Source organism: Aphelocoma coerulescens, assembly GCF_041296385.1.
Source record: "Aphelocoma coerulescens isolate FSJ_1873_10779 chromosome Z unlocalized genomic scaffold, UR_Acoe_1.0 ChrZ, whole genome shotgun sequence".
NCBI lineage: Eukaryota > Metazoa > Chordata > Aves > Passeriformes > Corvidae > Aphelocoma > Aphelocoma coerulescens.
In genome coordinates, this window is record NW_027184085.1 from 14,273,358 (window position 1) to 14,345,446 (window position 72,089).

The 72,089-nt window shown below is 41.8% G+C and overlaps 2 protein-coding genes across 3 annotated transcripts in view; one reads left to right on the forward strand and one right to left on the reverse strand.

Annotated features, from left to right (window-relative positions):
* Positions 1-15,434, forward strand: part of C7 (complement C7) — a 23,618-nt gene extending 8,184 nt beyond the window's left edge. The window contains exons 11-18 of the mRNA XM_069001744.1: positions 568-796; positions 1,374-1,545; positions 1,913-2,000; positions 3,238-3,370; positions 4,161-4,352; positions 6,515-6,611; positions 11,609-11,793; positions 13,741-15,434. Of these exons, the coding sequence (XP_068857845.1) occupies positions 568-796; positions 1,374-1,545; positions 1,913-2,000; positions 3,238-3,370; positions 4,161-4,352; positions 6,515-6,611; positions 11,609-11,793; positions 13,741-13,928 (1,284 nt within the window). The 3' untranslated portion in view covers positions 13,929-15,434. The remainder of the gene's footprint in view (positions 1-567; positions 797-1,373; positions 1,546-1,912; positions 2,001-3,237; positions 3,371-4,160; positions 4,353-6,514; positions 6,612-11,608; positions 11,794-13,740) is intronic.
* A 9,518-nt stretch (positions 15,435-24,952) lies between these two features.
* C6 (complement C6) lies at positions 24,953-53,559 on the reverse strand. 2 transcript variants are annotated; one of them, XM_069001609.1, is made up of 18 exons: positions 53,456-53,559; positions 51,739-51,896; positions 50,735-50,891; positions 48,332-48,476; positions 47,576-47,717; positions 46,584-46,722; positions 44,401-44,601; positions 40,539-40,779; positions 39,741-39,863; positions 38,626-38,792; positions 37,470-37,695; positions 36,109-36,280; positions 34,999-35,110; positions 34,410-34,542; positions 33,232-33,423; positions 32,600-32,690; positions 30,903-31,144; positions 24,953-29,000 (listed from the first exon to the last, which is right to left on the reverse strand). In XM_069001609.1, exons 2-18 carry the CDS (start codon positions 51,894-51,896, stop codon positions 28,819-28,821), a joined length of 2,823 nt encoding a protein of 940 aa, XP_068857710.1. In that variant the 5' UTR covers positions 53,456-53,559; the 3' UTR covers positions 24,953-28,818. The 2 variants fall into 2 exon arrangements, with proteins under 2 accessions (XP_068857710.1, XP_068857711.1); XM_069001610.1 differs by having other exon boundaries at positions 53,442-53,496.
* Positions 53,560-72,089: the final 18,530 nt, after the last annotated feature.

Below are 72,089 nucleotides of genomic sequence, written 5' to 3' on the forward strand. Positions count from 1 at the left end.
ATGGCCCTATTCACTGCTACTTTGTCTATGTCCCTTTTGGGAACTGCCCACATACTCAAGAATGGTATAAATCCCAAATATTTCTGTTAGGAAGTTTTCAGCTAAATGTAAAAGCATATAATATCATGAAATAGTCAATTTAAAGGCAAAATATTTCCAATTTTTGTTACCTTTGATCACTGTTCAATTAAATGCCATAGTGGGCTCTTTAAATGTCCTTTTTTTTTATGCTGGGAACAGCTGGGTGAGAATTCAGGTTACTGTACATTAGTGGTCTGTGCTGTACTTTTATGTCAACTGTATTCTCATAGCTCAAATATGTTTAAACGTGACTGATATACCAGTAGCTTTAAAGGATGCTTTTAAGCAGAACTGCCTTTTCATAAAAAGGCTAATATTAAATACCAACATATGATTTTAGCTAATTAGCAAATTACAGCATCTAATATGCTAACTCCCATGTGCAGAAGCATATGTCACAAATTATTTTGCATGATGAAATGTGCTTATAAACTCTTATATTCCAGTCATAACTATTTAATATGCTTGTTTCCCTACTCTGTGTAGCTAACACCATTGTATGAGCTGGTAAAGGAAGTGCCCTGTTCCTCAGTCAAAAAGCATTACCTAAAACAAGCCATTGAAGAATATATGGCTGAAAATGATCCCTGCAAATGTCAGCCTTGCCAGAACGGTGGTGAGATGGCTGTGGAAGGAACACAGTGTGTATGTTACTGCAAGCCTTACACCTTTGGAGCAGCTTGTGAGCTGGGAGCTCTTGTACAAGATCAGCCAGGTCAGCACTCTTTAAAGCTGGGAGTTTAGAAGTGGCAAAATGTGCTCTCCTGCTTCCAGAGTCTGTCTGTCCCACTGCATACCCGTGCAGTGGCTGCTAGGGTGAGATATCACTGCAAACAAACAGCATGGGGTGGGTCACGCCAAGCCTGAGTCTTTTTTTTTAGCATGTCTAAACAGTCCTTAGCAAAGAGCTCCTTTTATTATCAGTGTTAAATACAGTGGACAATACTAACTGCTTAATGCAACCATCTGTAAGTAAGTACATATCCTAAATTAGTTGTCAATGATTTAAAAAATTTTACCTTTTATTTTTGTAGTTAGTAGTAGGTGATAGCTGGTTTTATATTCTCTCATGATCCGATAATATATAGCCTCTGTTAAACTGTGTAAAAGTTGGGGGAAGATGGAAGATTAGATTATTGCAATCTGGAATTTTCTATAAAGGCACAGTTGGGGTCATCACTAACTTTGAACAGCCTGTGCCTTTAAACCACTCAAAGAAAATGGTTTAAACAGAGAGTGGTTTAAGGAGAGTGGTTTTGGCATAAAACCAAATATTCCCAAATGTTGCACAGGTGTTGTTGATGGACAGTGGAGCTGCTGGTCTTCCTGGAGTCCTTGTTCAGCGGGAAGAAAATCTAGGAGTCGAACCTGCAACAACCCATCCCCGCGTGGTGGTGGGAAGGCCTGCCTGGGAGAGCAGCATGAAAGCAGAGCATGCGAAGATGAAGAGTTGCAGCATCTTCGGTAAGCAATAAAAAACACTTGGGGCACAACTGCTGAAAGACTTAAAAATTTGTTTCAGAGGGGTGCATAAACTATCGAATTCAAGGAGATCACTTACTGAGCTTTAATATTTAAGTTGAAAGAAAATGAAATTCAGAAGCTGTGAATGTCATACAAGATAAGGCTAGAAAATGAGGTAGAAGCCAGTAAACTTGACAGCATTCTATTTACCGCTCTCTTGGATAAGCTAGCAGTGCCTGATTTCAATATAATCATGATGTAAATGTATGCATAATAGTCTTGAAAATGGGCTTCACTGGGAGGTGTAGCATTTTGAAAGGAAAGAAGACTAAATTCAAACTAAACTGTACTTTTGTTTGCTTCATAGCTTGATTGAACCACACTGTTTTGATTTATCCATAAATCCTACAGAATTTTGTTCACCTCCTCCTCTCTTAGAAAATGGATTTGTTCAAGTAAGTTACTTCTACTGCTCTGTTATCTGTTCTATACCTACCTGCAATGTCTTTTGTATTGTTAATATAGATGTTCACTTGCAAATTTGTATTTCTCTTGGTAAGCTTGGTATCCGGCCTACTATATAGCAGCTCTTGCAGCATTTTTCACTGTACATGACAGTATCCAAAACTTGATACTAAAAATTGGATAAAACCAAAAAAGCCCCACCTCCAAAACCAGAAAAAACTCTTTGCTTTTCTGGACCATGGTACCTACAGAGAAAAGTCATCTACTTTTCCTTTATTCCATATATGTATTAAAAATTTGCTGAGCCACATGGATTACATATAAAATCACAGCAAACTAGAGAGAAAAAAATGCTCAGTCATCCAGGAAGTCCATAACAAAATTATAAACAGATTTTAGGAATCTTCTCTCTGTAACTCACTATTCCACTTTCTTGTTCCCTGGTGAAACGAAGTCCTGGTAACATACTTGGGTCACCACAGCTTAGGCCTATTTAACGAGGGGAGCTAAATTCCTCCCTTGGAGGAATGGATTATGCCTTCTTCATGTTATCAGGCTGTCATAAGTCTCTTTGCTCAATAAATAGATAAAAGGATTAGTTAAAAATCCATTAGTTGCCTCTGCACAACTGCAACCTGAGGCAAAATCCAAAATTTTGCCCTTCCTCTTTTGCTAGTGATTTTTTTTTTTTTTTTGGTAATCAGTAGTTGTCTCCAATATTGATATTTTTGGTTCACAGACCAAAGGTAATCCTGAAATTCATGGAGTAGTCTTAATTTTTCATAAGATCTCTCCTTCGAAGACAGTAGGATATAAAATGAGAAAAGCCTGTGTTTTCAAGTCCATCATGTTAACTTTTAGAAATCTGATAACATGCCGTCCTAAATATTGGCAAAGCCATATACTCTCCACTGCTCTCCCCACAGCCCAAGGCTGTTCAAGATCTTATCCTGCCCTGCTAATGCTTGATAACAGCCATATTTGCAGTTTGTTTATACACCGTCAAGAGAGCACTAACTAGAGTTCCATGCCCCTTTTGATCACATTTAGTGATTTGATAACCAGGATTGCCCCCAATATTCCAGACTCTCTGATCAGTGCATTGTAGAATAGCAATAATACTTCTCACTGTCCTCAGCTACCGAGTTCTGGAATCCAAGGGAATTCAGTGCTGCTGGTAGTTCTTATATTTTATATCCAAAATTTCACCTGTTTATTGTCTTTCAGAATGCTGAAAACTCCTACCCTGTTGGGAAAAGCATTGTTTATGCATGCAAACATGGATATTCTCTTGTTGGTGAACCTGTTGCTAAGTGTGGCAGTAATTTACAGTGGCAAGTTGGAGAGAGATATTGCCAGGGTATGTCTAACTGATTCTTGTTTTGAAATACAATTCCATTGCTGAATTCCAGTGGAACATCTCAGAACATTTGCTTTCCAACTAAAATGGGGGAAAAGACACCCCTTTTTCTTAGTATTTCTTAGTTCCCTAGACATAATCAGGTCTAAATTGACTTTTATTGTGAATCCAGATGTTGTAATGCTGAAGTAGAAACACACCCATAAAGTCTAGTTTTAAGGAAGGCTGAAACTGAGGGAGACTAAATTCCAGCCCAGCACTTACTTTCTGTGGAAACAAACACTGTTGCTTACTTCAGTGCTAGGGCTATATGCAAGAACCATGAGAATTTTCAGCACTGCAGTTCAACAGGATCCTTTCCTCCTTGCAGGCAGGACTGACTGCCCACAAATGCCACTCCACACTGTTTAAAGGCCATCACCGTGTGTACCAGAACATGGTCTCCCTGTGTGGGAGACCCCTGTAGGGTTCCATATGTATGATGTCCCTCTACTAGGAAGCTATTGCCTAGTAGGGACCCTGAACAGAAACATGGGTCCTAAGGACAGGAAAGCCCTCATACAGCTAGAGCTGCACCTGCAGGCAGTAGGAGAAGATACTGTGATGGTGTCCTTAGTTTTGCATGTTTGACTGGTGTGATGAGTTAATATCCTGACTGGTATGTTTCTGCAGGAATGTCAGCTAACCTCACCATTCCATTTGTTAAGCAATTTTGGAAAAGATAAAATACATGACTGCTTTATGTAATCCACTGATTTACTGTGGCTATCTCAAATGCTTCAATCCATAGAAACTGCATGTCTCCTGCCTGACCTGGAGGGGGGTTTGCAAGGAGAGCCATGGAAACCTGTGTACGAGATCGGTGAGAGAATAGCTCTGTCTTGTCCACATGGCATGCACTTGGAAGGGGCACACTCCATTTTGTGTGAGCCCAGCCTCAAGTGGTCTCCTGATGTGAAGACTATCCAGTGCAAGAGACCAGGTAAGCCACTGCAGTCCTCAAGTACAATGCAGGAGTTTCTCTCCTGGAGATTCTTTCCAACTAAGCTTTATATAGTTTAGATATTGACAGAGCTATTGCTGAAAGAGTGATAGAGAAGCCATACTTACATCACCAGCAAGAAGCACAGAAAACATGGGGGTGTGTTTTCTGTGGTCTGTTCAAACAAAATGCCTGAAGGCATTTCATTGAAATTTTGTTAAGGCTTTTGCTTCCCACTTCCCTATTGCTATCGAGTGTTGTCACTATTTTAAGAGATTGCCTGGGATTTATGCTGTCTATTCTGCCACCCAAATATGTTTCACTTTTCACACGTTGTATAACACCACCACCATATGAACTACACCTTAAGAGTTTTTCTATCTAGAAACTGTTCAGAGCACCAGAGCCTCTTGTGACAGAGAAAGAGAGGTCTGGGTGACTCCTTTTGCTGACCTGGCAGTCAGACAGCTGATATGAAATAAATATCCAGGAACTGGAAGCAATGGGAAAAGGCTGCTTTAAGTTCATGATGTTGGCTGTTTAAGCTCTGGTTTGATACGGGCAGGCAGTGACAGAAAGGGAATGGGCTATAGCTTTGAGCAACTCTGTCTAAATCATCTTTTCCAACTGTGGAAGACAAACAAGAACTGCTCTTGAGCACTGCTGTGATGCTGATCAGTGACACAGAGGCACCCAAGCAGCTTCAGCTTGTACTTCAAGCCTGCTACATCTTCTCCTGAGGTCCCAGATGTTCTTGTACACCTGGGGGGACCCTTGACTGGGGACAACAGCCACTGCTGAGGGAGGCTAGGCACATCTGCATTTCTTGTCTGCCCTCTCCTTATCAGCCAATGCTGCTGACATTGCCTCACCTGCAGAAAGAGGAAGGTGACAGTCAGGCTTAGACTTTAAAAGTCAACAGTCCTGTGAGATTCCTGGTGTGAGTCATCTGCTGTCATAAACACATCAACAGGAAGTGTAGTGATTTTGGAAGGAATAGCATAGCTGTACCTAAATGACTCGCTGCTGCTAAACTGCCAGAGTAGCAGTGCTGAACTGCTGTTACCAGTTACTTAGGCTTAGCCTTAGTGACTGATTTTCATTTGGTCTTTGGTTCTTTTGCTAACATCATGTTCTCAAATTCCAGCAATAATTGGGAAGTTTCAAATTCTCCCTTCAGAAAGAAACAGCTTGTGCTTGGCTGTATGGGAGCATTATATTAGTATAAACAATAAAAGGACAACAATTGGATTCATAACAATTAAACACTCAAGGAGTATAAGATAAGAAGGGTAAAAATTACGAAGATAAGTATACACAGACACAGTGGCATACATATGTTTGGATGGGAGTATTTAGTCCCTATGCAACCAACTACTGGAGAGATGAAGAAAATGCAGTGATTTTTGGTGAAAATTTCCCCTCTGAATCTTTAAGGGACATACTTTTTTAAGAAAGGCAACAATCTAGAGTACTAAATTTTCATGTTAGTAGACACAATCTAAAAAAAAATCAGGATTAAACCTCCTCAGAAATGGTGTCCATATGGATTTAGCAAAGTCTTGCTGTTAACATGCTACAAAAACCTACAGAGAGATGTTTAGCAAAATTTAGAGTACAGCTCTCTGCTTAAAGAATGGTACATCTGCAAGGATGAAAATTTCCCAAGAATTACTATTATTTTCATTTTTAAAGTTGTTACAAAGGGAGGATTGGTGATGGAACTCATAGTTTTCATTATCATCAGTGTGTAAAGATATTTGGGTTACTTCGGGGTTTGGATCCTTAGCTTTTTTAGCAACAGCAGTGAAGTCAATGACTCTGAAACCTAATGACAAAACTGTCCCCAGCTATGATTCAGCAGTGCTAAATTTGGCAGAAACAAATAACTGCTGCAGAAATGAGATAAATGTTTAAGCTTTAACATAGTACCTGTCTTTCCATATGTCTGGTGACCCATGGATAAATTACTGAACAGTAACTTTGCAAGGGGTATCATATCTTTTTAATACTGTTGATTATTTCCCTGTAACTTTTAATGACCATGTAGGATGTGACTTTATCATGACTGTGTAATTCAGTGTCTTTTAAACTCAACTGATAATTTCAGAGTAGACCCTTGTTTTTCTGATCCTTGATATCACTGTGTTCTTCTACTTCAGTGCCCAGTGTGAAACCAGAAGTAACAGAGCCTAAATGTCAGCCATGGGAGAAAGTACATCAGTCACAATGTGTGTGCAAAATGCCCTATGAGTGTGGGTAAGTGCAGGCTCAATTTGGCAATTAGATTCTAACTTTATTCAAGACCAATTACATTTCCTATGTCTTCAGTCCATAACAGAGGAGAAAGCTTTACTTTTATGAGAAGGAGACGTTGTACTTGGTTTGCTTTACAGCTCAATCAGTGTCCTGTTCATCATTTACCTGCCTTGTCAGAACTGTCAGTGGGTTTTATCAGTGATGGAATTTGTTGGATGACAAAGGTGAAGGCATAATTTCACTTGATCTGTGAAGTAGATGGAAAAAAATAAAATTATATTTTCAAGATTTAGAGGACTGAGAAAAAGTTAAAACAGAGGCCCTTGGGACACAAACCATCAAAGCAATAAGCTAGTGAAATAAAGCAGATTTCTTTTTACTGCTGAGAGATGAGGGGGTTATGAAAGGCACAGTAATCTAATTTCATCTCATATTTACACAGCAGTTTTCATAGACCAGTCACGTCACTTTTCCTGGCCTCATAACTTGCAGATTAGAGTTTGCTATTTCCTGTTTGATCTAAGCCTATATTCTGCAATAAGCAATGCAGAAGAAATAATGTAGGGAAATGAGTAAGTATCTCAGTTCCTTGTGAAACACAAAAGTAAGAGAACCAAAACAGCAGTAACAGTGGAAGACACTTGAGACCAAGTGGCACTGATGGCCAGATGTGCCACCAGCATCTGGGCTGGTCTGCATAGACTGGATGACATCTCGTATCAAGTCACTCCTATTAAGTGGGTGTGAGCTCTAGATATGAAATCTGGCCAGGTTTATGTGACTGAGCTGAGTAGTTTGGAAGCTTCAGGATAACAGACCAAATTTGTCTTACCCATGTGTAGTAGGAGGAAGAAACTTTGATGTTGTCTCAAGTGATTTCAAGGTAGCAGAACTTGCCATGGAGCGTGTGTACTTTCCAGAAGGCACATAGACCAAGAGTGCTCTGCATGATGACTCTGATTTTAAGACAAAATTAGCACTCTTTGAACACCTCAAAATTAAAATTGGTGAGCTTAGTTCAGATGCAGATACACTGGGTAGCTCCCTAGGGTCTGAGGCCATTGTCTTGCATGCAAAGTGCCAGGTTTGTAATAATTCTGCAATATAAAACTATTCCTATCCTTAAACACCTAAATATTTTACATAGCCTGGTCCTGCTCTTTTTCTCTTGATACTTATTTAAAAAGGGCTGCAAACCCAATTCTGGTTTATGTATGTGTTGAGGTCAGTTACACAGAATACAAGGGGAGTCACAGAGCTAGGGAAGGCCTTGGGCAGAGTCACAATAACCTTGGAAGTTAAATGAACTACATTTAGTTATGCATTGAAGCTTCATTTGTAATTAATCTACTACTCCCGTGTTTCTATTTTTTATAATTATCTTCACAATGGCAAGAATATAGATAACCATCATTCCTTTTACCTGATGCCATTGTTTCACTGTTTTGAAATAATGCCTCTTATGATAGAAGGGTAAATCATAAGCTGTCAAAGTAGGCTAATCTTCCAGCCTGTTGTTAAGGCTATAAGAGTAAAGCATGTAAGCAGATCTTGGTCTAACCCCTCCTCAGAGAGCAGAATTAACTTGCTTTGTTGTGGCAGTGACTTTGAGCAGCAGCCTCTTCTTTGAAGAGAGCTTGGAGCAAGAAGAGTTCATGTGGGAATTCAGGAACAGCATGGTTTCAGGCCTGTCCTCCATCCTTTCACTTTCCAAGAGACTAGCAACAGAGACTGCCCAGAACAGCACAAGAACCCTAGAACTGGCTGATAATTTGTCCCTCATGGATGCCTTAGGCTGCATCTGTCCTCATCAGTGACAGCAAGGGAATGATCCCTGGCACCAGAGCTGCTAAATTGCTATAGCAGTTCCTGGTAGACCTCTGACAAGGACCAGTTCCTGGATAATTCCCAGGCACAGCTCAGGAGTGACTAAGATCAGAGACCATTCTGGTCTGATGCAGTCCCCATCTTCTGAGGAAAGAGGGACACCACTGCTCTGTGTAAATTGTCCCCAGCACATGGAAGGGGCCAGAGTACAGTGTGTTAATACAGATGTAACCTCAGCCTCCAGTAGCTAAGAACTATCTCCACAGTGAAACATGAGATTTGATAATTTTTAAGTACTATCTCCTCTTTTTTTTCTCCAAATGTATTTGCATAGCATCTATGTCTCCCCTGAGAGTTCTTGGGCTGCGTTATATTAAAATTTTTCATCTCAAATATAGTTCCAGGAAGTTAAAATCATTCCCAGCATGATGAATTTTTCACTTCACCAGAAGTTTCCTACCTCTTATTGCAGGTGAAAGGGAGAGAAGGTATTTATGGACTTAACAGATATTAGATAATTTCTCAAAATATGTGCTTTAGGAAAATATTGTTCTCATTCTTAACCTTATTTTTTCAGGTAAAAAGTATTTAATTTCTCACATTCACTTTACACAAGGATTATTCCTTGTCTCAAATAATTTTTATTGCACTGTTGGGATGTTGCCAGCCGTGGGAAATACACTTTCTCAGCAATGAGTGCAAATTATTAATTTATCTTATGAGTGCAGATTCTCCATCCTTTTTCTTACGCATCTTAACATGTTGATTTCCACTGTGTTTCTTCTGCTGACCCAGCTATAGCAAATATGTAAACCACTCTCAAGATAGTATGAGGCATTGAACTCTAGTGAGAGTTTGGCAACATGGTCCATGAACTCCTGGGCTCAAACTTTGGCAGCTGGTTAAATCAGCTCCCTTTCCTCTTTTGGGTGTTGCTAATGTGGTGCAAAGCAGACAGATTGTTGAAAAGGTCTGATCTTAATATTTTTAGGTAAATTAAGCTATCTTCTCTGCAAGATTTTGACCTTAAGACTCAGATATTGAGATTTATCACTTAGGCAAGTAAAGAAGAAATCTGAACAATTTGAAATATAATTTAGAAATTTATTTACAGATTAGTTGCTTTCCCCAGAACACACTTTGTTCTTTAAAATTTAAGATGATGTATAAACAGGGAGTTTTTCTTATACTTCTGTCTGTAAATATAACTTTCACATAAAAATCAGAGCTCCACTATTTAGAGGCTATGCAGCCAGATGACCAAACAGTACAATGCATACAAGTGGACCTGTTTCCTTTATCAGGTGCCTGGTGGTATATATTCCTTGGTCTGTCCTCTTGTACCTCAGAAGAAGAGGGTTAACCTCATTCTTTATGTTAAGAAAAAAGGATTAAGGAAAATTCATGCAACAAACTTTACTAGGTATTTTGTAGCTGGCATTTTGACCCAGCACAGCACTTTAGGGACCTGTTGTGGTTGAGGATGCTAACTTAAGTGGGAGATATAATACAATTAATAAAAATATTTGGGCAAAAGTAGATACACCAAACTTTTCAGGCTCAGCTAATGAAGTCCACACAGTATTTTAAGTACCTTAAAGATGCACTGTGTTACAGGTATCTTAAAATTTCAGTAAAGCCAGCTCTTTTAAATGGCTTCAAAATCATCTTTCTAAGAACCATTCCCAAAACTTGGAGAAGGCTGTTTTCCTTTGTGCCTTTTTTATAGATCAAAATCCACTTCCTATTTCAAAGGGAAAAAAGAAAAAAAAAAAGAAAACTAAAAAAGAAAAAAAAAAAAAGGAAAGAAAAGAAAAGTTACCTTAATGCTTTGACATTAAGTCAGCAAGATTTGAGTTATGGTCTTCTTACTAGACTTCCATCTTCCAAATTCCTCTTCCGTTCTCCTACAGGCGTTACCCTCCCCTTCAGTCAGCCTCATGAAGCTCATTAGGGCCATTTGTCTCTACCTCATAAACCTCTTCTCCCCACCAAACACCTGTTTAGCTGAGGTTGATGTTCAGAACTGGCCTATTAGACACCAAAGGTTTCAGTGTGAATGTTTGTGAGCTCAAAATGAGGTGCTGTGCTGAAAATTAGGCTAAGAGGCTGAATTTCAAAGCTCTTCATCACCTGGGAGCCTATCTCTGCCCTCTGGTACTCTATGAAGCCCCTTACCCATGTCTGTAAAGTGCATCCAGGAGAGCACAGGCATGCTCTGTTCCAGGTAGTCACTCTTTTGTTCATTCCACACAAATGCTGCTGATTGCATTGAGAACAAGTGGAGAAGCTAGGAGTTCGAGATTAAAACTCAGAAGTAATGGAAAGGGTTTTTTTTCCTCCCCTCCTACACTTGGAACATGAAACACAAATAATGACAACTTCCTGGAATTGAAGTAATGGAAGGGTTTTATTCCTCCCCTCCTACACTTTAGACCATGAAGCACAAATGATGGCAACTTCCTGGAACTGTCCCCAAAGCAAACACCATTTAAGGTTGTCCAAGAATTGTTATTACGAGTTTTAAAAGCTCATTTATGTGGGTGTTAAAGCTCTATCCACATTTCAAGAAATAAGCAATTTTTCTGGGTAATTTTTTTTCATAAAATTTCTGTGGAGATGTATGTGTGTTTCCAAAAATATCTTGGTTTCTGATGGTCAATTATAAGGTATTATTTAGTAAAAGCTGAGCGTTTTAAAGGACAGCAGAATAAAAATCTTAACGTATATTTGAACACTTTAAAATTAAGAAATACTTATAAAATATTTTAATATATGTACATGTTTGTATATGTCATATATGTATAAGAAGTGTTTTCTGTATATGTACTTATATTCATGCATGTGTCATAAATTAGGGAATAATTGAGATCTGAAATATTTTTAACTAAAGTCTCTCTCACTGCTGCTGAGGACAATGGCAAAAAGACAGTAATATCCCTGTCCTTCAGATGGGACAGATCTTGACTCGGCTGAGGTGCAGCATCCTGTGGAAAAGGAAGAAGTCTGGACTGTCCACATGTCTTGATTTCTTTGCTGCACTCAGGATGTACCTAAAGGAACAGAGAAGTTGGAACTGGACTCTGAGTGTTTTCCACTCCCTCAGCTCTTTTTAAGAGTTACCAAGATAAAGCACATTTAAATAGTGCAATTCCTGCTTTTGTTTTCAGTCCTTCCCTGGACACCTGCGCTACAGATCAAAGAACCAAGAGAAACATGCCTTTAACTGTTTGCAAGATGCATGCCTTGGAGTGCATGGGCAAAAAATACTCTCTGACTGATGCAGAAAACTGCAAAATACCCCAGGCAGCTGAAATACCATGTGGATCGTGCCGTTCATGGGAAAAATGCAATGGTAAGAGATTCTTCACAATTGTAAGCAAAATTGTTCATATAACTAAAAGGAAATCTTTATCCTCAGTTACACATCAGCAGTTGGGCAACTGGTCTGTCCTGGTACAGCAGCTACAGTCCCTCACAGAAGTACCAGGCACTGCTAAGCTGGTTCAAACCATCATCCAGTGTTTGGTGTCCAAACATGGCAGGAATCTTTCACCCTGGAAAAGAAAACCCTGCAGGATATTGTAAAAAAATGTGCTGTATGCAGGGAAAGCTTATTCCTAGTCCCTGTTAATCTTCCTTTTGGTCCACTTTCTCCTTTGGGTGAAAACCCTGCCCTACTCTTTTTCACTGTATTTCCCTGTTTAGATTCCTTAAAACAGCAATTGCAGGAATCCTTATTGCCTGCAGGAGTAACTAATCCTTTCCTGAAATTTGCCAAGCAGTCTCCCCAGCAGGATCCTGTGGCTACAAATTAAAAATCTTACTGTATGCTAGCTAGGAAAGCCACTTACTGTTGTACTTCACTGTCTATCCCCAGTTTCTCATATAATGATTAAAGGTGAGGTCTCTTCCCTCAGAGGAAATAGTTCCTGTTTTTTGTAACCTGTCTGCAGTGGAAGTTTTCAAATTCCCTGATTTATTTTCCTTAAGTGTCTTACGCTACATTGCATTTAATGGAGGGTTGCCAGGAATGGGAAGATGAAGTAATAAATTCGGGTTTTAGAAGTGCCCAAGCTAGAGGCACAGTTACTGTCATAATTTGAAAATAAAAAGGATTACTAGATAGGAGTTCATCTGTTTTGTCTAGCTGGGTTGAACAGATAAAAATAATAACAACAACAACAAGAAGAAAAAAATCAAAACTGTCTGGAGCTTTAGCAAAGACAAACACAGGCAAAAAAAACCGCATACAACACCAAAAAAAGACACAGTTATGAAAATTAAATATCAGGTGGAATCTTCTTACCTGATTGTCACTGATACAGTTGCACACATTATTTATAGGGGTAGATCATTTGATTGAAACTGTCTTTATGAAAATATAGATACCACTTGTAAGGGTTTGCATGATCAGTTTGTTAGTGTTCAAAGGCAGATTTCTCATCTTACAAGTTATCTGAGCTCTAGAGTAGTAGATACATGACCAGTTCAAGCAGTAACATCAGAGAAGCCTTTGAGTACAGCATCTGAGGCACCTTAAGCAAGTTTTTACCACAAGCACAATCAACCTCTCCAAGCAGAGGAAGCCCCAGCAGTGCATGATTTGTTACCACTTCTAGTTTTTTCACTGAGCCTGAATGTCAGCTAATGTTACTGAAAGAATTAGGGAATTAGGTTAGGGGAATAATGATAGAATTACAGAACTCTTTGGGTTGGAAGGGACCTGTAAAGATCCTCTAGTCCAATCCCCCTGCAATCACCCAGGGCATCTTCAACTAGACCAGGTTGCTCAGAGCCCCATCCAAGCTGGTCTTGAATGTTTCCAGGGATGGGGCATTCACCATCTCTCTGGCCAACCTGATCCTGTGTTTCACCACCTTCATCCTAAAAAATTCTTCTTTGTATCTAGTCCAAATATGGTCTCCTTTAGATTAAAACCATTACCCCTTGTCATAGCATTGCAGGCCCTATTGAAATGTCTGTCCCTATTTTTCCTATAAGCCTGCTTTAGGTACTGGAAGGTGCTGTAAGGTCTCCCCAAAGCCTTCTCTTATCCAGGCTGAACAACCCCAACTCTCTCAGTCAGTCTCTGTAGGAGAGGTGCTCCAGCCCTCTGATCATCTTTGTGTTTGCCTGAGATTCTGCTCCAACTGGTCCATGTCTTTCTTGTGAAAGCTGAACAGACTCCCAGAAAATTGCTTTCAGTCTTATAGTTTCCTGGAAACATTTTAGTCTGTGTGGGGTTTTTTTGACGACTTGGATGCTATCCTGAGTGTTTTTCCTCTGTGCTTTTGTTTAGTGCCATCCAGCGTCTGTGTTTGTGATGAAGATGGGCTGTGTGAGGAGGGAGGTGTCCAGGTCTGTGTTGAAGTGAGTGGCTCTGGTGCTCGTCGGACCATGACCGAGTGCGAAGTTGGGCTGCTCAGGTGCCGCGGGGAGACTGTCACCCTTGTCAGCATCAGGCCCTGCGACACACAGAGTAAATAAGATATGTTACACTTTATTTTGCTTATTGCTGGGGGATATGTCAAAATGTGTCAGCTCTTGGGCAGGACATACTTTGAACCTTGCTCTGCCAAATGTGAGCTCTGCTGTGAAATCCACTGCAGCTGATGAGACTGTGCATCTGGTCAGCTCTGAATCAAGGCCTGAGGCTCTTCATTAGACAGAGATGCACTTGCCACTACTGCTCACAGCAGAGCTCTTGCTTAGGCACCAGCCTTACCACCGGCAGATTTACTTCATATTTCCATCAGAATTAAAAAAATATTGCTGAAGTGCAATTGCCAAAATAGCTATTATAGTGATGGATTACCATGTCTGACATCATAAATATGTTTTTCTTAAAGCCACAGAAACATATGCTTGCACTGAGTAGATTTAGATTAGCAAAACATACAGACTCAGCTTTACAGTGGAAGAGGTATGATTCTTCTCTTTTAATAAAACAGCTTCTTTCTACCATGCACTACTCAGTTGAGCAAACAATCTGCACACAGCTGAACCTGTTGTTGAGCCTGATGCACTTAAAGGTCAAAACAATGTGCATTAGTAGTAAAGCCACATTAAAGCAATGAGAATACATCTATGCTTGCAGCTTCTCATATACAGAACCACTTCATGAAAAATCACCATTTTACACTGTCATTATTACTGTGAGCTACGCTTGTAAGCACAGGTAACTCAGTTGCGTTTGTCACATGTATTTATGTTTGTGCCAAGACTGGTTTCCTTAAAGGCCGTTGCACAAAGAGGGCTTCTGCCTTAGCAAAACTTTCTCAAAGGCAGCTATTAGGGAAAACACATCTTTACAGCAATGAAGATATTCTGCATGCAGTCCCCTTGGAGATACCATTGGATAATCTTCGAAGACTATTCCTGAATAAAAGAGGTGTCCTACACTCTTTCCTTACATAGCTAAGCATTCTCGCTGGTATAGCTGGGCAGTGACATCTTTGCTTACATATTGCAAGTCCATTCTGTTAGCCATGCTGGCAGTCCCATCCCTTCTGACTATTCTTGGATGCAAACAAGGGCAAAGGGCTGGATAGCAAGTGGATGTTCAGCCAAGTGCAGTACTACCAGCATGTATGGTATGTATGTATGCTTTTACAGCAACAGATTTTATTTCTTACTGTCAGTAATATAGTAAGATTAAATATCTCTTTTGATTATCATGTTTCTACTAGTAGCTTTCTTGCATAAACCTTACCCACAGCTGGAAAAGCTCTGCTTTCTGTGATGCTGGCAATGAGGAGTAAGCCAGAACAAGAGTGGCTTTCCTTGGAGTGTCTCTCTGTGGGGGTAGCCATGTTGAAGGGGAAGGTTGTCACACACTAACTGAAAGGATCTCCTGACATTTATGACCGTTATGCTGTCTGGAAAATAGTGGTGGGTGGTGGGGTTTGGGTTTTTTTCCTTTTTGAGCAAATAATAAATTTTTGTGAATGGCACACAGATGACAATAAGTAGAATAAAATCCAAATAAATTTATCAGCTATTTTCTCCTTATTATTTGCCCCGGAGTAGCACGTAATAGTTTGTAGAGCACCCAGATGTTTGTTTACTTGATTAGTCTTAAGTCTCTTGTCTACAATTTCTAACCTTTTTCTTGTGGCATTTGGCACAACATGTGATTGGACCATGAGCCCACTGGGTAACAATAGCTTCTATAGCTGCTGAAGGCAAGAAAAAAATCACCTGGAAATTTCCTGATAGATAGCACAGAAATAATAGCGACTTGGTGATTCATGTCTTCAAACATAGGGAAATGTGGAAAACCGGCACAGAGCCTCAAGAAACGTTGAGAATTCCTGTTCCAAAAAATAATAAAGTTACCTGATAATCATCTCAATACATCAGCAGGAACAGCTCTCTGTGTCCATAAAATAAATTAGTCTGAGATAAGGCAGCCAAAATATTAATGAAGGCTGCATTTCAGATGCTTCATTCAGTCCCTGACATCTCTGTTTATCTGACCCATCTAAATCTTTGCAAGGATCCTTTTTGTCTCCTTTTTCTTTCTAAGTACCCACTCCATCTTTTCCCCTCCTACTTCTCAGCCCAGTCAGCCCCTTCTCTGTAGACTCCTCACAGACACATTCCCTCCTCCTGCCAGTCTGCAGGTGTCCAGCAAGGATCTGCTCCTCTTCCTGCTGTGATACCACACTCCTTTCCCTGCCTGACTTGTGAATTCCCTGCCCCATTAGGGGTGTTTCAGTTCTGTCACCCCTCCTGAAAACCTGAGTGTGTCTTACAGCATTTTAGAATAGACATTATGGGCTTTTTTGCTTTAGTATTTTTTTTTAGCCAACCAGCTGACTGTCTAATGCTGCATGAGGGGAAAGGTAAAGTGAATAGGTAGAAGTTTTCTTCAAAGCAATATGACTATTCATTGAAAGAAAAACAAGTTAATGTAGGATCAGTGTCTGGGATGACACTGTCCACTCACACAATCATTCCTGTAGTATGCAGGTCTGCTGCCCACACTTTGTCCCTTTCAGTACAGAAGCATCCCCAGTCACTGTGGTCCACCACATTGATATTAAACTGACAAGCAAGTCTTGGTAAGAAAGCAAAATCAGATTAATAAGTGTCAGATGAGAGGAAGAACAGGGGGACCGTGGTTCCATGGAATGAATAAGCTTAGCAAAATCTCTGGCAGAGAGCGATAAACCCCTTTGTTTTACCTGAATTAAATAACCATGTATTTGCCCTATGACCATGTATCAGGATACTTGGGAGGAGTTTGATATTAGATGACCTGAGCTTTGGGCAGCTGTGGCAGATAAATTTAACTCAGATCAAGGTAAGGTAAACAGATCTAGGTAGGGTAAGCTTGTAATCTGTACTGCTGAGATCATGTGAGGCCAGTGACTTGGAAGATACCAAAAACTGCTCAGTAAAAAGGCCTGCCTGGTTCCGAGCAGTAGGTACATGAACAGAATGGAGGGACCTTTATGAATGCTGAAAAAATTCCTCCTAGTTAATGTTATCGGTAAACAGTATCAGCATGTGGGGTGAAATTCAGCCTTTGCTGCTGCCTTCCAAAAAAAGTGGTCTGCTGAGCAGCAGCACTATCAAAACCTGGTTTTCTAGGAATTTTTTTTTGGTGTAGATTCTCAGAGTAATAAGAAGTAAGTCTGCACTGTGTCCTTCCTCTTGGGGCAGATAAAGGAGAAATCTTTCTCTCCCCACCTGCCTGTTTTCCTGAAAAATAACAAAGAATCCATACCTTTCAGATCTAATCATCCATCGCATGTTTTTAAAACATAGACTACAGGTTTGCATACTATTGAAGGGACAACAAAACTAGACTTCTGCTCAAATAACCCTGTGGCAGGCTCCCTTTGTGAAAAATGACAAGCTGGAAAAAGAAGATGCCCTAGAAGTGAAGGTGGGAAGGATACAGCAGGACTATCCCAGAGCAGTAGTGCCCCCAGGTTAAGCATAAGACAATACCATAAGACTCCAAACAGAACAGTCAAGTAACTAATAGAAACTTAGGAAGGATTAAATCTCTTCTGATGTATTTTTTCCTAATCTGGGAGCAGAAAATTAACATCTGCAGAGTAATAGAAAATTTGTCTGCTTATACAGTGACATGGGAGAAGCTTCCTAAGTTCCTGCCAGATGGGAGTCTGCCTGCATAGAAAAGATTTGGGACCAGTGTATATCTGGAGACTAACTGAAGGATAGCAAGGTATGTCCACCAACCTAGTTGTTGAAGTACTGATAGTAGCACTAGTAGAATGAGGTATCATTTGCAAATCTCTTTTTCACTGGAGACTATAATTCCCCAGTGTGCTTCTCATGGCTTCTTGAGCCCATCCCATGACACCCATAGGCATCCTCTGCCTGCCAGGATGAGAGACAAGTGAAGCAGGTTGTTGTGATTCCCAAAGCACTCCCTGATTTGCAGCCCTGGGCAAGACCCTCCCAGGTGACGACAGATGAACAGTTTAATGCCCTGCCAAAAGCAAAATATCATTAACCAAAAAAAAATGTTTTGAAGTAGAACATGACTTGAAAATATTAAAAAGCTGTCAAAAATAACATTTACAAGATGTATTTTTCCACCACCACTGAGAAGTCCCTTTTCTCCCTGTTTTGTTAACGTCTTCTTTAGACAGCTTTGGCCAGTGCACTTCCACTGTTCCATCTCTCTTCTTGCAGGGCTTAACTTGCTGTTTCCCCTCGCTTGCCAGACAGAACCTGATAAAACACCTTCGCAATTTCTTTACACCTGACGATTTTCCCAATTGCTTTCAGTCTGAGAGCTGTTGCATCACTTCTTTGTTCATTCTCTCTCCAGCTCAAATAGAATCTTATTCAATAACTTCCTGACCTGGTCTTGCTACCACCTAAAGCCATTGCATCACCACATTCATAATGCTATTACAGATCAGCTCAATTTCCACCACACCGTGGCTCTACCGCATTGCTCACTGTGATGAGCTGCCACTGTAAGTAACAGCAGAGCCATTACTGTGTAGGACAGGGGGCATAGGAATATAAACTGCCATTGATTTTTTTGTCTCTCTGCTGCAAAACACAGAGGAGTTGTTTCTGACCAGCAGAATGATGCTGCTGGCACACTGGATCTTCTGGCTTAACTCAGGAGACATGCTAATTGCTCAGAGCTCAGCCCCTGTTCTCCCGCATGTGTTCCTTAGGTGGCTGTTTTCACTCCTTGTGGTCAGGGGCCAGCGGGCAGAGCTCTATGCCACAGCATGCAAGAGAAAACTATCAACTTACTTTAGCACTTCTCTAAATGGATTTTTATTATACAGCCTCTAAGAACTGTATTAAGTGTGAATATGCAAAATAAACTTTAGCAAGAGATAAGCAGTGGCAAAGAGCTGCCTACCAGCAGTGCTTTTGGGCAGTGATAGTTTAACCAGACTAGATCAGTAGCTTCTGGTAAACAAAGCCATGGATTTTATAACTTACTGTTGACATCAATTACACCAAGACTTTTAAAATTATTGTATTATTCACTTTCTGAATAATTATGCAATTTATGATGATTGCTGAACTTGCTCATGCTACAGGCCTTATTGATCCCAACAGGCAACCAACCAACACAAGGAATGTTCTTTTACTTTGGGAACTATTACTCAGGTTATCAAATCTTATGATGAGGAGGGCTATATAAGTACTGGGATATGCATAAAGCTGGATATAGCATTCTACCTGTGCAATTAGTCCAGCCACATGTAGCAGCAGAGGCTGCTGCAAATCCTCTCCAAATAGAAAAAGATGCCAAAGCTGCCATTTCTTGAGTGAGAGTGAATTTATTTAGATCATCTCCCAGGACACATACATGTTGATACTGACCTGAAAAAAGGATTGTCATCTTTATTCCAGTATATACCATTGCTCCCAGAACACACATACTGGATATAGTCTTTCTCAGTACCAAGATGCAATCAAACTTCTCCTGGTCCTTCTAACACTGGTTGAAGCAGGAGGAAAAGGTATGTGTCTCTCAGAAGGAAATTTTTGGAACATTATCTACAGAATAATTGAAGTTTGATTCTTTTCTTCTCTCGACATTGTTTCCTCTACCAGATTTTATGGAAACTCACCAATAAAGTCTCATTCTGAAACAGCTAAATCCCTGTGAATCCCAAAGTTGGCCTTAGGCTATGTATACTGACTCTTCCTGCTTTTTAAGCTGTCTAGACACAAGATAGCCTGATCTGGAGACCATGTAGCTGCACTGGGGAAATACATTGGCTGGCTAATAAACACTGAGGAGGTTGGAATGGATTAGCATGAGCACAGGGCAGTGCTTTGAGACCAGCCATCTTTAAGGCTGTGAAGAGGTGGTGCAAATAAAGAGCTGGGGCCAGCAGTGCCAGCCACACTGCAAGTACTAGCAAAGCCCGACTGCTCGTGCTGTTTTGCTGCTGCACTCAAGGTTTTTCGCAGGTTAATTTTAGAAAGATAGGACATATATCATAAGGCTAAAAACTAAGCCAGGACACTAAGACATGTACTGGTGTTAGCCAGTGCTAAAGCCTTTTCAGTCCCTCCAGTAAATGCATAGTTTTGCACCTGTGTGTAAACACATACCTGCACACACCCCCAGGCACACCCATCAATCCAGTAATGAATGCAGCCACTACCCAGATGTTTCTTAGCAGGGTCCTGCATGCTGTGTCAGCCAAGAAAAAATTCACATTTACAGGAAAAATCACTGCTGGTCTCACCCTGTTACACAGCAAATAAAAGCATTGCACAACAAATGTTGACACAGTAACTCTCATAGGAATTTCACAGAAAAAACAACCATGTGTTCACAAATGCTAATGCAATAACCCAGGATTTCACATGTATTTATTAAGAAATTATTCCTTAGCAAACAAAACCAAAGATATGAGCTGATTATCATCTAATACCATCAGGTATTGTATCATGCAGATTTAACTTAAAAGAGCTTGAAGGCACATAGGGAATATTGCTTGAGGATTTGGTCAATACCGAGACGATATCTTGGTTTCTTAAAATTTCCCAGCCCCTTTTAGAGGTCTCAAATGACTGAAACACTATGTCAAGTTTCATTTATACTCCAAAAACTGGAACATTTCTCTGGCCCTGAGCTCTGACCCTTTGGACTGTTGTTTGTCCCTGATGGACGGTTGTCTGTCCTTAATGCATGCTAGGGAGTTTCATAACAGATATGCGCCTGTGGATAAAGTAAATCAAGTCTAGGAGTTCCTGGGAAAGAGTAAATAACCAGTGATTGTAACTGGTTAATAAAACTAGACAGGCCTCATTTTGCAGTCCCAGAGGCAAAGGGGTGTAGGTCAGTTCACATCCAGCCAACAACCCCCACAAAAACAATTGTCTTGATGGGAACAGTCCCTGGCCCATATGAGTGGTTCAGCTGAACCCAAATGCTCTTTGGGGGAGAACCAGCTAGTACAGCCTAAAATCACATTAATTCATTCAACAGGAAGGAGAATCATGTCCCCCTTTCTGGAGCCCATGGCCTGATCCTCTTTCATTTTAGCAGCACAGATACAACCAGGCTGCTTGACAGAGGACAAAAATGGCTGCAACGTGATGGTGATGCCTCACTGCTGCTTCTGGGAACACAGAACAAAAATCACTTCTCTCTAAAAGTATCCTGAACTTACACAAGCAATGAAATCTTAAATGCAACTACTTTATAAAGTAACTGTTCTGAAATACTTCCAGGAAATTAGCCCGTTGCTAAAGTCCAACTCAGAAGTGCTATTTATTTGCTAACTACTTTTTTTCTCTTGGATGATCACTGGTAATAACAGTAGCTCCCAAAATGGTTCCATGAGAGGTACTTATTTGCCATGCTCATTTCTACCTTTCAAACCTTTGCAAATGAATTCAGCAGGTCATTACATGCAGTACAAAGCTTTGTAACCAGAAATCATAGAATTTGCTAATCCAAGGACTGGCCATCAAATTTAGCATTGAAAATGTGGACCTAAATCAAGGCATTTCCCAGTGGTAGCAGGTCTCTGTCCAGTCCTCCCAAAGACTTTATCTTTTCAATAGCTAATTCATGTCAATGTCAGAATTACAGGGACCAAAATGGAGAAAGAGGGGTTGTGGGTCATTGAGACATTTTCAATCAAGTACTGGGCATGTGGCTTCATTTTCTTCTATTCTACACCTCTGACAAGGACACAAGTGTCTCTGGAGCTCAAAAAAGAAAAAATTTAAATGGAAGAAATTCTTACTCCCCAAACTTGATAGAAGGCCAGCTTACTTTTGACTTCTGAAATCTAAAGAATGTCTGTTGAATCCGGCAGCGTGGCTGGTGTGTGTCATGGCTCTTTGTCCCTGTAGTCCTTGGACAAGTTGTTTTTTTCATAGATATTTTTCCAGGTAAACCAAGATCACCACCTTCCTGTAATATTATCTGGCTGTGCTGGGGAAAGCATCGATGGACTTCAATGAGGTCAGGGCCTTCCTCAGTCCTGCACCCCCCAGAGTGGCTGGTGGTGTGTTCAGTGACTCATTTTGGGAAAGAGGCTTTGACAGTGACACATATACCACCTCCTTAATATAACGTGGATCTTCCTGATTAGATGTGCATCATAAACAACAATTGTTGGAACTGAGAAAAACAAAAAATTAAGTGCTTTCAACCAGTCATACTTGATTCTGCTATAAGTTTCAATTGCCTCTAGCTGAGCTGATTTCCAGGAACAGATCTCATTTCTGCTTTACTGTTTATTGCAGCTCTCTCTTGGGACTGGTAATATGAAGCTACAGATCGGCTGCTTTACAGTGCTGTGTCAGAAAGCCTTCCTGAGATACACATTAACAGCCAGTGAACTGAGGATAGTCAGCTTTATTTTCTCCCTGAGTGGGTTTTAACACATGGGTCACAATGACCTTAACACATGGGCCTGAAATTCACACTTGGTCCCCAGTTACCCTCAATCAGTTGTGTGACAATTTTTTGTAGTTGATTTGTCTGAAAAGTAGGATATCATGTAAAAGCTAAAGCTCTTCTATCAGCTGCACAATTACACTATGCTCACAGAAGAATCCAATAAAAGACTGATTCTATTATTTAGCAAGATCTCAGCAGCAGAGTACAGTAGAGGGAGAAAATCCCTGGTAACCAGGTTATGTGCCCAGTAAAGAAAATATCATTATAAGTTTGCACTTGCTGACATGTTTTTGATTTCCAGATAAGGGTGCACTTCTTCACCTTCCTGCGTGCCATAGGGGCCAGGTCTCCCTATAGATCCCCAGGGCAGCAGGCAATACCTGGTAGCTCAAACCAATCATGAAATCATAAAATGCTTTGGGTAGGAAGGGACTTTAAAGATCTTCTAATCCAATCCCCATTCCATGGGCAAGGACACCTTCCACTAGACCAGGTTGCTCAAAGTTCCATCCAGCCTGAGGTATCCACCATTTCACTGGGTGACCTGTCCCAGTGCCCCAACACATTCACAGTAAAGAATTTCTTCCTAACATCTAATCTAAATCTTTCAGCTTGAAGTAATTTCCCCTTGTCCTATCACTACATGCTCTTGTAAAAAGTCCCTCTCCAGCTGTCTTGTGGGCCCCCTTTAGATACTGAAAGGTGCTATAAGGTCTCTCAGCAGTCTTCTCCTGGGTTGAACAGCCCCAGCTCTCCCAGCCTTTTCTCATAGGAGAGATGTTCCAGGCCCTGATCATCTTTGTGGCCTCCTCTGGGCTCATTCCAACAGGTCCACTCCTCACCCCCCACCCAGAGAGCCAGGCAGCCCTAGCCTCAGGCACCTTCCAGGGGATGGGGACAGGCCAAGGCCGGCATGGTTTATTGGTCCATGGGCAGGGATCCCAACCAGCAAGGTCCATGACCAGGACGGGCAAGGCCTGATGGCCTTGAGAGGCTGAAACAGTTTCCTGGGCCATGGATAGGTGGGGAATTCCCATGCAAGGTGGTCTGGGCCATAAGTGTGCCTGTACCCTTCATGCCCTGATGCTTGAGATATCATATGTGCTCAAGGTAAACGATTTCCCCAGACAAGGAAGATGCTGGGTGAAAGGCTCTGCTACCCCACAAGTTATGGAAGTAACAGCTTCCAAAGATAAAATGGGAATTTTAGCAACAAGGTTTAATTTAAGAATGAACAACAGTTGAGTTAATATCAAGTCCTGTCTTTTCTGGGTTTAGTTATTGCAGGTCCAAGAACAACTGGGCTCTCTGGGTAATTCACAGGGCATGATGCACAACACCCACCCATCCCTGTTCTGCTGATGGCTGTGTCTCATACAGACACTCTCATCTCTGCCACCCACGTGTGAATAACTCTGCATGTTTTCTGGTTGACAGAACATGCAATGGGAAGGAGGCACAGGCACCTCGTTTGGTGCTCAGCACGCTTTCAGGAGACAGTCTTGAGTTATCACAGTGCTGAACCCTACAACAGCTTTGGTCTTTTGTGGATGGAGCCAGTTATTCCTGAAAAGAAGTGGCAATACAAATAGTGCTGATCTGGAAGACAAATCATTTGGTGCTGAAATTAAATGTAAATTAAATATCTTAAACATATTCTTTTTTAAAAAAACAGAAGTAGGAAAGTTTAATCCAGTTTTGGATATCTATAGCATAAATATTTGTGTTTGTCCTAGTCACCCCCCCCTTCCTTCAAAGTCAGCACAGGAAGACAGGCACCATGAGGGCACAACTCACCCAGCTTGTTTTGAGATGTCTATATAAGAAGACAGAAATTCTGTCTTCTAAGGGTCTGTTTCTCTCTTCAGCTGAGTAAAAGCACAGCCAAAGATGATTATCTTGGGTGCAGCCATACACCTTTAGGAGCATGTCATTTGCAGTAACCAAGGAATGAAGATCAGCTTGCCCAAATCTATCTGCACTGGAAATCTTCATGCCAACCCACATATGAACACACAGCCTTGGAAGCTGTTGAAAGACCTCCTTATAGCAAAATTGACATCTGTGAGCACAGGTTTCATTAATTTAGTTACGTTTTGGTTTTAAAAACATGTTATTTGTGGCATCCTTATCACATAACCCTCCATCAGAGAAACTGAGTTGTTTCTCTTACACAGTTGAAGCCTCCCTTTTCTGAAAAAAATTGTCAAAGCCTGTTGCTCAAGGATGTCTGGGTGAGGAGAAATGTGATGGACTTCTCCCTCTGAATACACAACTGAATATGTTAAGCTGGAGCTATCATGAATGTCACAATTTATACTGCTGCTAGAGATGCTTCCCTGCCCTTTCTAGAGCGCAAACTCAAGAGTGCACTGGACAGCAGTGGGCTCTGCCAGAACTTACGGGAAAAACACTGGCTAAGATGGTCTCTGTTTCATCACTCACTGGGAAAGTGTTACTAGCAAAACCACTGGTAGCTATTTTCTACTGTGTTTACTGTGTCTAGCAATTTTGCATTTAGTAGTCTTATTTCGCACCAAAATCTTAAATCAAGAGATAATTACCACTCTCACAGCATCTGAAATATAAAGACACCAGGACTCAACTTTTAATACCAGATGTTTTCATATTTTTAAGAAGGAACAGTAATTGCTATTACTAAGCAGTGGCTCATCAGCAAAAGATTGGCAGTTGATATTTATATATCTGATTTACCTTCAAACCCCTGAAGAAAACTCTGGATTACCCCTTTCTGAGGATGCATAAGGATAAACATTATAACAGATACTATTTAGTTCTCTTCTATATTTCTCAAATTTTACATTCTACATTACAATAAGTATTTACACAGAAGCCGTGGTGAGAAGCCCACAACAGCAGGTGCTAGTTGTCCGGCCATTGAATCATGCCCCAGCTGTCTCAGTCTCTGGTAAGTGTACAGTATATACATTACACATACTCCTGTGCTAGTGAAAAATTAGATATGTTGGAATTTGTATGGAAATTTGTGTGGAAAGGCTTGGTATACTTATTTTGGATGATACTTCCTCTCTGATGTTAAGATCAAATAGATGGGGGTTTTTTTCTGTGCAGTAGAGAAGGTGCATTACCAAGAAGGCTGTTCATTGAGAACTAGGTGACCTAGGTTACCCTGACAGATTCACTTCATGTTTGCTGTATCTTCTCCAATTATAAGTTATGGCCCAAGGCAATGGTCCATCAAGCTAGGTGTGTTACTTGGAGCTTACAATGGCAAAGGAGGGATGGCATTTCCTGCCCACAGTGAACATGAAAACTATCGTTACCTAATATAAGTCATCACTTCTAAGAAAAAGACAGATGTTGCAGGAAATATTAAAGAACTTCGTCCTTGATCTAAGAGTTGGGCAACCCTGTGACAGAGCACAGGACCAAACCCAAAGTCCTTGCAAAGTGCAATCCAGACCCTACTGAAGCAACAGTAAAAACCCCACTAATTTCAGCATGCTGAAGATTTCCACTGGATTCAGTTTATGGCAGAATCACCACCTTATTAATGAGTGGCAGATGATGTCTCCATTCTGTGCTGTAACGTTCAACTGCAAAACAGAAACTACAGAAATTATCCCCATCAGCAAGAGAGAACAAAACAAGTCTTACTGCGAGCACTTGCAAAACCACTCTGAAACCAGAGGTGCTGGAGAAATGGGGGCAGTCAGGGAGCACTTGGCTGCCTTCTGTTTACCAGGAAATAACTTCTTCTCGCAATTTATCATGGTGAAAAGTGTCAGGGATAAAAAATTCCCTTTATCGGAAGCTTTGCTAGACAGTTACACTGGAATCAGAGGCCTGTAATGAAAAGCTAGTATTAAGGTTAGAGGATCAGGATCAAGAAATCTTCATTGTTTGTTGACAGTGCAGAAAGCATACACAACCATCCTTCCCCCACAGAATGCAACCAGAAAGAAGAAACAAGGGCACTAAAAACAAATCTAAAACCAATCAAATCTGCAATTCACTCCTAGATCACCACTAGCACATTACTGTAGATCTTCAGTTGGAGGAAAGAGGTACAGAATTATAAAAGAAAGACTATCTCAGGCTTTTATAATAAATTTTACTATACATTTTAAGCAAGAAAGCATCCATTTATTGTATTTAGCAGCAGGATTAGTTTCTTCTCTTTCTTGATCTCCATCAAGTTGAGACTAGCTGCTGTTCTAGGGAGCTTGACAACATCCCAAATATGTTTCTTTGTAGGGAAAGATGGCCATTTCACATCCAGCCCACTCCCAGTTCCCAGGTGACTTTGCCCAGCCTCCGGCAAGGTGTGACACTTATACATAGGGCAGGTTGTTCAGTAATGGATGTTCCTCATGCATCATGCAATGGGTGAGCAAGTGCCTGATGTTTCAGACATAAAGGGTTGCAGTGAATGAGGTGACATCAGACTGGCAACTGATCATGTGTGGAGTTCTGCAGGGCCCCATCATGGGCCCTGTGCATCTTCATAAATAACTTTGGATGCAGGACTGGAAAGGATACTACGTCTGCAGACAATACTGATTTGGGAGGAGCTGTTATCTCCCTCCAAGGCAGAGAGAACCTGCAGAGAGACACTTGATGAGGGGGCTGGGCAATCATCAACATTATGAAGTTCAACAAGGAAAAATGCTGGATTTTGCACCTGGAACAGGGCAATCCTGGATGTATGGACAGACTGAGAAATGAGATGCTGGAAAGCAGTGCCATGGAAAGGGACTTGTGGGTCGTGGTTGATGGCAAGTTGAACATGAGCCAGCAGTGCCCTGGCAGCCAGGAGGGCCAGGTGTGTCCTGGGGGGCATCAGGCACAGCATGGCCAGCTGGGCAAGGGAGGGGATTGTCCTGCTCTGCTCTGAGCTGGGGCAGCCTCACCTCGAGTGCTGGGGCAGCTTTGAGTGCCAAAGGGAAAAAAGATACTAAACTATTAGAGAGTGTCCAAAGTAGGGTCACGAGGATGGTGAAGAGTTTGGAGGGGAAGCAGTGCAAGGTCTGAGGTCACTTGGTCTGTTCAGCCTGGAGGAGACTGAGGGGAGACCTCATTGCAGTTACAACTTCCCTGTGAAGAGAAAGTAGAGGGGCAGACACTGATCTCTGCTCTGTGGTTACACTGATGGGACCCAAGGGAATGGCCTGAAGCTGAGTCAGGGGAGGTTTAGGTTGGATATTAGAAGAAGGTTTTTCACCCAAAGGGTGGTTGGGCACTTGAACAGGCTCCTGAGGGAAGTGGTCACAGCACCAGCCTGACAGAGTCCAAGAAGCATTTGGACAATGCTCTCAGGAACATGGTGTGATTCTTGGGGTGTCCTGTTCAGGGCCAGGAGCTAGACTTTGATGATTTGTGTGGGTCCTTTCCAACTCAGCAAATTCTACTATTCTTTTCAATGATTCTAAGGGGTTTTTTTCCTGGTTGTCATTGTTCTGTTGTCTGTTGGTAAAAAAAAAAAAAAAAAAGTACTTTCAGCTTTCCCCTTCTTAAAACGCAGGTTTATACTCCTCAGATTTGTAAAATTCTGAGTGCTGAAGGGAAAATTCTAGTTGCAACTACTCAGAAATGATGATTTGTGACCAAGAAATGCTGAGGGCATGGACCCATGGCTAAGTTGAGGTGCCCCATGCAATTGCTCTCAGGTTTGATGCTGGTGGAGGTGTATACAAGGAATCTGATTGTGATGTATTTCTGCAGACTCCAAGTCGAACCACTCCAAGAAGAAACACATATTGCAGTAGGACTCTGCCCACTGCATTGTTCATTAAACGTTTCTTTTATATTTACGTACAAATGTAATTTCTTACTTAATTCACCTTGAGGGATACCAGAAAAGTCCCTGGCAGTGCCTAAAGATCAAACCCAGCAAACAAACACAGAAAGCAAACACCTCCTCTGTTCAGCCGCTCCAATTAAAAATCACATCGTTTTGAAGACTTTGTTTGATCATTGCATAATTGTGGGTTTCAGTGTTTTATATTGCTCCTTCCATTTGTACCATGAGTGCAGGTAGCCTCTTGCTACCCGCTTCCCATTTGATGTCAGAAGTGGTGCTGAAGTGCCTGCTCTGCCTGCATGATGCAGCAGGTACCCAGCCAGTGAGACAAGAGTGCAGAGCAGTCACAAGCACAAGGACAAAGCAACAAATGGCTGAGGAAAGGAAAAGTCTCATTCAGCTTTAGGGGACACCAAAGGCAATGTTTCTTTTTCTCCCTTCCCATTGTTCCCCTCCCTTCCCGTGCACATCTCCAGAGCTGCCAGCGAGACAACCCATCTGTATACCCCCAAACCCAGGTCATTTTCAGACAGAAAAAGCCACTGCCACCCTTCTCCCAGAAAGCTGTTAAACAAGCTGTATTTTTTTTCTCATCCTTTTGTTTTGATCCATTTATCCTTTCATAATAAACCAAGTTTTTCTGTGGGTGGCTCAGTCTGCGTTCGATGCGATGATCATGGTGTCTGCAGAGAGACAATGGGTTATGGCAGGCAGCTCCCCTGCTCCAGCACCTTCAGTTTGATGCCAGCACACTTCATGGCTGCCAGCATGCAATGACTGACTGTCCTCCTCCTCCCTGTTGTCTCCATTTGGATGCAGTGAGGGCGGATCTCTTCTTTGGGGCACTGGTAAGGCATCAGGCAGGAGCACTGGGTCTGTGTCTCTGGGAATGAATGTGTGGAAATTTAGCAGCAAATGTGATGACTAAAACCAAATTTTATACTTTGATGACATTTCAAAGTCCAACAGGGAAAAACACTCTTGGACATTTGCAATATATTAGTTACAAAAAGCCTGTAGTGCATACACTAGATGGCTGGATATTAGGAATAGAGACATAATCAGCTTTAAATAACAGTTTTTGCAGCAGTGGCCCATACAAAAGCACAATTGATCTAACTATTTTTATCCACTGGCTTTCCCTGACTTTTCTTCTAAACAAAGATATATTAAGTTGACTTTCTATTCCCAATTATCCTTGAACACAATCTTGCTATGAAATGGAGTCTTAAGGTCCATATTGTGTCAGCTCCTATTTCATTAAAGCTTTCTTTATGAATGCTAAGCTACCTACTGCTGGCCTGTGGTAAAGCTCAGTCCTGCCGGTTATTTCATTACCTATTTCTGATCTAATCAGGTTCTGACTCTTTATATTCTTTCCCAGAAATTCCCTAGGCAGAGGTTCTGCCTTCAGTTTCTTAAAACATGAAAAATGTGTGCTTTCCTCCATTTAGCTTCTTTCATGGTACTTCAGTATCTTCTCTGCAGTATCTTCTGTCCCTGAGTTGATACCAACTACTCACTCTCAGGAAAACAGAACTTTCATTTCCTAAATGTTTGTGCACACTCATGAAAAGTGGGCTCCTGTGGAGATGGTGAAGAGTCCAGTTCTAATCGCTTGAACACCACACTGACAACTAATCTTATTTAATGTATTTTTCTCCCCTCTCTCTTTTTTTTCTGAACAGCCTCTGTAGGCTTTTGAGAGAAAAAACACTGAAGTGCTGGCTGAAGAGCTTGAAGACACTTGCATGGGGGAAGCAGAGCTAGGCTTCTTAGAGGCTCTGGAATAAGTAATTTTTGAAAAACTGTCACCTTTTTCCCAGGAGCACAAGGTGCCTAGAGGTTCCACCAGAGCATGTCCATTGATGGACACACCTGGTCATGCCTTCTGCTTGAGCCCACAAGGAACAACATCTCATGCAGTAATTTTACAGCCACCTACTTCAAATTCTATGCTGCAGAAATCCTGCATCTTCAAAACAGGGGCTTAGGATTGCTGCTGTTGCTTTATTTATTGTTAAGCAGACCAGGTGCGATAAGAATCAGATTTGTCTCTGGCAGCAAGGGATGGAGTGAGTGTGTCTGTCATTCAGCCTTTACCTGGCAAGCACTTGATGTGCCTGGAGCCAGTCAGCACTGCAGACATTTACGGGAAAACCTACTGCTCTTATCACCTGGTTACACGGTAAATAGCCAAGTTGCATGACAGTGTTTACAGAATAATCCTCTTAGGGATTTTACCAGCTTAGCTAGTTCATTAAAACTCTTAATAAACACAGTTTTCACATACGAGTATTTGCAAATTTTACCATTAAAATCCCATTAAGCCTGATGGCCCCAGTCTTGCTTTTGAAGTAGTATCATGATTTAATTTCACAATTTAAGTATATGCCATAGAGGGTGTGGCCCAAATTAAATCCTGAAGTACAAATTAGGGGCTAGTAGCCTCACAAGGAATGGGTGAAAACATTACCAACTACATTTTTGTGATTAAAGATTCAAATGTTAATTCTCCTGGAAAAGTTCCCTTTATCTCCAAGTTCCTCTTGTGCCTTTGTAATTGGAAGTAACAACACCACACAGGTTGTGAGTAAAGGGAAAAGGCATGTATCTAAGTGTAACACTAGGTAGCAGGGACACAGGACTGACCACACTTTCACACTCCTCGTGCCCAGAGGGACCACAATGTCTGTAAATCCTGTTCTTGTAGCAGTGAAAGAGTCAGCACATTTTACTTTTAGATCCAAAGGAATGGATAAATCTCACCATTCAGAAGTCATACCTTGACAATCCTCCCAGTCATAGCAGGTGTCATAGCCACAGGGCACTTTCTTCAAGCTATTTGTAGAGAGTTTTGCCCTCTCAATAGCCCAGTCTAGGCTGGAATTACCATGGCAAGGGCCAGCATGCAAGAAATGAAATGACTTTACTCCAAGGCACATTTCAGCTGAGTATTGACAGCTGGGCTTGGTCACATTCTGTTCAGAAACAGCATGTAGCACGCAGATGTCTTCTGAGTAGTGGCTGCCCAAAGGAAGAAAAGAAAAATTATTTTAGCAGGCTGTGGAACAAGTCCATGCTTTTAAACAGTCCATCGGCATCACATGAAACACAGCAAAGCTATGGACAGGCTGGATCTAAGGACCTAAGGCTGCCCCAGCAGGACCTGGACCTGATTAAACAAGTGCTATGAGCTGGGGAAGCTTTGGTCCTGTCCAACAGATGGGAGGTAAAGGACATGTGCCTTTACAGGAAAAAGGAGATGCTGTTATCTCCCTGAGGATGTGAAATTTCCACAGCCCCTGGGGTGGCTTTTCTGAGTTAATGCATCCCTGCAGCTGTGCGTGCAAGTCTATCTCTGACGCACAGTTATCATGGGACCAAAGGCAGGCAAAAACAGTCATGCTGCTTGCAGTTTCCTTTTGTCTGTATTGCTCTGGTTACTGAGTGAATTCATTCCTAAAAGGTGCATGCATTTCCAAGCAGCATCATTTTTGGAGCTTAGTCATTTCCCAAAAAGAGGACCATAAAATCATAGAATGGTTGGAATTGGAAGGAATGGTTTGGATTGGAAGAAACTTTAGAGATCATAGTTCCAACCTTGCATGCTCCTTGTGCATGGTAGTGATATTGGAGAAATGATGAGAAAAAAAGGAAGAGTTGGGGCTCCAGCAGCAGAGAGCAGTGAGATTAGAAAGATGTGCTGTGGTGTCTCATTACATTAATGTAATTGGGTGCATTAGGGAGAGCATTGTCGGCAGGTTACGGGAGGTGACCTTGCGTATCTCCATGTGAGGCACACATGGAGAGCTGAGTCCAGTGCTGGACTCCTCAGTGCAACAGAGACGTGGAACTCCTGGAGCAGGTCCAGTGGAGGGTAACAAAGATGATCAAGGGACTGGATCTCTACTATGAGAAAAAGCTGTGGGAGCTGGGCCTGTTCAGTCTCAGGAAGAGGTGACTGAGAGGGGACATCATCAGTGTCTGTCAGTGCCTGCAGGGAGGGGTCAGAGGAAGGACCAGGCTCTGCTCGGTGGTGCCCAGCAATAGAATAAGAGGCAGTGGCCAATAAGTGATGCACAGGAAATTCCACCTGAATAGGAGGAAGAACTGGATTACTGTGAGGGGAATAGGTTGCTCAGAGAGGCTGTGGAGTCTCCTTCACTGAAGATATCCAAGCATCATCTGAACTCAATCCTGCACCGTGTGCTCTGGGGAGGCCCTGCTTGAGCAGGGAGGGTGGACACGTGACCACTGGGGACCATTCCAACCTGACCCATTCTGTAATCCTATGATTGTTCATTCATTTCATAGGCTATAAACAGGGTTGTAATTTGGATACAGAGGAATAGCTAGTTAATATCTCAACAGAGAGTAGTCTTGATTTGCAGTTGTCTTTTCCTGCTCTTCCTGTTTGGTATCACAATGGCCTCTTGGTCTATCATTAGAGAAACTTTGACTTCTAATTACAGTACTTACCCACAATCTTCTTCTGGAGACATACAAACACACTGAGATCCAACTTGCTTTTGTCCTGGATTGCAAATACCTCTAATTTTAGTTTGCACATCTGAAACAACAGAGTGAAAACTACTGTAACTATTAAAGAGTGAACAGAAGTATCTTACTCTCCTACCAGAAAAGCTAAAATGTTTTTATTTCTATTTGTCCTAAGTTTCTCTCTTCAAAAGCTCACTGGTTGGCATGCTACAAGTATTTTCATAGGTCTTTGCAAAAATCACTGGAAAATCCTGTTTAACAAGAGAAGCTGAAGTTTCAATAGTGAATTTTCCTACTTTGCTTTCATAAAGCCTTGTTAATAGAGCTGGGGTTTTATTTTGTTTGGTTTTGGTTTTAAGCAAACAGTTGCAGTGTCTCAATTTCATTATTAAAGTTTACAGTACACTGCATCCAAAAAGTCTGAACTTAATGCAGAAGTTTAGAGCTGAAATTCTGTCACCATGGGAGGCACAAAGTAAAACCAAAATTAATGAATAGCTGCTATATGTCTTAAACCCAGTCATCAGCCTCCTAGTTCTAGCTAGCTGAAATAAACAGTACTGTTAATACCAGCCATGTGGAAACAGTAAAGTATCTGCAGCCATACTAACCTTTTTCACATGTTATAGACCTCTGAATAGGAGGTATCCAGGACAGGTCTTTCCCACAGGTATATTTTGTGTGACCAGTGACTATAAATCCAGCTTGGCAGCTCAGCTTCATTGTTTCACCAATGTTGTACTGTTGCTTAAATGGGGAAATTGTGACACTGTCAGATATTGGTGGCCTGAGGCATACTGAGGCTGTAACAAACAATAAAAAAAAGCATAATTCTTGTTGGTTTAATGCTGTGTGGATATTTACAGAAAGTCATAATGCTTTATCTGAAGAACCATATAAAGACACTCAATGACACTGAACATTAGTCTGACATTCAAAACCAATAAAAATTTAACACAATTAAGTCTAGAAATTTTCAGTGCATTGTCATAGTCTTTAAAATATTTTTGAAGTAATAACTAAATAATGACAATATGTTTCTAATGTATGCCAATATAAGTAATTTAATTTTCCTGTTTAAAAATAGTAAGAATAGCATTTAACAGCATATTTTAATTTTTCTTTTGTAAATTAAACAAAATCAATGGCAATAGAAAGCTCACAAGTATATTCAGGCACCTTATTTTTTGTTAAAATGAAGACTAAGTAATGAAATCACACCAAGTTTTAGAAAACTACTGAAATCTCTCTTGTTAGCTAACAGACCAATTCTGATTCTTAATTCTTAACTGACCTATAATTCCTTCAAAGCATTGATTTATGGTAGAGATTTTCAAGGCAGCCTGTGAGGTTGTGGTTAGAAACACATCATCCATTTAATATAAAATATAGTAGAAAAATTTCTGTAAGAACGATTTCTTCTTCATAACTGTATCAACTTAAAGATATCTCTGTAAGTCTGAAAACAAAAGGTGAGTCCTTTTGTTAAAGGTATTTAAAACTAGAAAAGAGAAGGATCTCACAGTATCCATCTGAGGATTTTCTTATGCACTGGATATTACAATATCCTTATAAAGCACATAATAGTAATGCTTCTGAATTAAAAGAGGAGTGATGTAGTGACTCATGATGTTTTTGCCATGTCTACATTAAATACCTTCTTAAAATGTTATCTTTTCAGATATCTTAGAGATTTTTTTTAAAAAAAACTGTATTAAAATCTTTTTTGTGTCTTTTTCTTCCACTTCTATTTTGTTGCTGTGCATTTTGTTTGTTTCCTCTTGCTTACGTTGACACTCAACGTGTTGCTGTGTCCAGACTTGATCTGGCAGACACCGAAGGTATTGATAGCCAATGAGGCTATGACCACTCACACAGGCAATTTCAACTTCCTCCCCCACAGCATACTGGTTCTTTTCGTTCTTTAAAAAAAAAACAACAACAAAACAAAACAAAACAAAAAATTAAAAAACCCAAACCAAAATCCTCTGCAAGAATCTATGGTAACAAGACTGGGCACTGTCAAAGGAAACAACAGCAAAATCCTGATAAGATGTAATGAATGCATGCTTTTCCTACTCTGAAATATGAGTCATCCACTCACCGATATAATGATAAGTTTGTCCAGTAGCAGTAACTGATGTCATGGCTACAAAACAAGGATTCAAGGACCACTTGAAAATGAATTTTACCTTGACTTTTCTTCAGTTGCTGGTGTAGTGTGGTGGGCTAGAGTCCCACAGCATTCCTTGAAGACAGCACCACTCTCACTAGTACAGTAGCTAGATTGAGTATCAGGCACATACAGCAGGGCAGCTGTAAAATTTCCAATCTCTTCAACTGCTATACTTTGCCTCTGTATCATTTTTCATGCTCACCCTGATAAAGCCATATTCTGGTGGGTCTGGCTTAGAACATCCAGATTCAGGTTCACCAATCAAGACATTCTCTTCTCTCCTGGCTTCATCATCATTTATACAAGGCGCACCTCTGAAAAGCGAAAATTTGCTGTAAGGATGTATCTTAAGCATTCATGTCACCAAATAACAATGGCAGAATGTCAGGAGAGCTGCAAGTGTGTCCTGTCATCCTCCCTCCATAATTTCATTCTGTTAAATAAAAGATGGTGGACAAAGCATCAGGTTGACAAGGGGGAGAATGTGAGAGCAGTAAAAAGTGCTAAATGCATCTAGCAACATAATTAATTAAATATCTTTATACAGCAAGAAAAAGAGGCAGAAAAAGCAACATAGCAGGAAGTCTCTAAATAATCCATGTAATTCTGTTGCAACCAGGCAGTAGTTATAGGTGGCTGGTCTCTGTGAGTATGGAACTGTAACAGCCCATGGTGTCTACCTGAGTAACAAAGAACTGTGGAACCACTGCTTGTAATCCTCTCCTATTCACTCTGGAATCCCCTCTGCAGTCACTATAGCAGGGACAGGGAAAATCCTGTTTCAGCTCTTGGTCCCAGAGGAAAAAATGAAGACTTGGGCTTGAAGATGAAAAAAACTGAGTCAGTTTGGAGTTAGGATTTGAAGTTGAAACCATGTTGAAATGGTACATCAGGCATACTTAAAGTGGGAATATGAGAAACTTGGTATCTTCATCTGAACTCTCTGTGAGACTTTGAGATCTAAACCTCTAAGAAAAGAGGATGTGATACCAAAAAAAATAGAAATTGTGAACTCCAACAAAGAGAAGCAAAAGATTTCTCCATGTCTTTGGAAAAGAAGCCATGCAAAGCAGCATACAGGATCTACAGGCATACTTTAGTGTGCAATTCATCAGCAATTTTCTAGGAATAAACAATTAACAAATCCAAATGTGAAGCAAATTTAAGAGATTTTGAGACTTTTCCTTCTCTCTGCTCCACTGAATTAATTCTGAGGGGAAAGCGGTGTGCTACTTCTCCTTGGTAGTTACAGAGCCACTATGGAGGGCTCCTTAAATATCCCATGACTAGGGAGATCTTTTGGTCTTCTTACCTGTCTGTGAACACAGAAACATAGCAGTCCTCCTCTTCTTCCCTCTGCCCTTCACACGGCTTCCCGCCGTTCATTGGGGAGGGGTTGTTGCATTCCCGGGTCCTTCTGGTTTTGAAGGAAGCATCGCATGGACTCCATTCAGACCAGCAACCCCATCGGCCATCGACAGCAACTGCAAGGAGTAAAAGAAACACCATCTTTTGGCAGACCAGTACCATACACAGTATTTATTTTAAGGACACATATGACAGGGATAATGATAAATTCAAAATAGCCATTTTCAGAAGATTTAAAATTGTTACTGTTAAGGAAGTAGACTGTATCTAGAATATTAAGTTTTCCAAAAGGCGGCCAGCCAAATTCCAGCTGCTTCATAAAACCCTAAAATACATTTACCTTTCCAGTTTTGATTGTAAGTAACATTAAAACCCAGAAGCAGCATATTTTATACTTTTATTGCACACACAGATGTGTGAGTTTTCATGGTACTGACAAGTTTCTTAGGTCATTATTTAATGAGTTTTTAAATAAATCTGAGTTCTAACACCATGTCTAAACCCCAAATCTACATCCCATGCTAGTTAAATTAAAACATTACTACTACTGCCTTCTCTTAACCCCTGGCATGTTTTATCTGTACCACCATGAAACATGCATAAAATTTTTTTATTACACACCCTTTCTTTTGTGCATGCTGTGGACTTTCTGTATCCATCTTTGTTCTCAGTTGTTTATTTCTTTCAAAATATTCCTCTCTCAGGGTCCGATAATGAGACCTGTATCTGCCTAAGTGACTTTACCTTATGTTTTCTTTTGGTCGTGGAATATAGACATGTGTAACACCTCTTTTGTTTCCCTTCGGTATGGCACTAGTGCCAATTTAATTCAAAAATGTTTTGCATTAAATTGCTCTTTAAGTTCTCCAGAATGATGATTATATTCTCTCTCCTTATGACAACTGAGTTTTCCTTCTAAACTGTAATCAATAATTTTTATCTTCATTAGCCATTTAGCCTTAAGCATAACAGGCTATAGGGAAAACTAAGCAATGGCTTTCTTAATTTTTCGCATCAATTATCTTTGATCTGAATTTCCTCCTTATTGCTGAATAGCTCATGTTCTATGATCTTAATTATGTAGCTAAGGAATATTTTACCATATCTTACACTTTCTTTTGAGTCATGGCTATTCAGATTGATTACTTTGTTTTTAATCCCTACATTTATTCTTATGCTTTTTGGACATCACCATGTGGTTAGACGTGCTGTGGATTTATTAAGGGGAGGTTGTGGCAGATTAACCCCTGACAAAGAAATACCAGAAGGACCATATTTGCACGACTAGGCCATCGCCCCAAATACCTGCTGTGAAACCCGGAGCCCGCGTCTCGCAGTTGGTGCCGTAGGTGCCGGCCTGGCACAGGCAGAGGCACTCTGTCCCGGATAGCACAGGCCTGCCGTTGTTGGGGCAGGGGGCACACTGGCACGGGTCAAACCTGCCCGCGTGCTCCCTCAGCGCTCTCCTCAGGTGGCGGCGCTTGGTCACAGCGCACGGCACGTTCCTCACCAGGTCCACGATGGGCGACGCCTGGCAGAGAGCTGATCAGTCAGCAGGAACCGAAACACAGCAGGGCCCTCATGGGGCAGCCGGAGGATTTTTGAGGTGCTACAGCCTACTTATGAAGCTGTGTCACACAGGAATTATGGATGCTTTAAAGGTGCATGGCAGTGCCTATACACCTATATTATCCTGTTCATACTGCTTTTATTTCCCCAGTATAGGACTCTATGAGCCAGGGGAAAATCAACAAAGTGGGATACTATGTCCTGAAATTCGGGACACTCTCTGTCACACATCACATCGCTGTGTGATGTAGGGTTTGCTTACATCCAGCCCCTGCCATGTCAGACATCCCTATGCTGCCTTCAGGAGTTCAGCAGCTGCAGCAGAAGAGACCTCAGTGGATGCTGCATTCAGGCAGGTTTTGCTATTTGCCTCAAGTGCTGCTGAGCAGCTGCTGTACCAGCTGGGGAGGGAGACAGATTGGTGCACTCACAGCAGCACCAGCACTCTGCATTAAAGGAGCAGGATGGAGATGGGGGGAGTTACTGTTTTGTTTCAGTTTAGCTATGTGACACACTTTGCAGCACAGGCCTGACAAGGGAATGATCCCAGGGGAAGAAAGTGTTCCCAGCACCATGCACTGTTTTCCTGCATGGTAACTACCCCTCAGCTACCCCTGAGCTCCTGTTGGTGCTGGAGCAATTCATTCACATTCCTCGCTCTTACTCCCACTGTCCATGGACAATGCAAAACCACTGTGCCTCATAAACCAAAATGCACAAGAAGTTGTCCTAATAAAAGTTCTGTACGTTTATGTTATGCCCATAGTTATGTACATTCATATCACACCCAGCATCATCCTTGTTTACAAGAAAAAATATCTGCACAGATCTATGAAGAGCTGCTAACCAGTTAGCTTTTGCTGTCTCAGTGTTTTTCTTGTTCTTCTCTTACCTCAAAGTCAATCACCACAGGATTGTCCTTTGTTGATTCCAGCCAGTCTGTGAAGACTCTGTGTCCTGGAAAAGCCCCCTTTTTCTCCCAGGCCAGAGCTGCTGCGTACTCTGACCTGCCACCTTTTACCAGGGAGACTGATCGTTCAGCTGACTCCAAAATGGAACCTGAAAGAGGATTTCATCACAGTATTTTCAGACAAAGGCCTCCAAAGACAGTTGATATTGCAACAGAACTGTAAGAAAAAGTGCAAGAGGATATTAAAGAATATACTAAGATTAATTTTTTGAAGCTATCCTCGGAAAAATGAAATCAAAGCTCAGAAGAACAATCCCTGCTATGACAGCAGCCTGTGATAATATTCCAAATGAAAGTGTTTGAGACCTGAGCCATGGGGACATTCAGAGTGTAAGACAGTTGTGGAAAATGCAGAGGATGCAGCAGCCTCCTCTAGAACACACAACATGGCAGGAGGATCTGTAGTTCTGGCTGTAACAGAAATTAATCAACTATTGAGGACAAAAAACACGGTAGAGGTGATGAAAACCCTATTCTTAGTGATGCCTAATATGACTCCTGCCATTCTCATGGAAAATGTACCAGCTTTCTGCAGTGTCTGAGACATATTTCTGGCATCCTGGTACCTAAATGTCTGCTTGGCATGAGGAAGGTGGGAAGGGAAAGTCAGGGAATGTGTTATTGCTGCCCAGCTCTCTCAGTGAGCTCTGAGCAACTCTTAAAGAAGACCAGGGACTCAGTCATAGACACAAATTTCTAGCTGTGCTCATTTTCCAGTTCAGCATGCTTGGCCCTGGACCCAGGGACAGGGGTAATTTTTGACAGATCTGTGACCAACTGGAGAGCCAGTGCCACTAGATCCCCAATGATGGTGCTCCAGAGCAGAAGAATAGCACCCCTACATAATAATTTCTTTTGCAAATGAGAATGACCCCAGTGCTTGTGTCAGAGGCAGACAGTGAAACACCAGCTCCTCTGACAGTGGTGGAAGCGCATCTGTAGTTCAACAAAGCTGAGAGGTCACCTGGGCCAGCTGAGGCAAATGGTAACTCTCAGGGTAAGTAATAGGACATGAGCTCTATTCTCAGCATGGTCACCTTCATGTGTCACAGTCATCTTGTTTGTGGTGCATCTGGTACTGACTTTCTTTTTCTTCCTGAAGAACACACGCTTGGTTGTTTCTGTTCGGACACACTCTGTTGATTCATCAACTGACAGGCCTAGAAATACCAGAGAGCAGCATCTTCATCACCATAACCATGACACATGGCAGGCACCACGCCCCAGGCTCCCACACTGAGGTGAGCCAGCAGGTTCCCCTGCTCCTCACCCACCTCTGGAGACTTCACTACAGCAGGCACCTACTTCCCCAGGTACAGAGAGCTGAGTCATGCTTTAGTTACCCTCCCATTCCCATGCAAGTTACAGCAGTCGCATTAAAGATCACAGCTTGTAACTTTAGATTTCCATTTTTGTGCTGTTGTCTTTTTGTTCTGATAGTCTAGCAGTCATGGGAAAATTTTAAAGTAATTTCTAATGCAAAGCATCAGTTTTACTGACTGTATCCCAAAAAGTACCACTTATACCTCTCAGACCTCAGTCCCATGCTGTAGGATGCTCAAACACCTTTTCCTGGTGGCACCTGGTCTTGGTCTGAAGGTCTTAAGTGGTTTCCCTGAACACAGTGACATTTACCAAATAAGGAATCTCCTGAACTTTTCAGACAGTGTAAAGCAAAAATTTCTTCTTGCTCTATATGCAAGCAATGTGAGTAATTACCGAGTATATGAATGTCAAAAGCTTTTTTGCTGTTGGAGAACTTACGATGTGGTGTAAGACCTTAAAACGGGGATAAGAAAAGCTGTTAAACAAATAATGATATTTTCTTTACATACCTGAGTTCTGCAGTTCCTCAGAGCTGTACTGGTAAAGAATATCATAGGAACCACCCATCTTCCCAGAGGTATAGTAATGAGTGCCAAAGTCATCAAATATTCTGCTGTATAAAGCATAGTTGTACTCCAGGGGCAGGTGGTTAAGTGCTTTTAGAAAGGCATCTGAAAGCTGCAGATCTGACTGTTTCATTGTGAAGTTTGCAACAGAAATTACTTTATGGACTCTGATAAAGTTGGAATTCTAGAAATAAGAAAAGGGAAGTCTTAGCACCTTCAGAGGGAGGTAAGTGCAGAAAGTAGAGGGGCCAAGAGTATATCCTGAGATACACTGCAAGAACTAAATAATCCTGTTATCATGATGCTTTAACCATGAACAAAGCAGGTGTGGATTTTTCAAGAGCTCTGCGAGGTTCCTGAGGGCTCCCTTGCATTGTGGGGATATACAGAAAATATTCCAGTATTTGTATTCTAGTATAAAATAGGACTCACCAATCCAAAAGGATTCCTGCCATAAAAAAATACACCAGCAATTGGTAAGATGACCAAAAGATTCTGAGGAAGGCTTGACCTTTTAAGTGTCTATGGGTTGTTTGCAGCTAATCTGGTGAGTGGGCATTTTGTACACTAACTCACTGTTATGAAGTTCCACCATTTATCAGTCTGTTAAAACTAAAACTAAACTAAGGGATAAAGACCTCCTTGAGTTCAAGTGTCAGGCTGTTAATGTGAGAGGTAAAGAAAAGAGAATGTTCAAACACTGGAAACAGAATCATAGAATCATAGGATATCCTGAGTTGGAAAGGACATCTCTTACACAAAGGAAAAAATACATGCTTTTGAAAGAGCTTATTCATATGCTTTTGCAATGCTGGAATCTGTTTATGTGAAAGTTGTACCAAGTAGAAAGGAAGGAAAAATAAAATACTGAAAAAAGAGATTTGTAAAGTGACAAGGGGCACAAGGCCAAAGCAAAGAGATCCAGAGAAAAAGAGGGGCAGGAAACTGGAGCAAATAACCAACTGGCAGATAGGAAAGATTCATTTTAAAACACTTTGTGTTTTATATGTGGGTTCAGAATTCTGCTGGATTTTACTGCCCTACTCCACTCCACTTTCTCAGTCTTCAGCTGTGCCAGCTAATGTTTCAGTCATGACACACAAAATTCCGGGCCACTTTGGCAAATATCGATTCTAAAACTTTAGCTGGTTTCAGCATTCGCTTGCATGCAGTCTGGGAAGTCCTGGGCACGAGTACAGACTGGGAGAAGAACTCACCGAGAGCAGCCCTGCCCAGCAGGACTTGGAGGTGCTGTGGGTGAGAGGCTGGACATGCCCCAGCCATGGCACTCACAGCCCAGAGAGCCAAACGTGTCCTGGGCTGCATCCAGAGTCCTGTGGGGAGCAGGGGAGGGAGGGGATTCTGCCCCTCTGCTTCACTCTGCTGAGACCCACCTGGAGCACTGCATCCAGCTCTGGGGTCCCTGCACAGGAAGGACAGGGACCTGCTGGAGCCAGTCCAGAAGAGGGCCAAAATAATGATTAGAGGGCTGGAGCACCTCTCCTATGAGCGCACACTGAAAAAGCTGGAGTGGCGCACACTATTCAGCCTGGAGGTCTCCAGGGAGACCTCATTGAGTCATTGTGATACTTCAAGGAGGTTTAAAAGAAAATTGGGACAGACCCTTTTAGTAGGGCCTGCAGCAAGTGGTAATGGTTTCAAGAAGGTAGATTCAGGCTACATATAAGGAAGAAAATTTTTGTGATGGGGTGAAACAGTAGAGCAGGTTGCTCAGAGAGATGGTGGATGCTCCATCCCTGGAAACATTTAAGGTTGGGTTGGACAGGGCTCTGTTTACCGTGGTCTAGTTCAAGATGTCCCAAATGATTGCAGGTTGGACTAAGTGGTCTTTAAATGTCACTTGCAACACAAACCATTCTACTATTTTATGATTCTATGATTAAAGGATCAGAAATCATGAAGACATACTAGAGGACCAGTCAGCTTAGCTGAAAAGGTTTCTGGTGAATAAAAAGAAACTTAAAAAACATATAGTCTTCATATTTCTTCCATGCCAGTATGGAAAAATGCATGGCACTTCAAGTGACTAGGGCCTTGTAGACACCCTGGGATAGTCATGTGAAATTTTTATGCATATATTTATGTGCAATGTGCTTATTTATATGCATATATGCAAAATATATGCATGTGATATATAAAAATATATATGTGTATATAAATGTGTATCGATATAGATAGATTGATAGATAGATAGATATACATATTTTAACATATAGACCTGAATGTGACCTCCCGAAGCCCAGGAAAATTCCTCCCTCCTTTTAAGTGATCAATATAAACTTCTTTTTTCACTGTTTCAGGAAATGTTGCAAATTTACTTGTAGGTCTCTCAAACATACACAAGTACACATCTATCTACAAACACCCACTAATACAATTTATAGAGATAGAGATAAAAATAGAGACTTCCTGTATGGTACACTAGAGAACATGAAGAAGACCCAAGGTAAAACTCTTACTGTGGATTCATTAACAATGGATTTTAAACTGTCATCTTTAGCCAACTCCAGACTAAGTCATTGGAGTGTTTCAGTGATTTCACAGAATCACAGAATGGTTTGGTTTGGAAGGGATCTTAAAGACGTCTAGTGTCAACCCCAGTGTTGTGGACAGAAACAACTTCCACTGGACCAGGTTCCTCAAAGCCCCATCCAACCTGGCCTTGAACACTGCCAAGGATGGGGCATCCACAGCTTGTCGGGGCAACCTGTGCCTGTACATCACCACCTTCCATGACAACAATGCTGAAAACCAACACAGGCAAAAGAACCTTTCTGGTGGAAGTTTAATTTAAACTAACATTTCCGTAATTATCACTGGTCTGGGTTTAAGCCAATAAGAAGCCACTGTTCCACCAAAATAAACTTGCCAATTGTACAAGAGAGCAGCTTGATCTGTGTACAGGTATCTACGTGGCCATGAAAGTGAACTGGTTTCTAGCTGTTGGAACTTCAGGATAGTTACATTCAAACTAGAAGCAATGGACTCTTTAAGCAATCAAGCTGCTTAACCATTTGGACAAGTGAGCAAGGCCTGCAGCAAACTTCCATCACAGGAAATCTTACAACTAATATTTTTGCAGAAGTTTCACTTTAATCGCATTAGAACTCTTGGGTTTCAACAGGCCTTATCTTCGTTCAGTCCTGTGGCCTTTCCCATGCAGAAGTGCAAACAATAGCCCATCATTTACTGCCATTAAGCTATAAAGACACATAATTTTATACCCTATAATATTCATTTGCATTACAGATGCAGAATCTTATGGGAAAAATGTTTTCAGTTCTGATAAAATTTTCTATGGATGTGTTATTCCTGAGATATCTTTACAACCAAGTGCACCTTGGCAGACATGAGACTGCACTATGCAAGTTAGTTACCAGATAAAAAAATAATGCAGATTAATACCCAGTAAATGCATATGTATGACATTCCTGAGTGCACTTCCTTTATTTTAGAGTTGTCTGCTACTGTTAGGTATTATGCCTTCTTAATCTATATATAGGATAGGGGAAGGAGTGGCTTAGCCAGTATGATAATGTCAAATCTACGCTTTTTAAAAGTGGAATAAGCCTATGGTTTCTGTACTAAACCCAGAAAATCATGTTGCATTACAAAAAGTATTTTACAACCAGAAATATCTTGTAGTATCAGAAGAGGATTTTTTAAATCCCTAATTCTAGTGGTCCAATGTCTTGATAAGGAAAGTAGCCTTTGGTAGCCCAGTTCCAAAATGAGCAGACAGAAATCAATTGAAAGAAAGAAACTGAAGGCAACATTCAATTACCTTTTCATATGAGGCTTTAATAGCTTTCTTGAAGGAGGAAGACGATGTAACTCGAACCCTTTTCTTTTTTGAGAATAAAAATGGGATACCAGAAGAACCTTGACTACTACGAGTGGATGATCTACTGTCAGAAGTACTATCACTCAGGGGAGTTAAATCTTTGTAGAAATCTGATGTTACATCATCCTCTTCATCTGTTACCTGGCAATTCAGTAAAGCAAAATGTATTTGCACAAATAATAATCTGAAACAGAAAACTATTAAGCAAAAAATCCTTGATTTCTTGATTTTTTTAATGGAAAAAATATGCCTGATTATTTCAGATAGTAAAATAAGCTACAAAACTGTTCTTAACACAAAGATGAGACTGAGAAAGGCTAATAGGCAAGATGAATACAAGATAAGAAGCAGACTTACTAATAGTCGTTTATACAAAAACGACAAAAAAGCATGTAACACTTTCTTCTAAAGCTTCTCACCCCTGTGCCCTAAAGCTTAGGAATAATTTTCAACAAGTTTCAACATACTTTTAAGAGAATTCCAGACATGCATGTTCTGTCCACATTATGACTAATTCCCAATCCCATGGCTTCTGTATTGTACAAGACAGAGTTTGATGTTTCCAGAACTTTTTTCTTAATTCCCAGCTGGAAGAATGAACAGGTTTCCAGAGGAAGGTCTTAGAGTATACTTGGACAGTTAGCACCTACACTGAATGATAGATTAAAGGCAGATGAAGAGGAATTGTGAGCAAACCTGCTGATCAAGTTGCTAAACCTCAGTGGTGGTGTTGAGCAAAGTACCAAGACAAGTTCAGCATCAGATCAGAAATTACTTATTTCCCAAAATTTGGAAAAATCCCTGTGGGTTTTTGAAAAATGAGATTTTTTTTCCCCTCCTCTAGACTTGTTTGTTTAATAGGGTGGCTAAGGATTTTGGGAGATGAGGTGGTCCATTCCCCCACTCCACTTCCATTTTACAAGTCATACGGCTTTGGGAAAATACACTGGAGTTCCAAGAAGGCCTGATCCAGTGACCCTTCTATATGAGAAGCTACTCTAAATGTTAAAAGATAAAGATGCACTCCTAAAGGTGAGTTTCACAAACCCTTAACAGTTCTGCAAATAGACATCAGTAATTAAATGAACCTTACAGGCTATAAAGAGACCTGGGCAAACCAAGGGTTGGTTTTCCTCTCTGAATATTTCTGCACACAGTAATTTTTCACTGCTGTTGACAAATCTTACATGTCATGGCCAATTCAATTTCAGTTTCTGTGGAATGTAGCAGGGTGTCCTTTTTTCAGTTGCTTCTGTTAAAGTAATTCTAAAACCTCACAACATGTGTGGCAAAAATCAGCAGTTCAGTTTTCATCCATTAGTTGAGCTTTCTTCACATCCTGCATTCTTTCCTTCCCAATGCAGCATCTACTGGCTTCAAATAGCAAACATCTACAGGCTCATATGTACACAGCCAGATGTTCTGCCCCAGCCACGGTATTCAAAGCATTTTCTAAATTCTAGAGTCAAACAAAAAGGTATTAGTGGTTCCTAGATTTCCTGTAAGATATACTCCCTGTTCATTTTGGCCATTCCTTGGCCTGTCCTGTAAGCCTGCTCTCCAGTCTGTGTATTTTTTTTCCTCCTGCTTCCCAGGCTCAGTGCCTGCCTCCTTTCCTTGCTGCACTGTGGAGGGGCTGGACAGGAAACAGGCAGGACCGAGGGGTAAAAATGGCTCAGGACGGAATTGTGTTCCGAGGCTGCAGGTGACAGGAAGGGAGCTGGAGCCAGTAGCTGCAGCCATTGGCACTTCAAGTATACAAAAGTGATGCTGGAATAAGATTTGGAGTTGAACAAGCCTCTGCCTAGGTGATGTCTGCCTAGGAGAAGGCCCTTGGTACAAAGTCAGAACAACATAAGGCCACAGCCACAAGGAAGCAGGAGAAATTCAAAGCAATCATATTGACTCTGATATATGATACATTCAGTTAACACAGATCTTAAAGGCATGAGTGGAGCCAGAAAACTTATCCGCTTTCCACACATCAACTGAAGCATGTTCAAGCCTCACCAGGTTGACAAATCTTGTTCTAAAAAGTATGGTACTGCCTAACACGTGAGTGCTTAACTTGGATTGTAATTTTAGCAAGGGTTTTACAGGTGGGAGCTGCTGCTTGAGAGTACCTGAAAGCTGACAGCCTCCAGATTCGCAGGGACACGATACAATTTCCTTGTCTCGTTGCGCTTCACTATTATACATTGTCCTCCATTGAATGAGTTGCCAAGAACTTCCCCTCGGCTCTCTCCTGCCAGTATGTGAAATCTAACAAAAAAATTATTTCCAGGGATTAAACAACTCCAGAAAGATATATGGACTTGAAACATGTAATGATATATGGCTGCATTGAGGTATTGTAGATTTGACTGAGAGCATGAGCATCTGGGTGATGTTACTACTTTGAAAGAAATTACTCTACAACAACTCATCCACACTGAATTCACCTGAAAAATGTAGTAGCATCAATCCAGTTTCCTACTTTCCAGCAGTGCCTAATCTTACTGATAACCCCAACGTCAGTGTAAGGCAGTCAGTCTTAAGCAGAGAACCTAAAAAACGTTCTAGGAAAATGAGCTAGTGGTTCTCCATTTCTACCATAAGTGATGTTACTGGACAACAGTGAGATCAGAATTCAATTTAAAAATACAAGCCTGCTTAGGACAGGCATCCTACGTTTAGGCTTTATATTGCTTTAATTAATAGCCTGGAAGTAGTTGGTACCCTGTGAAGTGTCACACAGACAAATGACATCTGTAGAGGAACATCCTCCAAATTTCTGAAACACTTGGCACGATTTACAGGCAAATAATTCCATGAGCTGGAAGTTGCCCGTACCTGATGCTCTGGTTGCTGTGAGACAGGAAAAATCACTCAGGGACAGTGTTCCTTGACACCGCTTCATCTGGTCTACCAGCAGTGCAGAGCAAGACTAGAAGATGCAGTAGGCAAGTCCTAGCCTGATAGGCTTATTGTATTTTTATAATTTCTTGCCAGTTTTAATTTGAGAGATTATATGTTTTAATGAATGCTCTCACATGCTAACTGAGAATTATTTTGTTTATGTAAATTAGTGAGGTAACAACTAAAGCTTAGGAAAGAATTAGCAAAGTTGGCTTACCCACTGCCTATTAATTGCACACCTGGGATGCTCTCATACTTTCGGTTACACACAGTCTTTTTCCTTCCACAGTTTCTTTCATCAGAGTTGTCCCCACAGTCATTTTCTCCATTACATTCCAATGTTTTTGAAATACAGCGACCTGCACCAGAGAAACAGCAGCCGTAAAGGTTCATCATGTCTGAATGCAGAAAAGGGCAGTCTTGTCTTTTTCACTTGCAAAGGTTGCCATAGATGTTGAGGCTGAGTTAGTATAAGACCAGGATTATCCCAATTAAGAAATGACTGTTTCAATTCTGCAAGTTTTGCCTCATTTCAAAGTTGCAAAGGCTTAATTTTAGTTTGGCAAAAGGATATGTGGATAAAATTATGTAGTCTAATCAGGTATATTTAAATTGAAGCAAACAAGAAATAGGCCCAAGCCTAATAAAAACAGTGAGAATTTATGTTCAGACAAGCTGTATGGTTATGTTTGTAAATGAAAAATTTGTGCAAAGAATTGCTATTGGAACAGCGCTACCATCCAGCTATCATTATCATAGTGACATCCCAGGCTAGAGACTGTATTTTAATTACTTATAGAAGAAACTGGAGACATAAGCCGCAAGTAATATACATAAAATCCTCCATAGACTTTTCTCCCTGGTCCCTTTTCCCTGGAATTTATGCATGGAATGTATGGATCTCTTCTGTCTCAGTATCTAATCTTTTAACTAACTGGTAATACTGTTGTAACACAATGAGGATCATCATTACCACTCTCACACCGAAATTTATTCTTGCAGTCAACTTCCACTATGTTGCAGAGCTTAGTTGGGAAACATGGACGGGACTCCACCAGCGGCTCGGTGCAGGCCTGACCCCCAAACTGGGATGGTCGCAGGAGTGTCCGGGTACGGAACTGAAAGGCAGAAGAAATAAACCCTGGGTTGTTTTTGTGAGCTGTGTTTGTAGTTAAGTGCCACCCCAGGCAGAGCCACACACCTCAGTGCTGCTGAACCTCTATTGAAACCAGAGCCCTGAAGGAAATAATCAAGTCATTCTTGTCCTTGCATTCTACCATGCCATCATCCCAGGTGAGGCAGGCAGGGAACTGATATCCAAGAGTTTCATTAGTCCTGATGGAGCATGCATGATTAAACTGAGACAACCTGGTCTTCATCACTGAAGGAATCAGAAATTCAGCCCCTTTATCTCCAGTTTTAATGTACAGTAAGGAAATGGTGTGACAACAGGCTTACAGAGATTTTTCCTGTTCTTTGCCATCTCTATTGAAATAGAAATACCCTGACAGTGACAACCCATCCAGCTTGCCTCCCACATGTGGGACCTCTTGTCTGAGGAGAACTGGATGACTTGAGAGGACAAAAATGCTTTTCCTGAAAATTTCTGGGAGCTCATTGATTTTTTTCTTCCCCAAGACGGTGCCCTCCACACAGAACAGTAAAGTTGAAGGGTTGTAGATAAAGCACTTCAGATATGTTTTCCACTCCACAGGACTTCTGGTGAGACCTGTCCACATGTGACTGAACAGTTTCTCCTCTAAGAATTTTTCCCACTGGAAAAGTATTGTGGCCTGCAGACTTCCCTCCCTGTAGACAGACCCTGGAGACAAATAATGCAGGAAGATTCTAGCAAAAATCAGTAACCAAGTGACTCTGAAGGGAGAGTGCAAAGAGCAACACCAGAAAGTTTTCAAGCTAATGAGAACCATTCCTTACACTCTATTTCAGTTCCTTAACACTCACTGTATTATTTGTGAGAGCTTCCACTTGTTTATCCCTCCCCCTCAGGGAACTTGCTTACACTGATCTTCACTCTTACATTGTGAGTCAGGTCCTCCATTCTGTAGGTTGTTCTTATTTATAAAGGTCACAGGCAATGATCTTTATAGTTTGGAGGGGAAAATGGACCACAGTCCACAAAAGTACCTTTTTGCTTGACGAAGCATATATGTCACATCAATATTTAAAATTAGTAAAAATGAACAATTTTATATATGGATGTAAGGTAAGAAACTCAGACATATAAGAAGGTATTGAAATCAGTCGAGAGGAACACTCCCTTTCAGCTCTTGAAGTTTCTGCCTCCCAGTCTCTCACTGATTCTCCTTGCTCTGCTCTTACACTGTCCATAGTTGCAACCCCACAGCCTGGTTCACTTCCACATCTAGAACAGCTTTTTCATGTCTTTCTCATCCTGTTTGGGCATCAGAAAGTTATATGTAAATGTAAAGCTACACTTATGATGTCTGACAGGTTTTTCAGGATTGCTTTTCAGGCATGAATTTCTGAAGCCAAGGGGTACACACAGAGGGATGTAGGCTGTGTCTGCACAGAACCTCAGAGCTGCTCTCACGGTCAGTGTCAAAGCTCAGACCCACCAGCCATACAACTACCCCAAGCAATCAGCAGTCCACTCCCCTCTATCCTCTACTACCTTATATTTTTCAGGGCTTGGTTTATTTAGGTCAAATTCACTTGAATCTGACTTTTCATTTCTTCCCTCTCTGCTGTCTCACCTCTAAGTCTACCATTGTTAACAAAGAAAAGCCCAAGAGGAAGAAACACCATCCTGGGGTTTTTCCCACAGACAGTAGCACATCTACCTGTCAGGGGTTTTTTGTGCATTCTGTGAAGGTTCAGGGAATGGTGCTCTGTACTTCTTAACAGCAATCTCAAACTGATCCTATCCGTGTGAGACACAGCCTGAGAATTTCTAGCCAGTAGCACTTAGGATTTGTTGACTCTTTTCAAGAGATTATTTGATCCTATTTTTCTTGTCTTTAGAACATACAGAATGCTATGGATAAGCTAAGATTCTGTGACTTTCTCCTGCTTAAGCAGACATGTACATTTTACAGTTTAGTTTATTCTTTATGTGAAAAACTCACCTTTAATTATGGCAGTGGAAACTTTGAAGCAAGTTTATCATAAACATCACAAGCAATGTCATAAATTGATTTACTCTACTAAATCATCCCTTTCTGGTTTGCTTATTTTAACTTGCTCTCTCCAGCTCCTACTGTATAATTCATAACCAATTTCCCTTGTTAACTTAAACTGTCATTTTCCAGATCAATTGCCGTAAAGTTGAAACAAGGAGATCTCTTTAGCATAATTTCTTGCATTTAATCCATATAATACATTTTCTACCTACTTGTTTTTTAACACATGGGTCACATTCTGACCAAGGGCCAAAGTCTCCAAGCTGACAGTTGATAGGACATGTTTGCTGGTTACATGCTCGAGATTCTTGCTTTGTGCACAGCTGATCACAGAAGTTTTGGCTATAATATTCATCCATTCTTATTTGCCTGAAAAAATGTAAAAAATTATGCTAGGAAAGAATAGACAGATTGTAGGTGTTCTCTACCTGTGGGTGAAGCCTGACAAAATGATTTGAACCCAACTAAGAAACCCTGAGAGATAATACAAAATAGCAGAACGCTGATTACAAGAAAAATCCAAATATGCCTTAAGTTTAAAGAGCAATTCTTTTTGATTCATGTCACTTCAGATGTCCCAGAGGATAGTTACAGGCCGAGTCAGGAAGAAAAGAGGGGATTTCTCACAACTTCAGATTATACCACAGAGCTGCATCAAATTTGATGCTGCTGAATCTGAGTTCAACTGCTGACATAAAACTAATGGTGCAGGGAGGAAATTTGGAGCTCCCCCCTCCCACAGCATTGTGCCCAGTGCAGGGCTCCCAGGGTGGGACACTGAACACCAGCTGCGTGTGTCCACAGGGGCTGAATGCTCAGTGCATGCTGCCAGCAAGGACACTGTAGGACCTGGCTGTCCTCCTCTCACTACATCCATCAGCAGATATTAGTTTGTTTGGCGGCACTGGATCATAGGATTAGAATGGTCTGAGTTGGAAGGTATCTTAAAGATCATTTAATTCCAACCCTCCCCTTCCCTCCCTGCCTCACAGAGGGCTATTGTATTGTATATACAATATATATGTTGTATATACAAAATCTTGTAATTTTAAAGTCTTGCAATTAAAAGATGATCTATTTATCTGATAAACACTTGAGCATGATAATTTTTCTCAATATATTACGGAAGGTGGAGCTTTGGACACATGCCCCACTCTCCAGAAGTGTTATTTTCACAGAAAAGAAACACAGAAGTAATGAGATGGCTTGGTCCTACCTGTGCCTGGTCTGTGTGCCGAAATTGCAAGTCTGTGAGCAGGCAGACCACGACCCCCATGGGTAATGCTCACAGTAGCACCCCTGGCTGCTCCCAATCACCAGGCTCAGCAGGACCAGGTGCATTGGTACAGTCACGCCCATGATGAAGGTGTCCATCTACATCACAGAGACAAGGAACAAAAGCTCAAGAAACTACCACTTAGTTATGCCAGAGTTCTTACAGAGATGTCTCTTCTAATATGTAGAGTCTATGAATCTGCTTCAAAATACAAAGGTGCTAAGCAGGGCACCTAGAAAGGGGCAATCATGCATGACAGATACAGCAGTAATTCAGTCAATACTTTAAGGACCAGAAGTCACAATGGGTTTTATGGCCACTTATTTATCAGGAGTACTAACCACAGCTGTGCATTATTTCTGTTTCAGAAGTTGCTTATAAATTATTTTGAATGCAACTAATAAAGATCTGCTACGGTTCTTCATTGCTTAGAAGTATTCTCAAAAGTATTTTCTAGAAATACAATAATGTGAAAGTTCTTCTTATACAGTATGTAGAACAACAAACAAGACCTTAAGACTAAGCAACTCCATCTATTAGCCTGTAACCAATTCATTTTCACATGCCTATAAACCCCCTTTGCATAAGCATTTTACTGCAGCGAATTCTCCCTTGTCGAAGTTTTGATTGGCCTGTTGAAACTGCAAACTATCACTATTCAAAGCTACTCTGAATTTTCCACCAGCAGTAGAAGCAGAACATCTAGCCTATTTCTCACTCCAGTGGTCAATCAAACTTTATTTGCTGAGACAGAAGGTTATAGGCAGTCTTTAGGAAGTAATAATACTTGGCAAACTAAAAAAAAAACCCCAAACATTTTCCAGAAAAATATGTATTAATTGTAAAATGCAAACATCATCATGAGGTTGAATCAACACTAAATTTGACAGGCTGTTACAGTAGAGCATTATAAATTGGGTTTACCTCAAAAAAAAAAAAAAAAAACCCAACCCAAACCCAAATATGAAGTTTAAAACCCAAAGCATTTATTTCAAAACAATACCCTGAAATACTTAATTTCAAAAAGTTTGAAATTAATTGTGCAATTCTTTTCTCATTTAGGTTTTTAGCCACATGTGCTATTTTGATTTGTATACTTTGCTGAAAAAATGGGAATTGCATCAAATCAAAACATTATTTCCTCCCCTAGCAAGGAAAGACAGTAAGTCTTCACACTGCTGTGCAGTGAGAACGTGCAGCACTTTTTACATGGAAAGCCCATCAATGAACAAGTCTTTCAGAGAGATTTAAGTATAATCAAATAAAAAATATGGTAAGACAGAGGAAGTAGCACTCTTGCCAGTGGACCAAGAAGAGAACAGATATTACATCTTTTTCCTTAGCTGAGTTCCTGGCTTCTTGCACCAACAACGTTGGCTAAGAAAAAAGATGAAGTCCTTCAGAACAATTACTTGCTTCATTCCTTCACTGTGCTGCACATACAAAAACACTCTTTATTTTCATCAGTGAGCAAAACATCAACCAAACAGTGCATCAGAAGCCATACAAATATTAGCACATGAGAGAGTAATTCAACATTTTAAAGAAATAGAACAAAACAAACTCCACAGAACACTTCTCCATAGGTCTTGTAACCTGTGTGCATTGAAACCAACCAAAAAAAAGTCTTCCTTTTAACTTACTGTAAAACTGTTACCTGAAAAGTCAGTCTACGTTGCAGACTGGTGCGACCCTGGTGTGGTTTGCTGCAGTCTTTCAAGTGAAAGGCCAGAGGCTTTGTTTGATTTGGTTATCTTTTAATGAAGGCAGATTGATCTGGTGGTAGGAGTGCTCAGAACAAAACGGCCTCTGCACCTGCACCCCCAGGGAGATGTGTTCTACAGAAGTGTGGAGAACCACCTCTTTGTACAAATGCAGCTGCACAGGAGGAGCCAAGAGGAATCAAAGTGTATTTGCATTAGGCCATAGTGGCTCAATGCATTGCAGATCTCTTTGTGCTGCCCAAGAGAGCTGCACAACCTCTGCTCTCAGTCTGACAGCAAGAGTGAGAATTTGGAAGAAGGCTCATGGTTGTCATTCATTACTGCTTTCACAAGGAAACGGGACAGAGTCCAGGCTAAGGCAAAATATCTGTCTGCTGCTGCACCACCTCCACAAAGGGGGGGCTCCCTGAGAAAACAGAAATACAATACATTTGAGGTTATTTACAGCCCTTTGCCTTTTGCCCTCGGTGGCGAGAGCTGTCCACAGACCCTGGGGAAGTGCTGCCAGCAAACAAGGACTGCTGAAAGCCTCTGTCCTGCAGCATGGGCACCACCTCATGACCGATGTGCCAAGGCAGGGATTAAAATAGAAAATGCGAGAATACACTCATACAGAACAGAAACAGCAAAAACACAAAACAAGGAAATAATGTGCCCTAAAAAAATAATCAAAGTATGGAATGGAACCCCTGCCATCCCAAATACCCAGCATGCATTCCATCCAGAGAGCAATGCTGCACTGAATCCCCTTGACTCCATTGGACTGGCAGAAACATGTCAAGGTGTCAGAATCGTCACACCATATTTCCCAATTTTTGGGGATCCAAGGTCATCTATATCCTTGAAAAAAAAAAAACAAACCTCAGAACTTCCTGCATAGCTTCATTTTCCAGTTGTCTTTGCAGATTTTTTAAATTCTGAGTTTGGCCTTGGGCAAGAAGTGTGGTTACACAACTTGAGCACACAATTAGCAAAGTGATGTTCTGCCAGATCCTTATGACACTGTGTAAACTTGTCACAGGAAATCAAAATAGTCATCACTGGCTCTATCATTGCTGCAGGGTGGGATTTTTAAAGTTATGTGAAAAATACTATGTTCTACCCTCCAGAGAGCATCTTCTAAAACCTCAGCACTCACAGCTCACTGAGGGCAGCCCCTCCAGCCCCAATGAGACCCCAAAGAGGAGATGCTGGTTTCTTCCAGCCTTGCAGAAACAAACCACAGCTGTGAGTTGCAAGTCAGTGTTCACATTATGTAATGCAAATGGCTAAAACCTTCTAGCTGAGAAACTAGTTTTTTACTTTTTCTTATCAGAAAACAAGGAGTTACTAAAGAGCTTTTAAATTTTAAAAGGTTACAAAGGAAAGTGCTTCACATTGGTGTAAAAGCAGTCATTAACAAAAGCAGTCTTTTACAAAAGCAGTCTTACAAAAAAGCCACTCATGCTTAGAGAACAAGCTCACAGTGACAGGCACCATACTTAGCATTAGCAGAAATATCAGGTGGAGATGGGCACTAGTAACCTCTCACCAAAGCCAGGGCTTGAGAACAGCAAGACTGCATCTATATTGAATGTTTAGATGAGAGTTCATGTGAACTTAATTCAGTTGCCTGAAACTTATGGGCCACAGCAGCAAAGAGCCTGCTTGGGCTAACTCACTTTCTGACAAAGCTGCATGCAGCTGCTGATGTGCCCCACGAGGCTGTCAGCTCATCTGCAAGCTGGCAAGGTGATCAGATGAATGAAGGGTCTGGACCAGAACAACAAAGTGGGCATCCATGTTGTCACCAAGGTGAATAAAGAAAGGATTTTTTTGCAAGCATGGCAGCTCATTGCCTGCCACTGAAGGACTGCTCGCAATTTTATACCTGTATCTCACAGGTTTTGTCTACAGCATATCCTCAAAGCAGTTTCACTCTCTCTGCCCCGGATGGAGACTTGCACTTGGATATGCATCTTTCCCTTACACCACAGGACATCCAAGGGCATCTTAAACATTGGGCAATACCCTAGTGTTTGTGTTCACCTTCTGTACTGACAATCAGCTGCAGATACAAGCACTTAAAAATTCAGTCAGCAACATGGCAAATGATGGCTTGTGCAAATCAGGTTACCTTCTACAACTGATTTCCACGTGGAAAAGCATCAACATGGAAAGATATTCTCATATAATGCGGTCTCTTACTGAGTCTCCGGTCTCAAGTTTTGGAGCATTATTCCCTGAAGACCAAAGCACTAACACTGGAATGAAATTGGGAACAGCCCAAAGAGGTCAGTGTGTAGATGCCATTTTACTGCCCCCAGGCTTTGGAAATGTCTATGAACATATTCATGGCCTCAGTTTATTTCTGCAAGAAATACTTATCCAGCAAAACAAACACAACATCTCTTCGTCTCTGCTGCAATGTCTGTACAAAAGATCATTTTTCAAAGAATGTGGAAATGCTACCTCAAAGAAACTCAGTGAGTATTCTGTCTGATACTGTAGGATTTCTAGCTGGGTTTCACGAGATCAGGTCTCATCTATTTCAGCCTGTATCTAATTCCTCATACTCAGAAAAAGTACATTATTCTCCCAAGCCAACCTCTAATTCCCCTCTTACAGCAGCCCATGTTCTCTGTGCAAACCTCTGCTCACGGGAGAAAATCTAGAACTGCAAAGGGGAAAGAACAGAAGGAAGGGGGCAAACATCACAACATTTTCTGAGAGGTGAGCAAAACACAAATAAAACAGCTCTTCAACTTAAATGGCATCCCATTGTGTTTTCCATATTCCCTGTGGACAGACATGGGAAAGGCTGTTCATCCCGTTCCATAAAATTTGTACCTGTGCACTGTTACGGATGCCTTTTCTTGGTCTTAAAATCAAGAGTCAAACACAGTTAGAAGGAAAAAAGGGATTTTACCTTGGTATTTATTTTAAGCATCCTTAGGTGCACACGTCCAGGTCGAATGCACTGAAATGCACACCACAATGCCCACCCCTAAAATACCTGGTATAACATTACAGGTCTTACTAATCAGCATATCTATCAAAGATTCCCCAATGAGAGGCTTGAATGAGCCCCCCTCCCCAAGGAACCTTCCCCTGGCTGGTTCTATCTTAGTTTACAGAATGTGTTCTGGAGAGGACCTTGGGGTCTGGGGCACAGTAACCCCTACCTACAAAGCTTCTAAAATGTTTAGTCTCTTAGCTGAACAAACAAGTCCAAGAATGTAAGCAAAAAAAGCACTAAGAGTACAGAAGTTTCAAAAACATATAAAAGGGATAGAAAAGGCAAAAATCATCATGGCATCATTACCACCAACCTTCAGTTCTTCAGATAATGAATAGCAAGAGTTTACTGCACTGCATCCCTCATCTCACATTGATCTTACAGACATAGGTTCAGCTTTCTGTATTCTGATGAAATCTAGAGTTTTAAGAACTTTAAGTGGTACTATTCACTAGACATTTTTTCCCCTCAAAATCTTCCTGAAAACAAAGCACAAGAGAAATCTTTCACCCCTACATGGCAGACGAAAATTTACTATCAGGATGGAGTGGGAGGAAAATACACCTTGAACTTAATTTAATAATTCAGAGAGTTGTTTTTCCTCCCTATAGAGAAGGGATATTGAAGACACCTGTAAGCACAAAAGGCAGCCTGAATGGCTTCAATACTGAGCTGTTCTGACACATCCTGTGGCAGTAAGAAAAGTGAACCATAAAACATCTTATATACTCTGTCCCTCACCGGGCTGTCTGAGGACAGGGGTGGCAATGCCACTGGCATAGCACAGTGGTGGCAGGCAGCCCTACTTACAGCCTGTCGCTCGTACTCTGCTTCACCATGGATCCCAGGCCCCTGCCTCCTCCCAGGCTGCCACTGCAGAGCTGAAAGAGGTGTGGGATTGAATAGCAGAGTCAAGGCTTTGAGAAGAGGCGTTGTATGAGCATGGACGAGTCTGTGAAACAGCAGCACCTGTGGAGAAAAACTATTTATGTTCAAGGATTGGACAAGCAGATTCAGATTTTATGAGGGAGGGTTTGGAATCAGCTTCCCTCTCCAGCTGCTTTTTAGAATGAACAAAGTCAGGCATTATTTCTGTTATGTAGAATTTTCTGTTTCCTTGAGTTTCATTAATAATAGGAAGTATTTGGAGCATCAGTAGTAGGACTAAGGACTTTATCAGGTTGGGGAGTGTGGGGGTGTGTGCAAGTCTGATCAAGGCAATTTCAGGGCAGCAGGAAGCAGAACTAGCCACTGCTTCTGAAAATATGTTCAGGATGTTTTGCCCTGGATTAGGCACAGTTCAGGGTATTCAGCTCTGAAATGCACATCCACTGCTTGCACCACCAAGAAGACTCAGCACAAACCTTTTTTGCTGAGTTTCAGCCCTGTTGCTTGTACTCCATTGTCAGGTTTTTGCGTGCTAGCTCAAGGAGAGCGCGGAGGTCCAGCCGCAGCCGGCTGCACTGCGGCAGGCACAGACACACACAGCAGCGCCGGCAGGCGAGGGTGCGCTCCTCACCCGAGGGGGCTGTCCCTGGACAGGGTGGGAAGGCACGCAGGCAGAGGCAGAGAAGAAAAGAGAGAGGGGACTCTCCGTGTAATTCTGCACAGAAAGTTCATTGACGTAAGACAGTGGGGGCATGAGACGGAGAGCCAAGGATCTGAAAAGGGTCCAGGGATTTTATAGTGGGGAGCAGAAAGGCAGGGATAAGGGATACGGCAAATGGGATAATTGACAGGAGGCAGGGTTATGTGCAAGGGAACCAATGGAAATAACACAAAGGAGGGATTTAGGGAAGGAACCAATGGGGCATCGAGGAACAAAGAACTTTCTAGAACTGATACATATTAAACTTGGGAAATGAATATACACCACCTCATACACAAAGCAAGGAGGAAAAACATTCACCAGTCAGGGGAAAACATGGAAACAGCAGAACAAAGGAATCATGGGTTCTCACCATGACTGCAAAGTTACATGCTAAACTTGGGTTGCTGACTACCACAGCTGGTTGTCTGAGTTCTCTTCAGGAGACAGAGTGGCCGGAGCCACCTGCACCGCCACACTCCATGGTAATGGTTGGGCTGGAGTCAAGGAGGGAAACCGCAGTTCAACACCTTCCTTCGTTTTCAGGGCATGGTCTCATCACTTCTTCAGCCACAGGTTACCTGGAAATTAACTTAAAGCTTTTCACTTTTGAGAAGCCACAATGGATATCCCCACTGAGTACCCAGCAATGGCTCAGACAGACAGAAGTATGACTACAGGCCTGCACCAGCACAATCACAGCATAAACACATTACCCTGAAACAAAAAACACCCATTCGGCCAGGGCCTGGAATGCTCAAAAAGTGTGTTTCATCTATCACACAGTGAAGACCCAAAATTATGAAGAAACAAAGTCCCAGGTTCCATGCTTGAGCAGCACCTTATGAGCAGAAGAGGGGACTGGAACCAACCAGAAACACTGCATGCAGGCATTCTTCACTCAGTGCTCAGCCACCTCACCTCATCATGAAGGGTGGGTGGGAAGGCAGCCACCATTTGCACAGCACCCTGCTTTTCAAATCAGCCTCCAAGGGAGAAGGAAACACCATCTGAATGAAGAGTTTGAGCTTGATCTGTCCCAGAAGAGAACCACTCATCCTCGGTAGTACTGACTGCAGTAGAGAGCACCTCCTGCACCATAGCAAGGAGCCTGCAGCAGCCACCACTGCAAGACCACCGATGGCTGAATGCAGGGGAGGGATGGCAGGGTTTTGGCCACATTCTCTTGTTCTGCTTCATCAACCTGGCCCACGGTTCATGGCTGGACCACGAGCATCACTGCACACGAACTGGCACCACCACTTTATCCTACAGACGGTGTCTGTCACACGGCAGTGTGAGACCACACTCTCCATTTGCAGTTGCCACCTAAATTACTCCCCACCACTGTTCAAGTCATTCAGCAAATTAACTCTCTCTTGGTGCCCATAGGCACTGGAGCACTGGAGTGAGAGATGGATGCTGAGGTCTGAGACTGTGAACAAGAGCAGATTTGGAATCGCTGAAACATCGCCCAGCAAAATGTGCTGGATACTGCATCTGTGCTTAGTTATGTGAGAAATGCTACTTCTGGAGTGCTGTCAAACAGGAGGGACAACAGAGCTGTGAGGCATTTGTACCCCATAGCTGAACAATTATTCTAGATAAAAGACAGGAAAAAATACGTGTCATTTCATACAACCAGCTCTGCTCTGTTCAGATGGTGGTGTACCTGCAAGCATACCTAGAATTCAGGAGGCAGCAGCTTGTGCCACAGCTGACTTCGCCAATATTATCAGCAACATCTGTCTGCAGCAAGGAAGCTGCATATAGGGTGTGTATTGCCTGCCTACAGGCTTTGGATGCTCCCTGGGAACCACCTCCCAGAAGCTGACCCAAGTCATGGAAAGTGCATGGGAGAAAGGCTCTGTTCCAGGCCACTGGAAATACACTTGGCAACTGCAGGAGCCATCTGCTGTGCTGGGCTTTCTTGCCTGGGGAGGGAAGGCCCAGTAATGTGTGTACATAAGGCAACTACGAGAAATTGGAATTTTTCTTTACGGGTTCCACAGACTTATTTCAATTTACTTCCAGACAGTTTGCTGGTAGATCTCAGCTTCCTGAATGAGGTAACATGTTGCTGAAAACACTGAAGATAGGAAGATAAGATCCTGCCTGACAGAAAAAAAAAAAAAAAAGGATAGAAAAAGCTTAAAAAGAAACAGTATGAAGCAATAGGATCCTTGATAAACAATGATAACTACTAACAAACAAGTCTGATAATTATCAATCAAAGTAAGTCATCGTGTTTGATTAAAACAGGACCTGAAAGCCACCTCACTGGGAAGAGGTGAAGGGAACTGGGTGCACCCCCAACATGTGCTCCTTCTCCAGTGTACCCATTCCCAGCTCAACTCACTGCCTCTGTGCAGAAAGTGGTGTTTCTCTGTCTCTGCTGTTTCCTCCAGGGCCTCTCATGGGACAAATTTCCTTTCTCTGCAGAATTTGAACCTGTCAGCCTTGCCCAGGATTAGCAGAAGTTTCCATGGGGCACAGATCTGTGGTTTGTGGCTGTGTACAGCTGTTTTGCAGGCAAGAGTTGAAGTGCACAAGTCCTTTCCACAAGTGCTTTGTCCCCAGCCTGGCACGCTTGTGGAAAGGGAGCCAGGCACACTGCATTGGTGTCTGGCTTTCTGTCAGACACAGAGTGAGAAAAAGAGCAAGAATGGCATATCTCATCTTACTTAGGACAGTTCATGTAGCACATTAACACCAAGGGCAGGCATGAACAAAGCCCAGGAGGGAAAAAGGATTTTCTTTCCTGCAATGTACATTTTTCACATCATAAAGGCCCCGTGCCATATGAATGTTAATCCTGCAAACATGCAATGTGTGAATGACCTTACACCTCCAAAGAGGCTTTTTGGGTGACTTAATTCAATTAAGATGTGGAATTACTCAATAACTAGCGAAATTCCTCCAGCTCCACTGAAGGCAAATTTCACCACTAGGGGGCACCAACAGACAAAGCTTTTCAGAGCTTTTCTGTGTTGAAATCAAACTACAAAACATAAACTACAAAATGCATTTAACAATGATACAATAAATATTTTAAATTGCAATTTTTTATAACTACCCACTGAGAAACTAGATGAATCAGAAGTAATGGGGCAAGAGATTTTAGTTTATTTGATCACTAGGCAAGGCCTGTAAATTGACACCTACCAAGAGCTCTGCTGATTCATCTCTGCAATTCATGGATAATTTTTTTGAAGTTTCTGTATGATTGGTAACTTTATCATCACAAAAACCCCACAAATACTAGGCGATGAAGGAGTCTTTCTGTACCAGAGACGAACTTTCTAAGTCAAATCCAAAATACATTACAGAGCCAAGAGAATAAACAGCTTGTTTCTTTCTGTGGCAAATCAAGATCAGAGGTGCCTGTCAGTGTTTGGCAGTGACTCAGAGGCAGACAAAGAAAATTCAGAGCTGTAGCTCAAACCCCAGTCCACACAGCAGAACTGATTGACCAGAGATGGTTGTTAACAGCTCACCTGTACCCCTTCGGTTCCCCTTCCTCTCGCTAGGACCACAAGTCCTCCTCATACTCTCTTTCTTTCTGAGTTGGACAAAAAACATCAGCATTGCTGTAAATGCCTGTGCAGAGTGGGGTGACATTAAGGATGTGTCAGACTGCTCTGGCTGTTCTGGTTTTATCTGTATGCTCCATCAGACAGGTTGCACCAGGGTGTTCAGGAGCCTCACAATAACAAAATGAAGGCAAAGGCTTAAGTCAGCAGAAATTTGACTAGTAAATGGATTTGTGGATAGAGATCAAAGCATATAATTGATTCTTAAAGTAATATTTCACATCTTCTGTTTCTGACACTGGAAGATGGGATTAGACTTGATGATTCAAGGATTCAGGAACCACTCAAGTTGCAGGTCTTCCTAGTCTTCATTTTCCCCAACAACCAGGATGTGCACCAATTGAAACACAACCCTGGCACACCTCACACCAATTCCCACAAAACAGAGGAGGTTCAAATGGAGGCTGTTCTATAGCCACTGTTCATAGGGGATCTTCTCTGTTTGGAGTCATGGCTGCAAGGACTTTCTCCAAACAAACATGCTTGTGCCATAGCTGTGAAAAGATGCATGATGCAGAGCTCTACAGACCTGATGCAGTGGATGATGGCACAATGAGCACTCTTAGGGAAGCTGCAGTGGTTATTTCACAGAAACTAACCTGCATTCATCAAGGGGCTACCATGATTTGCAGTTGGATTAAGGCTCTCACCTTCATCAGTGGTATGTTATTTCTTACCTTGTCCTTCCTAACAGTCACATCACTGTAGTGAATGTGCTCTAAATATCACTAGAAGGTGTAATTCAACTCAGTAGGAAAGCTTCTGCTCACTTGTACATTGCAGTGACACTTAAGGTGACATTCCTGATCCCATATAGAGGGACAGCTTCAGTGCTGTGGTGCTGCTGGGCTGGCCAGGGGTGTCAATGGCCAGCTGAGGACTCCTTAGTCCACCCGAGCACTGTGGGTTTGAGGGAAATGGGAATGGAAAAAGAAGTGGGGCAGCTGAGGGCAAATTAAACTGAGAACAGTAGGTACACACCTGATTTATGCTTGATACTCTGCAAATCTGGATAGGAAAAATCATACAGAAGGTGAAAGCCTTGAGGGTTTCTGGGCGTTGTATGGACTGTACAAAGCAGAAATGAAACAATGCCATATGTTGCTAGAAGATACTTCCCTTTTAATATTAGAACTACTAAATCCTGATTTCTGACCTCCCTTTATACTCATACCACCCATCTAAATGTCTCCTCTCCACAGTGCTTGTGAGCCACACTCTCAGTGGAACAAAGAGTCAAAGTCTGGTGTCAGGCAGGAATGCATGAAATGAGCCCTGAGCTGTAAGGGGTCCCAAGGTCTCTGTTGCAACTCTGATGTGCTTTGACCAGGGATATTTCTGAGCAGACCTAAAAGTCAAACCATGGCTCTTGTCGGTTGAGATGCAAATGGTTAACATCAGGGCTTATGAACGCTGTTGGTCTGGAAAGATCTTCCTCTGGCTGGTACATTTGTGACCCAGCCTATACATTGCAGGACATTGCTAGCTACTAAAGAGCTGAAGATCAGCCGCAGCTTTGCTCAGAGCCTGTCTGTGTCTGACAGCACTGCCTGCCCTGCAAGGTCCCAGAGCCAGCAAACACAGCTTCAGCCAACAGGGGAGTGAACTGCCAGGTGCACGCACAGGCTGCTGACCTCTGCTCATTTGCACTCATGTCCTGAAGTACCCCTCTATGCATCAAAAACCCTGCTTCCAGTGATTCTGACCATCAGCTACCAGCGTCTGCTCATACTCAGCCTTCTTCAAACAAAGCATTATATGGATCCTACTGCATTTTTCCGAGGACACAGACTTCCCTTTACTGCAATCATCCCCATGGGAAGAACGAAGATGGACTAAGCCCTCTCTGCCATAGCTTTTGGATTTCCTGGACCACGCCATGCCCCTGTCCCAGCCGCAGCAGGAGGATCTGGTCCTGGAGACAGGCTATCTTTGTAGACATCAGCTGCAGCAGGACAGTGCTGTTTGTCCAGGCTCCAGCACTGCTGAACCTGCATTTTGAGAAAGGCCCAGGAGAACAGGAGGCAGCCCTGACCTGGTACTAATGAACTCAGTCACAACTGCATAGCTATAAAGCTGTTTCAACATCATTCAGCTCAGCTGAGATATTTTTGTTTCATGCTGGTGCAAGTGGGAAATGTTAAACTCTAATGTGCTTGCAGTGACTGACAGGCTCACAAGGGGATCCAAAGATATCCCACTATCTATCTGAGACAGCTTTTAAAATCAAGCTTACAGTAGTCAATCCTTCTTTAGAGACTTAATGAGTTTAACAATCATCCCAGTAGACCGACACTCACTTTACAAAAATAAACCCAGAAGGCAGGGAGTGAATTCAGGTAGGTTTCAGCCCCCTAAGCAAGCCCTACCAAAGATGAAAGATGGTTTCTGGTGTACCTGTTCTGCAGATAAACAGGAGACTTGAGGTATTTCTGTAATTACACGTGTGCCCTTCTCTGGAAGCAGTGGCTACTTTCATACCTCAGCACAATAAAGGAAATGTGAGAGGCATCTGTGCTTTGTTTATAGCTCCATTAGCCTTTCTTGAACTGTAAATTACTTGGCAGAGGCTGAGACAAAAAAAAAGGCAGGGCTGGGTTGCAAAGGAAAAGTTTGAAGTTCACAGGTAATTCAAGTCTTTCAGATTTTACTGCCTAAAGTTATAGTTCCTTTGAAAAGTTACTGCATAATTATAAAACTCATTAGAAGAAATCAGCATATTTAGTACATGTTTAATTGTAGAACAGACTACTGTAAAAAATTTTTGCATATATTTTCTTTATAACCTTTCAACTCTGACAATTTTCAGTGGCAATCTTCACTCCTCTCTTTCTTACTCTTCATCAGTCAGTGAATAAACGAACAGGTTTAGGCTCTGCCTAGCACACTTGAAATTTTCAGGGAGAAGGGAGTTGGGAGCAATAAACTGTATTCCCATTTTTAGCCCCCTGATTTAACCACAATGACAACACTAGGAGAACATAAAGGCACAGCCTGTGAGGACCAGCAGCAGGAGGCACAGTGCTATAATGGCATCTGGAACATTATCAGTAGCGCAGTTGTGAGTAATTGCATTAATTGCCTTTAATTACACTCTGTGACCTGAAGCAGGCTGCTTCCAAGAAACATGACACAATACCAATCACGATGGGTTTAGAAAGTAACTTGAACAAGTATGTGGTTAGATCGTTCTAATGAGAACTGCAGCTGGAATGACAGGCGTGTGCATGCTGTATTTGTGTGCCTGTTTTACAGGTCACCCACAACAGAAGTAGAGGTTCCTCTAAGCAGCAGATTTTTCTTCATAGAGTGAACCCTATACAAAGGGCAAATCTGGAAATTATGCTCTGCTTTTCTTTTCCTGGGACTAAATATGACCTCTTTCTTCTGCCATTAGTGTCCCTATCCCTGTAGAAAAGCTTTAGAGATGGCAGGTTTCACCACAGCTCCTCCTGGATAGTAACATCTTTGCCTTGGGCACAATGCAAGTGGTCAATGACCACAGCTTTCCACAAATCCTGAAAGGATTCTTTTTCTCAAAGTCAGCTTTGCCCTCTTTTAAGTTGCAGTTCTGCAAACATGAATAAATGTTTACATGTATGAATTTTTGTGTTGATGCACATCTGTTCAGTGCTGGACAGAACTTTCCAATGAAAGCCAAATGTCATTGCATTAGAAAGGCATTTTCTAGGCTCTCCACACAAGTCTTGGGATGGACCTAAACTCCCAGTCCAACACCCCAGCAGAGCTGGGATGGTTGCAGGTTCATGTGCAGGCAGACAGGCTCTCAGGGCAGGTCTGCTTGTGGAGCCACCATTACTGTTTCTCTGTCACTCTCATGTCCTACAGTGGGATGGAGCTGCTGGTGTTGCCATGCCACCTTTATATCAGCCACCTGCAATTATGGGAGCTGCACTCTTCTCCATGACTCAGAATGTTTTATTCATGATCTGTTTATGGTAAGACAAAGCAGACAGAACTCTGATGATACTGGAACTCATTTGCATGCTAATGGCAAGGGTTTCAGCTGTGAGTCCCTAACTCTCATGCTTTACACTGACATTGCATGCTTGAAGGAGAGTTGCATTCTGAACCTGCTGCATGTGCATTTATCTGCATGTGACCTGCATGCAGAGTGGAGCTGGCAGTGTAAATTTGGTGTGCATGCCTCTATGCAAGGATAACAGCATGCATGACTCCTTGAACACCTGGATGAAGACGGGGAGAAAATTACACGCTATTATACGTCTTACGGTTCAGGCAGACCCTCAGGCTGACCCAACTCCCAGCTTGGCTACATCTGAGCTGTGCTGTAAAGCCTTCCATACCCAGGAAAATAAAGGGGAATCTATAGTATGCCTGCATGATCTACTCATGCAGCTATTTCCTCTGCAGCAGACATGGGTGGAAACCCATACAGTTAGACTGATGAAGAGGGAAAACCAACTTCTGCCTCGCCCCTCACTGTGAATATTCATGTAGTCACAGGCTGTCCCTTCCCCTGCCCAAGGTGTCAGTAGATCCTCGTGAGTCATTTTTGAGTGTCTGATCTTCAGCCTTACCTGTATTGACACATTTTGAGGTGTTCAAGGCATGGATCCAGGAGGTCATACTGTGATTTTGTTGCAAGTCTTCCCACCACACAATTCTTGGTTTTACATTTATTCTTAGTTGTCTTAAAAATGTATTGCAGGAGGTATATGTACATATTTATGAAGGAACTCAGTGGTTATATGCAAGTGCCAACAAATACAGCAATCAACTGACAGCTTGACCAGGGTCCACATAATTCTTCTGACCTCCTGCTTAGGAAGTAGGAGGCAAATAAAGGAACTTCAAATTCCCTAAGCCACCATTTACAAGTAACTGAACTCTTGACCTTTCTAATTGGTTTCAAAAGCAATAAAATCGCTCCGGAAACCAGCAGGGAGTTTCTGACTCCCCGAACTGTCCCTGAAAATCCTAGTCTAAGGTCTTGCTCCTACTGTCATTGAAGTAATTAAATTAATGAAATTCAAGATAGGGCAGCACAGGGAAGCGTAGTCAGACAACCAAACAGCAGTTTATGAACTAGAAATTACAACACCTGGTCCCACATCTCCTTTTCTATGGATTATGCCAAGTCACTCACTTTTCTTGCCCTTCATCTATTTTTAGACTCAGGGGTTTATTCACCTACTTAAAAAAAGGATTTGTTCATCTCTATATCCCCTACATGATCTTCAAGTTACTAATTGTCTTGGATAAAGACATCACTGACAGCCAGGTCTGCTTCTCATGACATGTTTTGGAACAGCCTGGACTTCCATTTTCACTCCCTTCAGCTGTATGAACTCACACAGGAGACTGAGAAGACAGTGTTGTGCAGGACAGGGGAATATACCAGAAGGACTTTTGTTCTCTGCTCGTGAACCACAGGGATGCAGGATGCAAGAAGTCTGCTGAGGGAAGAAGCTGGTGAAGATTCAAGCCTACAGTGCCCTCCGGGATTTAACCCCACGGGAAAGAGGTCTCATGACTAATACTGCACACTTGGCCCCCTGATGCATCAACATTGCTAACTGCAGGCATTTCGAGCCTTGCTTTCCCACCCACACCTCCTCCACTAAATCCACCTATTCCCAGTGTATGGGCATGGACAACCCTGCTCCCAGATTCTTTATACATTCACAGTACATAACCACCACAGCCATAACACTCATCTTTCCTTGTCCAGATGATAACGCAGCAATGGCCTGCTGCCACTGTCCTCCATGAGTCCCGTTCTCTCCAGCCAGCCAGCCAGCACTATATGCACTCACTCAATCCTATTTGCACAGAGGCTTGGCAGCACTCTAGGCTGCCCTGGCTATGGTTTCTCCTTCACAGGCTGCTCCACACTGCCGTCACAGCACCACAAACTTGGCACCACAAACTGCATGTTGGCCTCATGGTGACTTATGAAAGGATGTTCCAAGATGGTGGTTTTGGCTGTACAAGTTCCCATTTCAACATCTGAAGTCAGTCTTGGTGAAAGAACCTGGAACAAGCTGAACACTTACTGCAGCATCAGCATATTGCAATTGCCAGGCACACAGAACATTACGTGAACACTTGCTCAACACCACCTTTGCAGTGTAAAGACAGGCATAATGAGAGAGTTTTCAGCACTGTTAATGATGGTGAAGAAAGCTGACTGCATCACTGCAGTAATTTAGCCTAAGGGAACCTGTAGAAACAAATGAGGCAACATATATGACAGATTTGCCTTCTTTTCTCTGCTATTCACTCTGGCCAACAAGGCCATGCAAAATATCTTTCATTTCATTAAAGGCAATTTGAGTCATTAATGTCAAGCTGACATTGTAGTGTTAATCCTGCTCTGCAGAGGTAGGAAAATGGCCAGTGACCTGAATTTTGCATAGACACAGTGTAACTGCAATGCTGCGACCACGGTCAGTTCCATCTCTGGGTATAAACAGGCTGTTCCTTCTGACAAGGATTAGAAAGGTCATGCTTACAAGAAAGGTCATAAACAGACATTGGGAAGAACAGTAAAAGACTCTTCATTTTAAAATGGTTTTGGTATTTTGTGATCATACTGGCTGGATTTTATTATTAAAAATATAAGAGAAAATCAAATGAGAAGCTTCTCTGTGTCTCCCAGACAGATTCAATGAGTGTAACACAACTATGAAGAGGGAATTAGTAAAGCAAGTAGGAGCAGGAAGTTTGGAGAAGTATATGATAGCAAAGAGGACCACATTCTGTATGACCAAGCTCATAGAGGAATTTTATTTATTTTTGAACAAGATATGTAAATAAAGGGGTTTTGTATCACCACATTAACTCAGCTTCATTTTTCCTTATGAATGAACCAGCTGAGATTCAGCTTTACTGACAGAAATTTGGTTTTACTGCTCTGATGACCATAAAATCCTGGTGGAAGAATTAGAACAGTTGAGGAAAACAGCTGAGATGATCCATGGCCTATAAAAAAAAAAAAAAGAATATGAGCTATCTAATTAAACATGAACCAGTTGATGCCTCATAGCAGCTGTGCATATAGACAGTCCCTTCTAGAATCCTCACAATCTGACTAAAATGAAAGATGATGTGATCCAGAAGGAGTTTCAGGACTACCAGATTTAAATAAAGATAGCACCAAGTATACATGGTGAATATGTTAAGATGCAGTCGGCACAGTGCTGTACAAGAGGGAGCTTGTGCTGAGTATTCTCCCAAGAGGAATCACAACTTACTTGATACAAATATAGCCTTGAGAATGCATGCATGTTTATTATAACCAGGCTTACTCTTTTCTGCCTAACACAAGACAAGAATGCTGAAGAGGTGCTACTATAATATTGATTTAGTTTCTTAAATGTCACTTGAAGTCTCACTGCACTATTCACTTAAGTATTTATAAATATGAACAACAACAACAAATCTTTTTCAAGTCGTCAGGGATAACCATGAAAGACAGATATGTAAGAAGTCACAGCAGAACCTTGTTATCAGCACTCAGGAGTGTGATTTGCAGACCCACCATTGCTCCCTGTAAAGGAAAGCAAACACAGTGCTAAGTCCAGGGCTAACACACGGCCAGACTTCATGGATGAGCGTAAGAGTTACCTGTAGGTCATGGCAATATCACTTTTAGGTCACAACACCGCTGAATCAAGCACCAGAAACTTACAGAACAAGTCATGCAACCCTGAACAGTGGCTGGCACTGGAAATAATGCAGTGAGCACTTGCAGAGCAACACTGGACTTCAGGACAAGACAAGCAAGTCTTAATGTAGGATTTTGTGGGCTGCTGACTGCTGTAAAGCACCAACTCATCTTGATTCAAGTCTTGATTTGTTCAAAGTACCACACAAACACGTTTCAATGTCTGGCTGGTGGCACTAAGGTAAATTGTTCCTGCAGCCTCATGGCTGCCCACATTACACATTCTTTGTTTGTCAAAAACCCTTTTTCACCCGATTTGATCCTTGAGCAACACTGGGAAAGGAATTATCACAGACTGATGCAACCCAGATCCTCTAAATGTTATCAGAAGTCAGTGCATTTAGGTTTCACGAGCACAGTTTTGGGTCGGGAGAGGACGGGGAAGGAGGGGACACTGTCCTGAAAGTAGATGTTTTCTTGTCCCTTCGCCCACTAAGAAAAAGTCCATGCTAGACTTGGGATTTGAAAACAGAAGAACCAGTAGATGTGCCTGAGGGACAGCTCAGTTGACAACGAGCCACTGCAAAATACCTGTAAAACTATCAATACTGGTGAAACAATCTTTCCATGGGAAATGCAGGTCAGTCTGACCAGGAGTATTTTGAACCACTGATGATTCCCAGGGTAATGGATTCAGTTTGATTAAACATAAGTGAGACAAAACCACAGATGAGACCCAGACAATAAGCTAGTAAATATGCTGCTTCAGTAACTGCAACATGGATTTTTTAATAACCAAGAAGTGGGTCCTTAAAGGCTGAGATTTGCACAAGCCCCAGTTTAGCCTGAAGAATGAGTTTATTACAGAGTCAGATGTCTCTCCTGAATTTCCTGAAAATTCTTTCAGTGGCACACAAATATGGTCAGAATGGCACAGTGTTGCAGAATGATTAGAGGATCAGGGACATGGATTATTGATAAAGGGAACAAATCAATAACTGTACAAGCAAAAGGCCTGCAAGCAAACGTTTGTGTGAGAAATTGCCTGCATGGGAAAGCACCTGTGTGAGAAACAGGCCTGAGAACAAAAAGGGAGTTTTGAGGATGTGCAGCTGTGCAGATAAGATTTACTGACCATGAGAAGGGAGGGTGAACTCTGAATTCTTTAATCATAACATAACTAGTAGAAGCTTGCCAATGTAGTCTAATTATGTAGAAGCAGAAATACGCTTTGATAGGTTTAAGCCAATTAAGAGTTAACAAGCTGGTATACTATATAAGTGCCTCTGGATTGTTAATAAAGGGAGCTTGCTTTTATCAGTCATATTGGTTGTTCTGCAATGTTTTCCCCTGCTGAAGTCGTCGAACTTTTTCAACAGCACAGTTCATCACCTTCAAAGCAACAGGATCAGTGTAGCATGGAGAAAGTGTTTCAAAGGAAGTATTCTATCTGCCATCTGAACACATAGTGGCGACACAGGGGCACCTAGGCTTGCTATGGAGCCATGCTTATATCCTGACATGACTAGGAGCTATCAGGCAGTTGTTACCCAGACAGGAGAGCCAGGTGCACCTGGGAAGACGAACTTTGAGACACCGTGAAGAAATGGAAGAGTCATCTCCATCAAGCATAAAAAAGCAATTAACAGGATCTCAAATGACACAGCTTAGATACAACAGTCAAAAATGCTGTTTTTGAAAACAGCTTGAAGGCTTAGAAACTGGCAGTCGTATTGTACTTTAAAATGGAATATCCTTTGCAAATGATGCAAAGCCTCTGCTGGCAGATGGGAAGGCTGTTTCTTCTCACCCTTGGGCAGCTGGCCATGTGCTGGACCCCGAGCCTCCACCACTCCTGTCCCAGCTACTTCATCCACAGAGAAACTCCCATCCCCAAGGCTTTATGCTTTTTCCAAATGAATACAAAGTGTTTGCAAATTCAAGCACCCGTATTACCTATGCACTTTGCAGAGGTATAAATGCCTGTGAGGCAAGCTCCAGGGCAGAGGAGAAAAAAACCCAAGAACAGGCAAAAGAGCATAACCAGGGCACAACCCTACACCAGAAATGCTGTAAGAGGCAAGCACAAGACAAATACCTGTTAAAAGATGCCACATGACCCCCAAACACCTGCATATATGCAAATACATATCAGAATCAACATCTGCTTGCAGAGGGTTTTCTGTTTGGAAGGTGCTCTGAACCATCTGCCCCAGAGGTTTTGTATAGTAATTCAAGGAAAGATGTACGAGAAAAAAACAGTAGACCAACATGTTTTGTCCTCTCTTCTCCTTTACTCATCTGAAGCTACCCATCCCCTTCATAATCACAAAAATAGCAACAGGAAGGTCCCCAAACAATTTTGTTCCCTTCCAACTTGCTCAATTTTTAGGAGAGTATGGACTAAAATCAAGATATTCTATTTCCCATATCAGTATTTCAGTGTTCTATGCAACACAAGAGCCCCAGGAGGAGAGAATGGAAGAGCTTCAGACCAGCTGGCACATAGACCTGTTCCTGGGGAGTTGCCTGGGGCTGAAGCCCAGTAATCTTGCACCACAAAGATATTTGTCTAACATGAGAGAGATTAGCAACTTTGTGTTGAAAAAACATGTTTCTGGAAACAAGCTTCAAAACAGAAAAAACCCAATTAATTAATACATAATCTTGTAAATTATAAAAACACAGGACAATTCCTCCTTGAAGGAGGTCCTCTCTCTCCTTTAAGTGCATA

What these genes read in the sequence shown, in the direction of transcription:
- C6 (XM_069001609.1), bottom strand. Translation starts at nt 51,896, where the DNA reads ATGGACACCTTCATCATGGGCGTGACTGTACCAATGCACCTGGTCCTG. An exon ending in TGAGGAACTGCAGAACTCAG is followed by an intron (nt 39,864 to 40,538) that starts GTATGTAAAGAA and finishes TGGTATTTCTAG; the next exon opens with GCCTGTCAGTTGATGAATCA. An exon ending in TGACTGGGAGGATTGTCAAG is followed by an intron (nt 29,001 to 30,902) that starts GTATGACTTCTG and finishes ATTCATTCCCAG; the next exon opens with AGACACAGACCCAGTGCTCC.